The following is a 65,435-nucleotide window of genomic DNA, read 5'->3' on the forward strand; positions in this document are numbered from 1 at the left end:
TGAAATAATCTACAGGTTTCTCTGTTCACTATACTCTACTGCATGCACGGTTAACATGTTGTTGCTTTGAAACCAACTATATAAAAAAGGATTCTGCATAGGTGCTTCTACATGAAGTTCCAAGCACACAAGCTCATCCACTAAGGTTTAGTGCTAAAAACCGACAGAGCACTGGTCTCCATGGATGAAAGCCACGCAGCCACTTGCTAGCCATCACAGTTGTGTGATTTAGGAACCTCAAGGGTGGCATCCTTGGCTGCCCTGTAAACGCCCTCATCAGTCCTGCTTCAGTTCTCAGCCCTGTTGCTTTTATAAGATGTCCTCATATTGGTTCGCAGCCCTCAGGGACACTAAATTCTGCTGAAGGTGCTAAGCGAAAGGAGGTGAAAAATGAAAAAGAGAACGAAAGGAATAGGCTCCACCGCCTCACTGATTTACAGCTCGACTTTAATTGGGTTATAAAATCAAATCAAGTGTTGTTTCAGGAATGCCAAGATGTGATTCCGGCACTGTTTACAGGAGGAGCCAGACGGCCAAGGACACAGGAGTGGACGAGAAGAAAAAAAACAGGGGAAAAGAAGATAATAGAAGAAAAAGAGAGGAGAAGAAAATAAAATAAAAGACAGAACAGAACAGAAAGAAATAAAGTAAGAATTCAATGAGAGCACCAAACACCATCACCTAAACCATAAGTGTATTTTTCTAAAAATATTTTACTTGCTCACGCAAGACCTTATAATTTCACAAACAGGGCAAATTACTTTGTTAACAACTGTGGTCATTAAAATTCAGTCCAACAGAACAATGTCAACAATAAAAAAGATTTTTATCAACCAGATTGATCTGAGCCATTACCATGCTTCAATAAACCAATTTTAAAACCAATCTAATCTAAAAGCATTAACGAGGCGTATAGCAACAGTTTGCACATCCAAAAGCATCGGGCCTGTAACATTTGCAGTGAACTCCCGAACTCTCATTATCCGCCTCTAGAAAATCACATTCTCCATAAAGGCTGCTCTCTCCGCAATAAATTACATCTGTGCCCGAGATACTGGAGCATTATCTCACTCATTATTCTGCAACGGTGGGTTAGGGTGAATAGTTGCTGTAATTGGATGCAAGGGTACGAGGGTAATCCCATCTACAGAGTCATACTGTATGTACTGTAAATGCAAACGGCACTCAAATGAAGTTCACTGTAATTATGGCGTTAGTCTCTAGAGCTGTTGCTCACTATATCTCTACTCTTTCAAAGGAAGATAAAATAACAGAGAAAAGTCAGATTTAAATCTGCGCTCTTAAAAACAAAATTTCTTTAATTGTTCTTTGTGTTGCTTTAAGTTACAGTTTATTCGCAGTATAGAGTTATCTACTTTTCCACAACACCATTTTCAACTATAAAACGTACAACTTTTTATGTGTTGGCCTTCATTTACATGACAAAGTTGATTTTGGGGCCTACAAATGCAAAATTTTGCAGATTTTCAAAGTGCAAGCTTTGGAGAATGATAGAGTTATCGTCTCACAAATTTGTAAAAGCAATTATGCACGCAAATGACATGTTTAGTCTATGCTCATAAATGAAAACTTGACATACATAATAGAATGTTCGAAGAGTTCATTTGCAAAAAAAGATAAGGCTTTGTTCACACTTGACTTCCTTTTTGAAACGAAAAAGTTAATAATGGCGCTTTTCAGTCGCAGCTTTGTGGTACAAATAGCAGCCGGCAATGTTAAAATATAGTATTCACGCAGGTATCTTAGAGAGACAGGCTTCATTGGCAGCATAATGGAAGTCTATTTGAATTATAAACAAGGGCATCTTAGTAATAACTAATTACATATTTAAAAACTACAATCTACTACTACCAAAAAGTTCTCACTAGAAATGCAATCAGAAGTTGTTGAAAGTGAAATCGTCGTTTCATCTACCATAGAATATTTTCGAGCTTGAGCCTTCTCAAGCAATCACATTCCTTGCATGTTGTTATGGAAATGACAGGTCTCTTTCATTGGATAGCTGTGAAAAAAGGGCTTGACCTAGGCTACTTTTCCCAAAAAGTTTAAAAATTTTCAAGCTTCGAGCTACAGAAAAAGACGTAAAGGCGTTTAAAAAAGCGCTCAGGACTTTGTGTAAACATGGTTTACTCCATAGGATTATAATGTAAAACAGACGCAAGCAGCTTAAAAAATGAAGTCAAGTGTGAACATGGCCTAAGCCTGTTTTTTTTTTAAAGTAATATCAATCAAACTGCAGTTATGTTGTTTTGATTGAGTAATAACAAAATAACAAAATCTGTAAAAATACAGATAACACAATAAAAACATGATAACAAACTAAACATGATTTAACATTATTATTTAGATTTATGTGTTATGTATAATATAATGTTTCATTCATTACAAAACACTTTAAGGAAAACCTGTTTTATACATTATTGCGGAAATGTAACGATAGTTTTATAAAGAGCAAAAAGAAAAGATATTGAAGCCACATTGCAAGTTTTACTATTACATACAGAATAAAATCTTTTTCTGGAAGTTTTCTATAGCATCAAGATTCAAACCGTTGGTTCTAACAGAAGTGCGTGAAGCTAAGTGTTAAACCTAGCCAAACATCAGATCCAAAGCCTCACAAGACCAGCATTTTAAACCGTACGATTCTCAATATATAGAAATGAATGTGCAATTTTACAAACGAACAGTGCAAAGCTATTTAATTGAAAATTTACATCCATATGTCTCGTAATGTATTCAGTTCTTTTAAATTAGCGACTACGCCAAGTGAACTAAATGGCTGTAATCCATGTGTACCTGTTATCAATCTCATAAATTGAAATATAACTACTACTCTTCCCGTTTACATCCCTTATGCATAATACATCTATTGAACCTGTAAGTTAAGTACGTAATGTGATCATTTACACATCTAACAGGTTTGTTTTAGTCAGTGCGCGTCTGTCTTTCAATGTGTTGTCACAATAGCGGATATATCCCAATTGGATAGATGAAGGAGTAAAGAGAAGAAACTGAAATGATGAGAAACTGAAAATGAGCGGCAGTATCTCTAATTAGCCATGCAAATCCTCAAGCAGGCGGATGGAGTTTTGAAATGAAATTGCTGCTTTGGATCTGCAGCGTACGTGTTAATCTCTAAGCATGTGCCTGGTTGAAGGCAGTTTGTCGTTCTGAACAGAGAGTTCAAGAGGTTTCTTATTGCTTTCTCTGTCCCTGCGACTGAGCCACGGCTGAACATTTATCCTCTACCGACAGGCCTCTCCCCCTCTTCCATATTCATCAAACGTTTATAAATTATTCTCATCTCTTCCTATAACGACCAGATATGTCAATGTGTGCCAGAGATTGGTGTGCAGAATTGGATCTTGCATGATAAATAAGCTACGGTTTCTGGAAGGCTAAGTACGAAGAAAAATATTAGAAAAACACCAATCTGCAGAACAGACCAGAATGGTGTAGAACTGTATGTGTCTCTTTAACCACCCTGAGCAAAATGCCATGTGAATTACTATCATCTCTTTATGCTACCAAATTTCAAACAATCCCACCAAGCATTCTGTGACACAAACCTCCACACGCTGTCCAAAAACAACACCATAACACCGTGAAAGAGTCATGACATCACGAGACAAATACATGCGGTGATTTCCAGTTCTACCAGAAAGACTCAGGAAACATAGAACGATAAATAATACTTATAAAACATAATGTTAAAGATCTTTGGGCATAGGCCCCGTCCAATAAATGAATCATGGCAAAATGATTCCGATGTTCCTGCCTGAAGATAAGGCAGGGGCGGAGCCTACCACCGGACTGAGGACGGGACCCTGACCTGGTGGTGGTGGTGGGGAGGATGGAGGTTTCACTCATGCGTTAGTTTCTGCGAACGAAAGAGAGGGTGAGTACCATCCTTTTATAATACGTGCTGAGGGATGATAGGCTAACCGTAATTGATTATGCTGTGAGGAGTCTTCCTGATAGAACTTGCGCGGAAGCTTACATTTCTACCAGAAAGACTCAGGAAACATAGAACGATAAATAATACTTATAAAACATAATGTTAAAGATCTTTGGGCATAGGCCCCGTCCAATAAATGAATCATGGCAAAATGATTCCGATGTTCCTGCCTGAAGATAAGGCAGGGGCGGAGCCTACCCCAAAAGAGAAAGTAAACAAAATCCACCCACCGGATGATGTGTCTCCTTGCAGTTCCTAAAGGAGAAAGTGAGAGTCGGTTAGCCATGGTTAAAACATGAAGTAACATTATACCTGCCTTCTATTGATGATGTCGTTAACGACATATCTTGAGGGTAATAGTTGCAATCACTGTTTAATCAGAACCTCCGAAAGTGATTATAGGCTTGACGAAGCCGAGTGAACAAGCCAGAGCCTGCACCGGCTATCAGGGCTTCGAAAAGCCTTCAAATTCTCCAGAAGCCTGCACAGGCTGAATGGGTTTGCACGAGCGAACAGAATTTCCCCCAACAGAATTTCCCGGAGGCCTGCATAGACTGAATGGGCTTGCTCAAGCCAAAAAATCCCCAACGTATTTCCAGAAGCCTGCACGGCTGGATGGGCTTGCAAAAGCACAAAAAGAAATCATAAAATAAACAACAAACATAGAAACGACAGAGCCTGCTCAGGCTGAATGGGCTTGCAAAAGCACAAAAAGAAATCATAAAATAAACAACAAACATAGAAACGACAGAGCCTGCTCAGGCTGAATGGGCTTGCACAAGCCAACAAAAATCCCCAACGTATTTCCAGAAGCCTGCACAGGCTGGAAGGGCTTGCAAAAGCACAAAAAGAAATCATAAAATAAACAACAAACATAGAAACGACAGAGCCTGCTCAGGCTGGATGGGCTTGCAAAAGCACAAAAAGAAATCATAAAATAAACAACAAACATAGAAACGACAGAGCCTGCTCAGGCTGGATGGGCTTGCAAAAGCACAAAAAGAAATCATAAAATAAACAACAAATATAAAAACGACAGAGCCTGCATGGGCTGAATGGCTTACACGAGCCACTTATTTCCGGGAGCCTGCACAGGCTGATTGGCTTGCATGATGAGCCGCAGAATTGACTCAAATCTTACAGAGGCTGATATGAGGCTTGCCCCAAGCCGTGCAATAGTAACTTATACTTATACCACCACCACCACCAGTAATTGCAAAGTAGTACCTTACGTTTGTGGAGAACGCCTGCTGAGCATCCAGGATGGTTTTAGAATCTAGTCGTATATAGGATTCGAATGCCATAGATGACCATCTGCCCAGGACCTTGATAGAAGAAGTCGGAATCCCACAGGCGGCTGCTGAAGTAGCAGCGCCGATCCGAAATGATTGCCCGATCTAAAGTTGGGAAGACTTGCCACAACTCTCCAGAGCTGCTGCAAGATGAGTCCTGAACCACTCTTTTGTTATGGGGAAGCCATTTGATAACTTGAATAGGGGGGATAATTTGTGATGACCAGGGCGGGTTTGGAGGTATCTTACCATTGAAGTGAAGGGGCAAATATCTCCATTAGAACGTGAAATAGTAATGTTAATGCCTGTGCGTAGTGTGTCGGTCTTCGAATGTTTAAGGAAAATAGTAAAGTGATTCGGTGAGAAAGTAACATCTGTATGACTGAGGTAATTGTTTTCGGTTCCCTTAAGAGCACTAAGTGTATTAGCCCTGACTTAGAAACCTATAAGCTCCGCTTACTGTCCAAAATCAAACATTTTCTCACACCAAAAACCCTAGTAATGGCTGTCCACGCTTTTGTTACGTCGCGTTTAGATTACTGCAATTCTCTATACGTATATCTAAGCGTCAAATTAAGCGTCTCCAGCTGGTTCAAAATGCTGCGGCCAGATTCCTTTTTAATGTCGTAAACACAAACACATTACTCCAGTTCTTAAATCGCTACACTGGTTGCCGGTCTGTCAGAGAGTAGACTTTAAAATTCTCTTATTTGTCTATAAATCCCTACACAACATAGCCCCTGTCTACCTCTCTGAACTTCAGCTATACATCCCATCCAGAAGCCTACGATCCTGTGACCAATGGGTCAAAACTTCAGGAGTCGTTAGTAAATTCACCTGGACGCATTAAGCCCTAGAAGGCAGTTAAACACGGCTTCTAGGAGAATAACCCTAGCGCAGTAAGTAAACCAGTTCCTTTAGAATGGGAAAAGCAATAGGAAGGCGTTAATCCATGATTTTTTGCGAATCTTTAGAATGACCTTTCAGTAGTAGCCGTATGAGGCAGACGTATTTCGGGTGGGGCTCTTTGTAGAAACTACAAATGCGAAAATATACATTCAGAATACGTGCATACGGACTCATTGAATTGTAACAAATCCGAGAGTTGTCAAGGTTATGATTTGACCGCCTACTATTGTCGTAGGCTGGGCTTACAGGGTCATCACCATGGACAGCAACATGACCTTGACTCGCGAGAGTTTAAGGGCAGAGCGAGGCAGAGTGTCGGTGAGAGCTGCATACGACACAGGTCAAAGTATCCTGATCGCCGAAGTAACGCACCAGTAACTGTGTCGATGATGGACCAGCCAGCCATGAGTTGAGCAATGAGACGAATGAAGCAGATTTAGTGGAACTTGAACTATGATATTCAGGGCCGTCCCTAGCATTTTGAGGCTCTAAACTGATTACAAAATGAGGTCCCCCATGATCTAATGCACACAACAAACTACATTTATTTATTTAGAAATTAGATATTATTTATTAGAATGATCTTACTCGTTGTATAAATACCATGCACTGTGCTGTGTTTTACCTCTTCTGTTTTTCCTGTTTTCCCCTGTAAAGCTGCTTTGAAACAATACACATTGTGAAAAGCGCTATATAGATAAAATTGAATTGAATTGTAAAGACCCTTACATTTCCTGTAGCTCAGTGGTCAGAGCGTCGCTCCAGAAACGCTAACATCGTGGGTTCGAATCCAGGGAATGCACACTTACCCTATTCTTGATCCTCATCTTCTTTCCTCTTTCTCTTCTCTGCACCAGACTGATAGTGCCGAATTTCCATTTTTAATCTTAGCACAGTTTAAAGTTAACGCACATAATGATTGACACTGACATAAATAGCATGTAAATTCAATTTTCACGCACGGCAGAAGCCCTCTAGTGGCCAAGGAGGCCCTATGCAACTGCTATATCGCTTATAAGGTAGGCCCGGCACTGATGATATTCATAGAAAATGGTGCATCCGTATCTCTGATAAAAGTCCGCCATCACTGCAAGATAAGTGTCTAATTCTTCACGGCGCCCAGGGAAGTTGTGGCAGAGTATATCTCTGTAAACTCTAAAAGCGTTAACAAACTCAGAAATTATAGATTGGGTTGTAGCCTCGAATCTGAAATTCTTAGGAAAACCGCCACGTCACCACAGTCCACCATTTGCTGTTCAGACGCAGGTAAAGGCGTCAGTAGGAAGCTAAATTAACGTCCTTACCTTCGATGATGTTAGAGCATATTTGGTGCGAAACTGAAGCCGCATCCGGTGGCCGAATCGTCCGTCGAAGTATTGGGCAGCCTCTGCCGTAGACGTATACACAGAGTAGCGCTCAGAGCTGCTCGACGAAAGTTGAAGTCTGCACCATCGGTGGAGCTGTCGCTTAGACGTTTGAGGATGTAGACGAGGATGTCGAGGGATTTATCGACTCGAGTAGGTTGGGAAAATCCGGGGATAAAGCAAATATTTTAGGCCTACCTGTTGCAGAACTGGAAGCAGGGTTCCCGATAACTCTCTCAAAGACCCCTAGCATATTTCCTAGACTTTTAACGTTTTCGGACAATACTTGGACTCTTTGCAGAACCCGTTTATGAGAGCTATAGTCGTGAAGATTACCGGAACGTCCATGGACAGCAGGATTTACCCAGACGTTAGAAGCCAACGGCATGATATTTTTATCCACTGGAATACCTTTGCGGCTCTAAAGTTTTAATGATTTTTCCGTTGGCCGTTGAGCCCACGGGAATTCCCGTTCTGAATGCGGGGACTACGCCGCACGTTTGAGGGGGAAGTAGGAGGTGGGTCTTCATCGTAATCTGTGAAGTCGCAATCGACTAGATGTTTTTCAACACGATTGGTTTGCTTAATTTACGACGGCCACTATGTCACTCATGCGTTAGTTTCTGCGAACGAAAGAGAGGGTGAGTACCATCCTTTTATAATACGTGCTGAGGGATGATAGGCTAACCGTAATTGATTATGCTGTGAGGAGTCTTCCTGATAGAACTTGCGCGGAAGCTTACATTTCTCCCCTTCACCTTGATGAACGTCCATATTTTTCCCCGCCACTAATCCTTCCATATCTCTGTTTTAACTTCAATGTTAGTGGAAAAATAAAATGCAGATCTCTAATTGAAAGACCATGTTGTCGCCCGCTCATAAAGAGCCCCAAATGTAACCGGAGCTGTTTGGGTCCCAAACAGATCAAAGGTCAACAACACGTGAACTAATTCAAATGTCTGAGATTAGCGGGTTTGGACGTGGTGTATGAATGTAATGTACAGTACAGCAACAGATCAAAGACAGTGATGTAGTAGCTGGAAAGTGTTTTAAGAGCTGATGGAGAGATGGATAGGTCACCCGTGCTCTCCTTGGTGGCAGTTGCATTTGACAGAATGCACCTTCGACTTGGAAACCTCTGAAAGAACTAAAGGCTCCGTTTGTTCTTGCCAAATTTCTTACTATACTTTAAAGCACGAGTTTAGATGGAGTGATGATAGTTAGAGCTTATTGTGTTGTATTTGAGCAGCAAATGTAGTGACATAATGTGACATAAGCAGTACAGCTGCAAGCACATGAGCTTATCATTAAAGGGATGACTGAAATTCTGTCATCATTTACTCACCCTCTTGTCATTTCAAATCTGTATGACTTTCTTTCTTCCGCGGAACACAAAAGTAGATATTTTGAAGAATGTTGGTAACCCAACAATGGTGGTATGCATTCCCTTCTGTTGTATACACACAAAACCAATGGAAGTCAATGGTTAAGTAAATGATCACAAAATTTTCATTTTGGGTGAACTATAACTTTAATATTACAAATGAATAATTTCTCGCTGTATCACGACATGAATTAATAAAAAATTATCCTGATTAAATACATAAATTGTAAAGGGCTAATACAATACATGTTTTAATAATAAATGTGTGAACTTTATCTGTGTCCTATATAAATGAGCGTATGCGATAAAATACCTTTACAGTCTCTGAAGACAGATGTCTTCCTATCAGCGACATTGATGAAGGAGAGCTGGACCCAACACAAAGCTTGTGATGGAAAAGCTTTTACTTTTGTTTAGGAATAACTGACATCAAAGTTTCTCATTGCCATAACACATGGAATGGTGTTGGCTGAGTGCATAGATGCTCAAGAATGGAGATAAAGCTGAGAGTAGCGGAGTGGAAATTTTGGAAAAGGAATACGTCATTTTGCACAACAAGATTAAGCTATTATACGTTTAAAAAAAACTCACATGTACTAAAAAAACATATGCACACCTACACACACAAATGGTTCTTAGTTTTCAAGGCGTCCAAATCTAAAACATACAATGCTCCTGCCCTCCTTAAAAACTTAAGAAAACAAGGGAACAAAAAAGCCTTGTTCATATACAAACACATCAGTCTATGACTGCATCCATTTACGCTCAGATCAAAAGAGGCGGATCGCGAATGTAAACACAGGTGTGAACGCTTTTCAAACGAGAGTGTTCGCTAACAAGGAAAATCTATGGACATCCACATACACGTTAATGTCCTTTAAGAAAATTTTTGTCAAGATAATCTTAATCCTTAACAAAAAACAAACACATGGTTTTTATTAAAAATGCGCTTTATGCCCCAGAAGGGTCGTCTAAGGCCATGCATCCCGGTCCTCCTCTCTTGAAAGCTTAACAATAAGAAGCACTTACAGTAACCACATGTGCCTTCAATATGCATGATGGTCGTAACTTTCTCAAAGCCACGGAACAAAGTGTCCCTGTCACTGCTGGTGCTTTAGTTGGCATTGTTAGGTATAGTTCTCTAAATTACCTTTCATGGTGTGATTTATGGTCTGGTGAATTCACAATCCAGCGTGGTTTTTGCTTTCGTTACTTCAAACGCCACGGTTCTTAAATGTTCGCCAAAGGCTTCTTTAAAGAGCTTTAAGATCGAAGACAAGTTTTGTATTGCAGATCGGGCACCATTGCCGGGTTCTGCTAACCAGAAAGGTTTGGCTATGGAGCAAACATGCCTCATTAGAAAAACAAAGTCGCACCTCTGGTTCTTTGTCACTGTCCCATATCAAGCTTTGTGAAATGTTCTTCTACTCTCTACACTCTTAAAAATAAAATTGCTTAAAAGTTTCTTCAAAGCTATCCCATTGAAGAACCTTTTTTGGTTTCACAAAGAACCATCTCGTTCTTACCTTTTGTAAACTTTTTTCATCACAAAAAACCTTTTGTGAAACAGAAAGGGTATTCGGATGTTAGAGGTTCTTTATGAAACCATTTAGAAGAATAAGGTTCCTAGAAGCACCTTCATTTTCAAGAGTTTATACTTTTCATACAGGTCAGCAAGGCGGTCACATAGTAACTGTAAAATGTCAAGAAAAGTGCAACCCAAACAAAGCCGCATTAACCACTTCAACACAACCTCAAATCGGCATAAAAACCAAACCCACCCTTTAAACAGCTCCAGCAGCTAGCTCAACCAATCCAAAGCCTAATCATCACTTACTTTATGGACAAGTCGAGCACGCTGCAGGTGATGGCCTTCAATCCACCCTGACTTTGCCAGACCCCCAATATAACACCTCTTGTGTTCCAAAGTTTCAGAGCCAGGCGTTACGGCTGCCCATATACCTCCAGACAGGGCATTAAATAAAACTAAGACCCTGTGACAGCTGGGATATGGGTGTGCTCCAAAGGCCTCGCTAGGCCATGACTTTGTTAAATGCGACCGGTTAACTGAAAGGAGTGTATATGTAGGTTTCAATGCTTAAATGCATGTGTCATAAGAAAAAAACAAAGCACATAAAAACAGACACAAGAGTTACCTTTAAACACATCCCAGAGTTACAGTGGACGCATTTACACTCATTGTAATCTATGCAGCCGCGCAAAACCTTGTTTGTGATGTTTGGTATGATTGGAATGCTTGCGGATTTGACTGCGTTGACTAGTTTTCTCGGCACGGTGTGATAAAACACACACAGGCATAGTCTCATCATGAGCCAACCACTCATGTAATATCCAGTCTGTGCCATAACTGATCTAACAGGTCATGTGATCAGAAGAAATGACGTCAATCAATCTCTCCAAGCTATAGAAACATCCATAACCTGAAATCAAGAGGATCAACCCCATTATCCGAGGCTTTAATGACTGGCGCCCGATGTCTTATCGTCCTGTCCATCTATTTAATTCCGTAACTCTTATTGTTTGTCCGGATGAAATGTAAAACTGGGTTACTAGTTACTAGCAAATCTGTAAGATAATGTCATGCATTCATCCTTGGTGTAAAGGAGCGTGTTTCATAAATAAACAGTATTAGCTGCCAGTTTAGATCTATTCCAGTGCTTCACAGCAGACAAATTATTATAGAGGTTAAAGAGAGAATTCACCTTTAGAAGCTACATAGCTACAGGTATGGATTACAGAAAGCATGCTTCTATTAGGCTAATGTTGTTCTAGCTCAGCTGGAGTCTTTGCAGACCAGTCTGACTGCCTCCACGTGGCAGGGGGTCTCTGACCCCGTCACGGCAACAATTAAGGTTGATTGACATGAGGACCCAACCCTCATGCTCAAAAAGAAATCCTGTGCAATGTGGTTTGACATAGCTGTCAAAACTGGGAAGGTGAAAGCTTCCATTATGGGTGACTCATGGGGCAAAATTTTAACAAAATAATTGTATCAAGGCAGATTACCAATGCCCCGCAGATCAAAATCATATGCTCGTTTTGCTTCCAATGGATAACATTTGTCAACCGAAGGCATGTTAATGTCGTTTGAAAAGAGCAGAGCGGTACTTATCAGCAGGCAGCCATACCAACCAGCACATTTAAACCCGACTTCAGCGGGAGCGGACATTAATCAGCTCCAACAAATAGGTCATCTCCTGCTACGCCAAGGGCTTTCAGCCAACACACCTATATATGTATCATCTAAACACAATGTGACATGAGCTCAAGAGACTCCCAGGTGTTCGCCACTCATGACATCACCGGTCTCAGCATAAAGAAAACTTTGAGAGTGGCAGGAGGAAAATGAAACATTCAGAAGGCAAATATGTGTTTAAAGGTGTGTGATTATAAATACAGGAAAGGAGAGAGGTCAAACGTTTATGTGGAAAAACAATGTGTGTGCTGTGTGAGCATGCGAGAAGTATGTTGGTGTTGGAGCTGTGGTGTAGTGGTCAATGCACAAGCTCTGATCATGCAGTTGCATTGGCTCACGCCTCACGGGACCTGGGTTCAAGTCTGACCTGGGTCCCATCCTGGTCCCTCATTCCTGTTCTCCTGTGTGCTCTTTACTGTCCTATGTGAAAAAAATAAAATCACTGTCTAAAAAGCAGACGTCATAGTCCAATATAAAATTATTTAATTTATTTATTATAAATTCATATACAATTTTTCATTTTTTCAATGTAACATACAGTTTTAAATAACAAAGTCTGCTCTATTCTGGAACCCTTTGTTGATTTAGTGATTTCCATATTATTTAATGAGCATGGGGGAAACCCATTTGAAAGCCCAAAAGCCACCCTGCACGCCCTCTGCATACACCTAAACTTGCTCAAACATCTGTCAGCCGAAAGCTTATTAAAATGTCATTGACCCTTAAACTGCATCTTTATGCTGTATTAACAGAGCTGATGCCAGAGAGGTGCACACAGACACATTGTCACCGAGCCAGGCTGTGTCAGACAGACTGTGGCAGTCAGAGATAAGCTTTATTGCACAATGTGTGCACAACCTCCATTTGATTGACGCTTCTCCATTATAATTAAGTATTTGCGAGGTAATACATTCGGGGTGTCATAAAAGGCCGGGTCTAAATTAGTTGTGTCAAACTGTGGCGGCGGCCCCATCTTTGCTATCGCACCATTGAAATGAGGTGGCACTGACACGCCATCGACAGGGGGAGGTAAGTTAGCGTCAAAAGGGGGCTCAGACTTAATCTTAGCGATGTGCTATTTTCCTCATTCAATTATTTTTTTCCCTGGCAAATTTTGCCGCCTCTACTTAGTCAGCGAAAGCAATTTAGAGTAGTCGAGGGGATTCGCTGGAAAACATCTCACGCTCTCTAATCTCTAAAGACAACTGAGTATTTGACGAGAAGCTCAAGCCGGTACCCGATCTATCCTCCCTTGAAATTCCCAAGCAAACAAATGTGTAAATCATCTCGGATAATTAGTGTGTTCAAAAGAGAGGAGTCCGATCTGTGTCCCAGCTCTCCCTATTTCTGTGCTCATTAGAAGAGTTGTGGGAGGATGAGCTGACTGGACAGAGTCCAATTTTATCACCTGCTTGTCCCAGGGGTGGTAACATGAGCGGTGAGGTTGCTATCTGTTCTCTTTACCGGGGAGGAAAGCTTGCTTTTTTAGCGGAAGGGCAGGGAGGGAGAGAGGAATGCGCTTGTCACTTAGGGAGGAGAGCTGGGAAACAGAAGTGTGTATAAATGTTTGTGTGAAGCGATGGGGTGAAAGACTGAGAGAAAGAGATTATATGTGAGTGTGTGGGAGATGTTTGGCTTTATGCCGTCCATTATCGTGTGTTTGTCTTTGTGTTTATATGAATGTGTACATGGTGAGTAGTTTTGGATTTGGAGGGGGTCTGTCCACCTGACTGCTCATCAGACCCTTTTTTGTACTCTTTGGACTGTTAACATATGGGCAATACAGGATAGATTTGAGGAAGGGAGAGAGAAAGAAAGAGAGTTTAGAGTCTCTGTATACTACTGTGTATAATCTATTGCAATGCAAAAAACAAACAGCTCCAAGAGTGTAAATTCTTGCCCAAAACAATACAAGATTAATTTAACTTAATTCCCATAAGAAATTGTGTGCTTATGTTTATAACATGAAGTGTTTTTAGGATTAAATAACAGAGACTATGATGAATTGTGTAAGACATTAATAATCACAAACCACATCAAACCAAAGTACCACCTTTCTGGAGTGTTTTAAACGAATCAATTTATAACACTTTCATTAAAATCACATCTCATTATTACTTATGAGAAAATCACAGTCGTATAAACAGGAATTAAAAAGAAACTGCATTTAAATAGCTAACATAAATGCATCAAATGAATAGTTGCAAATGAAAATGAACAAGTTCTTAAACTTATCTTTTTCTTTTGGTGACAGAAATTAATTTCTTTCAGCATATTTAAAGTATAATTTAAATAAAAACCTCTTTAATATTAATAATTTTGACCATTAAGGCTTGTCAAATTAAAAAAATTGAAAAACAAATGCTGAACTAAAGAGGAAACAATATTTGACTAAGCAAAGAATGTGGTGAACAAGTAACAAAACATTTGTCTCCATTTACTCATTTTAACCACCGATATCTTATCAGTCAGACTACACTCATACAAACACACAATCTCTCCTCTTGTGTAACCTGCACCTTCAAAAGCTTTATCAAGCACCTCCTCATGGCTCGGACCCCACCCAGAGACACTAATTGGAGTCTGTCGCCTTTGAGTCTTCGCCAGACTGTAATTTCTTGGTTAAAAACAATGCTCCATGAGCCCAACAGGTCAGCACAATTTTGCAGAGTATCAATTACACTGCTGTGCTAAAGCAAACAAAACATGTCTCCATCAGCGCCTTCTTTAACAACATGCCACTTTAGTGGGGCTATTTAGACACTTGCGAAAATCTGCAACTATGGTGGCGTCTGATGTCAGAGCCAAAAATAAGTCAACACTCTTGACATTTTCTCAAATTTTCCTTCCTTTAGTTGTAATAATTCAAAACAATTTGTGATAACTTAAAAGAAACTAAATGAATAATGCGATTCCCAAAATGTAAACCGAGATTTGTTAGTGTGGATGGGATGGACACTTCTCTCAAATTCTCTCAAAGGGTCAAATTTTAAAAGTGAATAAAATTAAAATTGTGGAAAACTTCAAAGCGGGTGTCAGTTTTTTTTATATACTGTAGGTACAGATTAATGAATTTCTTGTGAATAAATTATGTTTGTATTGATGCCTAGGTGCAGGTTGATATTAATACATCATAGGTCAAAGACAATATAACATGGCGGATGCAGTACGATAGGTGGGTACTTCATTTAAATCAGTACGTAATGTAATAGTATGCGATTTTGGACGCAGCATACATTATCTCTTTTTCGGCAAAGGAGCGAAAACGTGAAAACATCTAGTACTGTGTCAGCCACTGTTGGGGGGGGGCGAGCGGTGGAGTGAGACGTTAGTTGCAATTCGCAACCTCACCACTAGATGCCTCTAAATTTCATACACTGGACCTTTAAATATGGTTGATAATTCACAATATTATTAAAAGTGCTATATACTTAAATCATAGCATATTTGTGCAGGGGAACACAAAAGCATGTTTATGTTTGTGTTGAGATTCAAGGCAAAAGAGCAGGAACTATAGCAACTATGCTTACTGCACCCCGCTCAACCTTTCCTCAGACGCAAAATTGGTCCAATTTGTCATCGCTCTTTGATTATGCAGTGTGGCTAACAAGGTATCTTTCACGCTCTGGCAAATATTAACAAGTCATGGATGGCAGAAATTTAATTATAGTTTTGGGGTCTCGTAAAAAAACGCTAACTGTATAAATGAGAGCTCTGCTTATATCCCGGTTAATGGCATTAGGGTAGACGCTGACATTAACAAATAGTGTTCATTACACATTTTCCATGTGATCGGGTCAGATCTTCCTCTGATGCGAATATCAGTGGGGGTGGAAGCTCAGGCTTAAAGATGAAAAACGCTGCAGTGTATGATAGCAAACATAATCGATAATCTATCAGAAATGATTATAGGACAATCCTTGTGCTCTTACTCAAGTAAAATAAATTCTTTATTGCATGTAGGCTTGGTAGGAGTAGTGCTGTTTTTCAATGTATTTTCGGGGCTTACAGTTTTCTCACTTTTTGGCATTTACGAGCTGGGAATACTTGAACAAATATTACCGTTGCAACACGAAACAATTAGAATCTAATGTTTTATATGTCCATAATTTATGTGTCAAACAGAGGATCAGCGAGTCAAGAATAGTGCCAAAAAGCTGCTATTTCTCGGTCCAGCTGTCATACAAAACGTTCCAAAACTTGACAGCAGGATTTCCCCTTTCTATAAAATTAAGGAAGATAAACAGTTTTTGGACTTGATGCTGGTACGTTTTGCTCAGGTGGCTGATTTAGACACCAAATTCCCTGGAACGCTTCAAACAATAACCCAGAAGACAAACTTAGTGCAAAACCGAATCAAATTCTGTTATCCACACCTGAGGTGTCTCTGACAGAACCTTGGACGATCACACGGGAAAAGAGAAAAACAGATACAACATCTTAAACTGCACTTTTTATATCGTCCACCTCTCGTGTACTCAGGAACAACCATGTCTGTAGAGAAGCTTTCAGGGATTTTTTTGACCATATATGCTATTACCTCTAAAAGACCGTTCAGTTGTACCTTAAGGACAGTAAGTGCATGTCTGCCCTGTCATTACAACTAAAGCGATACTATAAACACTGAACAAACCTTCGCGAGTGCTTTCGGTGAATCATGCACCAAAACCATCTGACACTAACGCTCTATTTGTTGGCCTTTGCAAAACTCTAAATGGTTGTAAGGGTGGTTGCTAAGGTGTCTAGGGACCAGTTTTATGACCGGCTTATTATCTCAGAGATCTATACATACACAAACAAAACAGTGAACTGATCTCTACTACTGACTCCAACTTACTGTACACAAAGCCTTTGAGAGAAATAAAAAGGTCAATAAGGCGATATTAGAATAGATTTCCCCATTCATTTGTGTTTTTTAATTTACGTTCCAACACATCAGCAGAGAATAATGACATCTGGGGTACCTCAAAATTATTTTCGAGGAATGGATTAAATCTCTGCATATGTTCACTTTAAAAAGTTGACATCAGATAGATGCACATAGTACTTAAAATATTCTGTTGTGTATTTTTTTAATTGTGTAATTGCTTCCCGAGCAGTTCTATTTAAACTATATCCAAATCTGATTCACCTTAAATCTAAAAAAGTGACACATTGGCAAAGAAGATTCACATCTCCACATTGCTTTTTAAGGACAGATACTCGGGCATTGGTTTTAATGAGCTGATAAAGCTTGTTTGGGTCTCTGCACTTCTGATATCAGGCACTCCTCTGGTCCTGCAACAGAGTAACAAGGAGGTCAAGAATGGAACGCAGCAGACATTTGTTTATGTAAGAAAGTAATCAATCTAATTGGAGGGACACTGAGAAGGAGAGTCACATAGAGGAGAGTCACATGGGAGGTTGAAAGACCCATCTCCAAAAGTGTGATCAATGCTGTCTTGGCACAGCATTATATTAGAGTTTTGGAAACAAAGTCTCAAAGCAATCTATATTGGCTTGAAACTGTCTTTGTGGACCGGATAAAGATTATGTATCAGGTTTTCATGAAAAATATCTTCTCGTGATGATATACACGCAGTCTCTGTGGACGACCCCCAATTATGTCAGTCAAAAGTTTTCAAGTCGGATTAAAACGCGCTGCATCTTAGAGGATAGAATGTGTCAAACACAGACAAACTGGTTTCCCTGTTTTATGGGGACATTCCATAGACTTCCATTGGTTTTATATCGGGCTTATGATATGTTCTACCCCCTATCCCAACACCTCAACCCAAAAATCACACAAACCTTTTCCCTATCATAGATATATGATTTATAAGCTGTTTTCCCTCGTGTGGACCAAAATATTACATTATGTCCCCACACAGTGATGAATACAAGTACCCCCCACACACGTGCAATAGCATGTGCACTTAAAGGGGTGTGTCCACTTAAAAATGAAAATTCGGTCAAGAATTACTCATCCTCAAGTTGTTCCAAACCTATATACATTTCTTTGTTTGGTTGTGCAAAAAGAAAGATATTTGGAAAAATGTTAGCAACTGACATTTCTGGGGCACCACTACCATAGTAGAAAAAAAATAGTGCGTGAAGATATTGTGAAGAATTTAGGAAAACAAACAGTTCTGGGGCAGTTCTTTGTGTTAAAATGTTTTATCCAGGTTTGGAACTGCTCCAGGGTGAGAAATTCATGACAGAAATGTCATTTTTGGGTGGAGTATCCCATTAATGACACTATAAATTTGATTTATCAATACTGTCATACTTATTTTATATGTTGAGGATCTGTGTTATCTGTTGTATGTACTAATTAAAAACTACTTTATTTCTATCTTCAACTTCAGTCTTGATTTGATTAAAGCATGATATATTTGCATTTCCATTCTGAATGAAAGCCCTTCCTCTCTTCATTCCTGTGAAAAAACACTAGCTGGCACGTCTGAACCACAGATGTGTATCCACAGCTTAATTTGTTTCCTATGCTTAAAAAGTCACTCCAGTATTAAAGAAAAATGAAGGAGTGCATTCATAAATATTTTGTATAAAGTACAGATTTGTTTTATGTTTAGCTTAAATATGCTAATAAAAACACTGTGATCTATCCAGTTCGGTCAGCTTTTTCTAGAACAGCACTTTTCTTGTCCTATTTTACTGGATTATAAGTAATTTTACTAGATTGTAACCTCACAAGCCATTTTTGTATCTTTAGTGTTTCTGTGACTAAACCACATTACCTGCCTGTATTTCTCAGACAGTGCTGCCCGTAAAGATGTCTCTCTCATGCTGAGATGTCTCAAATCCACACATAAAGCTGTCCAGAGAAAACGGCCCCCACGGCTTCACATCAAGATTCACATCCCTGATGGCTTCTTGTTTACTTGAGGTTGCGCTTGCCAGGCACAAAATCACTGTGATGCTTTATCAAAAATAAGAAAATAAGTGGAGTCAGCCGTTTACCTCATAAACATCTGTATTATATTTTATTTTTGCCATTTCCAAATGGAATGAAACAACAAAATAATAGGTATACCTAAACTCTCCAAACAAATGACTGCAGATGATTGCAAAAACCTCTTTTGCTATTTTGGGCACTCCATGTGTTCTGAAAAAATATAAAAATATATATTATTTGCATTACATTATCGATTCAACCCAAATGCTGCGGTGTATAGTTATGAAGAGAGTTTCTCTTCTGTGTTTCTCAAGAGAACACGAAAAAGCACATGCTTGCACAAAAGTTGCACTTTCAAAACTGCAAAGAGCAAAAATCAGAACCCAGAAAATTACAAACACTAGCAAGAAATTGTACAATGACAATGATGACCTCTTGACTGCCTGTGCCACAACAATCCTCTTGCGTCCCATGTTTCAAATCTCAGTGGACCGGTCTGTTCACTCAGCAGCACCGACCGTCTCCTCACATTCCTTTATCATGAAACCGATAATGGTGGAGTAAAAACATTTGACCCAGGGGGCATCACAGGGGGACGGCCCGGCTACGGTCGTTGCCTCCTGTATCCCGGAAAGGGCCAGGGTGTGATTTGTTAAATGCGAGTCAGCCCCTGCATTGTGTCCTCATCACAAGGACATCTGGCACAAGCAAGCCTGTGTTTTGACTGAGGTCTCCATCTCTATTCTGAAGCAGTGGGCTGTGCTGCATTGAAACACTCCTTTGGCTTTCTCATGGTAATGTCACAAACTACAGGAGCAGATGCGAAACATTTGGTTCTGTTCTTGTTCACTTGTAAAGAAATAATGCAGTGCTTTTGCTTTTATTTCACCATGCTGTGTTCTTATTAAAAGTGAAAGAGAATACGGTAACGACAGGGAAGAGGGATGGTCGTCCTAGGTGGCCTGAGTGCACAGGGGTCGGAGTGTAATTTGAGCGAGAAGAATGACGGATAAAATGAAATTAACAGAATTAAAAAAGCCAAACGTTTTGGATATGCTGATTTATAAAGTGATGACTGCGATGGAATAAAAGCATCACTCGTCCATCTGTACATGATGATGAGCACACACCCTATAGATCTTGAGATAATGTTAATAACTGTAGTCATGCAACCTAAAATAATGTTTTTAAATCATTTACAGCACTGTGTAAACAACACACAGGCAGGAGAGAAAGATTTGTTCCTATGAGATCAAACATTTCAATTTTCATACTCAAATTTGACTCTCTCTGTTGGTTTAGTAATAAATCTTTATCTGCTTATAGCATTAGTTCATTTTTTCTAAATATCACAGAAAATTATTTATAATTATATTTTGCACGGGATGTATTGCCAAACAGTTTTCAGGATCTTACACAAATAATATTAGGATTTATTTATATGAAAGAAAAAAATGTGTGTATGTATTACATGGCAAACAATCTTTTTTCTCTTTCTCACTGTGTAAAGTGCAAACCTGCATTTGTTTGGCTGTAGCCACAGGGGCTGAAAGTGACATTTGCTTTGAACACGAGCGTGACCGTTCTTCCACAGGCATGACAGGTGGGAGGAGTCCTTCTGTCCACCCTGCATCCCATTGGTTACTTCCATGCAAATTGCGTTCGCTCGGCACAAAACTTCGTAATCTGATTGGACCACACCGTGCCCATCACTCTGAGTGACGTCATTGCGAAGTTACATTCAGGGCACACACGTGTGAGCTACTAGTGCAATGAAAGTTTACCAGAAATCATTTCCGAGCAAAATGGATTGAACAGTGTTATTGGCATTTTTAGAGATTTTGTTTTTTTAGCCTACGTTGGATTTTACTGAAAGGGCTCGTAGAAAAAACCTTCTCAAATATTTACATTTAGATTAAAATAAAAACATCCCGAGGAAATGTAATATTGTCAGTTGATATACTTTTTTAATTTCAGTGCAAAACAGAGTACCACAAGTGTGAAGGTTCATTTTAGAGAGCTGCGCGTGCGAAATAAATCCACCTTTGAGCTCCAAAATCGACCTTATTTTTTGATGGCAAGACCGAATAATGCCTCTTTAGCATGGCTGTCTTTTCAACTCATGCCACCCGTGAACCGACATGGCATTTAGCCGCGTCTTTTCGGAGCCTCCGTCCAAGAGCATCTTTAAGACGTTCGCGGTCATGTTTCTGTCAATACTCGCATCTTTATACTTCATTCACTATCTCGCGGACCGATGCGGGACCTGTATACCCACCGAGAAGAGACAGACAGGTCCGGTCGAGGGATCATACGCCCCCGAAATAAAAGATTTTGGCTCGTTGAGGAGAAAGAGTCTTCGTCAGAAATGGACAAGCACGAGACCTCTGGTGATGGGACGCGATAACTTGATCAGCCGGCGCGAGGATGTCGACGAGGAGTTACCTGAACTTGAGGGATATAAACGGACGGTGCTAAACTCCTTGGATGCAGATTTGGAGGCAGGTGGCTCGTATTTTACCGGTCAATTAAGTTCGTTGGGCGAAGGCAGTAAGAAGCTTCCTCAGGCGATCATCATCGGCGTGAAGAAGGGCGGGACGCGCGCGCTGCTGGAGTTTCTGCGTGTGCATCCAGATATCCGAGCGGTCGGAGCGGAACCGCACTTCTTCGACCGTAACTATGACAACGGACTGGACTGGTACAGGTAAGAAAGATATACATGATGATGATAATGACGATGTCGTGGATGACGTGCTTAGTGATCAAGTAAAATTGGGAAAAATCTAAATATTAAATTATGCATATATTCGTAGCCTATATTTAGGCTATACAATGGGTACATTTTTCTTTGAAAAGAAACAATGCTAAAGTAGGCCAATAAATGCTAATGAAAATCTGTTAGGCCTATTTTTAAATAATGTTAAAGTGTAATAATGTACGTAGGTTGGGCTATACGATACTTATTATTATTTGTTTTTAGACTGCGTATTTAAATTTGTCAGGTGTTACAAAAGTTCTTCAACAAGTGTTCACAAACTACAAGTCATTTTGATGCATGTCTATTGCTCTCAATCTGAAAGTAAATACACACACAAACCAATAGCCAACTAAATGTAATCATGCAAATATTTTATTGTTTCAAATAAATTAGTTGCTACTTTAATAGTTATTGCTTGAAATATTTCATTTACGTTTTTAAAGCGTTCAAATAAATTAAAGATAGGCCTTGTTAAAACAATTTATATGGATGACATTTGATAATTAAGAAAAATCTAGAAACTTAGAATAAATCATTTACTTAGAATCTACATAAGTAATTATGAATGCTATAAATTAAATAAAAATAAACTTGAAACGAATATTATCAACTGTTTAGGAGGGTTGTTTTTACAACACAATTCGTCAATAGAGGAGCGAGTTTTAATTATAATATAGCATAAGTATTTAAAAGTGTACGTTTTCTAAGTAATAGCCATACAGGAAATATTCTCTTGATTTTGTTTATCATTCATGTGTTTCTGGTTTTTCTACATTTTGTGTGTGTGTTTTATTCTATAACTCGAGGCTGCTGTAAGAGTTTAAAACAAGCTTGTCTTTTCAATGGTGCTCAGTGTAATGGGGCATATCAAACATCACAGCTCTGTTATTAGTAGGGATTATGGTTGTAATGAAAGGTTACCTGTCAGTCTCCGCAGGTAATATTTCACCACCCGATTTAGTTAACATACCTGATCATGTAAAAATACAAAGAAAACCTTCCCTTAACTCTCTTTTCCCTCCCTTTTTTAGTTTGAATTACAACTTTTAGTACATCAGAAGCAAAAATAAACTGAGAAATAATTCCCTCAAAAACACTCTCTTATACAAACATACTCTCTTATTTTACCATACCTCTTTCACACCTCTGTGTCTATTCATCCATTGTGCCTTGTTATATACATGAGGATCCCATCCATCCAAAAGAGTTGCCAGGAATCTTGGGAACACGACACAAGACTCTAAAAACTGGCCTGGTCCTTGTAAACACCCTTTCCTTTAGAAATACAGGGCCATGAAGTTAAAATGACAGAAAAAAATTATTACGTAAAATCAGTGTTTGCGCCAGATTTCTCGACCTTTTATGTCTGGCTACGAGTAAGAAATGTGTTTGAGCGGTGTTGTGAAGCGCTTGTCTGTCAGGTAACATTCTGGTGAAGGGAACGGAATCAATGAGCTAATTGAAAGTGCTACAAAAAGTAGGCTACTTAAACACAAGCGTGAATGTCAACTTTATAATAAATAAATAAATAAACTAGCGGCCAGTGCTTAGCTTTCAGTTAGAGACATTTTCTGAATTTACGTACAGCATTTTGATGGATCTGTGCTACTGCAAAGGTCTTAAAACTTAAGAAAACAAACATAAAACTACTTTTGCTGCATAAATTCTCACCCTTTGTCAACCCCTCTGGGAATAATTGTGTTTTTCTCGACCGCTTAAGTTATGAATGGGCTCTATTTTTTCCTCTCGCTGCACTAATCACTGTGTCCAATTTGCTGGAATTATGTGACTCTTTTCAGACTAGGCTGTGAATGTTTAAACACGGAGACTTCCATCTGCAGGGATGAAGGACCATTGTATATCGTAATTGCTGATATGTAGACTGTGAAAGAATCACACAACTTCCCCTCTCTGTGGGAACGTGAGATGTGTGTGTTTTGTCAATTAAGCTGTCCAGTTGGTCAAATTGATGGCGTAAAGAGTCTGAAACATTCTGACGTGCGTTTATTTGTGTCTGACTGTAAATATGGAAACGAAAGAAAAAATAAAATCCTCCTTTCTAGAGTTGATGATGAGATTGCACGTATGCTAAAACAAATATCAGCGTTGATTTGTCATATTGTATATTACTCACCCATCCGCAGTAAACATCTCGATAGTGAAATCAAACTAGCAGCAGGAACATCTTTGAAAGATAAAACAGAGTGTTGCATTTTAAAACATATCATGAAAGACACAGGCTTTTTAGTTGGGGTATCAATGAAAGTGCTCAGTCGTCTTCTTTTAATGGACAGAGTTCATCAGATCGCTATCAACTTACACAAAACGTTCCTTGGTCTTTTGCTGAGACAGCTCTGCTAAAACCCTAAGGTCTTTTGTTATGCAAATCTGTTCTCAGAGTGTAGAAAGGGATCATCTGAATGACTCGATGTAATGAGAGGTCTTTACTTAAACTAGAGTCCGTTACATTAAAGGCTCCTAAAATTACTCTCCCAGCAACCTGCTGAGGCCAAGGGTGTGTTTCAGTCATTGAAGGACTAGAAATGCTAGATGAGAGTGGATAAAGAGTCTCACAATGATACTTCTGGCATAAAAAATCGTATGTCTTCGAATTGGGAACCCCAACGTTTCTCTAGTACATATCAAGTAATCTAGAAAATGCTTTGATCTCATCAATGTTCATGCCTTTGTATATAGTTTTTTGAGATATATTGGATCCACACTATAATGAAAATGAATGTAGTACATTAAATGGACAATTGTGTTGTGGAGGTGGCTGTAAAAATGATAGTTCTAGTAAAAAACATAGAAACAGAACTCAGACTAACAATCATACTCACTGAACCTGTTGTCTTCATGAATTATTTAGCCTACTTTATTTGTGGTTTCCTTGTAATTACTGTCTTGTTTTATATACAAGAAAATTAAGTGTTTACTTACAATATACATCTGGAGAGCTTGAGTGTGTGTGAATGAATATTTCGTTGCATTCTTCCCCTTCTGTGGCCCCTGCGGTACGGACTCCTCTCAAGTGGATTCAAGGAACGCATATCAAAGCACAGCCATTCAAACTGCAGTACACTGAAACCTTTTTAAAATTCAGGCCCGGAAATGTGGAAAAAAATTCTTAACATGTCTGGGTGAATTTCTCTAAGACTTTATATCAATTCTCGTTTTTCTCCTTACGGCGAAGGAGACAAATAATTTAGCCTTAGTCAACTCCTTGATCCTCCAAACATCATTATTTGGACTAGATGACTTGGTAAAGCTGGCTTATGATAAGGAGGGAAGGAACATCTTAAACACTGAAGAAATTTTATAGGCGTTGTTGCCCTTTCTAGAGAACCTGTTGAGATGTTGGCAGGCCAGTTGGGCAGTGAGAACTTTAATGTTGGGTAACATTGCAGTTCTCTAGCAACATACGCTGCAGATTCCAGATCCCTGCAGAACATGGTGTTTGTTTCAAACTGGCAGACATGGTCTGTGGTAACTGGTTAACAGTACAGTTGCAAAGTTCCTGCGCCACAGGCTGGGAAAATAAAACCCTGTGTTAATGGAAATATGGACAGACTCGCACAAGAACAGTGAAAACATAACGCGAGTACAGTCACTTCATTTTAAACGTGATCTATGAATGAGTACGTCACATTTTTCAGAATATTTTCAGTAAGAAGTAAAAAAATGTTTCGCCTGTAAAGTTCTTGAAAACATTATATTTTAGTGTTATTTAGAAAACCGTACACTTTTGCTTTTGAGAAATTACAGTAGAAATCAGAAAAAGGATGAAACCTCAAAAATGAATTACATAAATCTTATTAGTATTCTTGGGTTTTTATACATCAAATATACACATACACATTTATAAGATTTATTTTGTTGTTATATGTTTTAATATTTATATACATACTGCATTTACATTTAGTTTATGTGAGTAGTTGACAAATATATCATTTATGTGTCCTATGGAGTGATATCAAAAATGTAATATGTATAAATATAGATCATATTAAATATTTTGTTCTTGCCAGTTTGTTTTCCAAATTTTTGCTGTCATGCCATTTGACACGTGTACGATATATTTGTCAATTATCTACAGTACTTATATATAGTATATACAATGCATACATTTGGGGTCAGTTTACAGAACCTTACAGAAAAATGATGATATTTAATACAAAATACTTATATATTTTTTACTTTAGTACTGGCCTGACACGTACACCAAATTCCACTGGGCATGAAAACTGTAGCCTATATACTATATACTGTTTGTATTTGATGTTATGAATTAAATGATGAATCATTCACCTGTTATACGTGTTTGGCATGTTGTAGATATTGTTTATATTATGGTCTATTCAAACACTACAGTACATGTGCTTTTTCTACACCTTGTGCAAATACACCTCTGAACACTAATGAGATCATGTTGAAGAGTCATACAGTCAAGGACCAATGACAAATCTTTTTAAAGAATCTGTGCAGCTTAGAGACTACCCATTCCACAGGGATATCTCATTCACCTGTCCACACACCCTCACACACACACCTGCATCTGCTTTATTAGATCATTATGTACTTTTCTACCTGAGCTATGAGGGCAGGTTGTACTTCAATGTTGTAGTCTTAGGATGACAGAATCCAGCTGGGACATGAGATCACACTCAACAAAGAGTCCACTGTGTTTGTGTGTGTGTGCGTTTGTGTGAGTGTGTAGGACTTTGATCTGGTTTGGCCAGGGGCACTGCTGTGACATGTTCGCTCAAGTTACCGCAAATACACGGTAAACACTCTCGTCTCATCTCCTCGTGCCATTCTTACAGTATACAGTTGAGGGGATCGTTCACAGCATGACAACATAATTATAAATAACCTAAAACACTTTTGGGATAACTGCAGTGTCACCATTACACCATTAAAGATGAGCGAGTAACACATCCTTTATGAAAACCTGTAATACTGGCACGGCTGTAAGCGATTCCAGATCATTAATGGAATCCAAGTCATTTAGAAATCATGATGCTTTGATTCTGACTTTGTTTGCTAATGCTTTTGTCAACATAACCCACCATCTACATTAGCCCAAATGTGTCTACCAAACTTTTTTAATTTTGAATATGGCAGACACTTAACTAAATGCTTTGATCGCTATGATAATAAAAATCATAAAGACAATTCGTTTTATATGCAATTATTAATATCATGGCAGCATAAGAATATCATATGGTACAAACATGGAGACTCAGAAACCAGTAATGTTAACATTTTCTGGATTGTTTTTACTGAGTAGGATGTGACGTGTGGTTGACGTCTTCTGCATTTTTTAAGTTGGTAAGATGTAAAGGTTGGTTGATGTGGTAATGGTCCTTTCCCTCCTTTACTGTAATTGGTCCGGTAGATAAAAAATTGACATTTACAAGGACAGCCCAAAGCATACCCAAATATTTTTTTTCAACTCTTGGCACCTTTATTAAAAATGTGTAACTTCCATTGCAAACAACCAAAAAATGATCTATCCTCAGGGAAAAAAACATTTAATATAGTTATCCTTAGAAATAGATTCTGTATTGCACATAAAATGACAGGATGAACTACAGTGGTACATCATTAGGTAGCCAACTAAAAGCTTATTTCCATATTAAACTCTTAAAGGTACGCTAGCAAAAACATCCCAATATGATGAAAAATAGTCTATTAAAACTGTCTTGGGTTTTGGGGTTTTTCAAGTCTTGACTAGTCTTTGCCCCTGAGGTCCACTTAAATGTTAAATGCTACAATGTAGACTACAGCTTCTTTAAGCCTTATGTTTTTCCTTTGGCTACTGTTCACTCTTCTGTAAATTATACTTACTGACTGTTTGCCTTTATAAGAGCTTTCAGTGTGGTCCAGCCTACCGTGTGAGTGTTTGTGGGTTTTGACATTGAAATGCCTCTCTCCTCTGTCTGTCTGTGGCCTACGGCAGTCGGATAATCCATGACCCCACCGGCGACCTATAAGGCAGACAGAGAGTATATGGAATGAGAAGAAATAAAGCTGGAGAAGTAACAATAAAGCCAAGATTGGCTTGATACCACATTAAGGCTTATAATTTAGTTAGACATAACTGAATAGAACTTTATTTACTTTATAAAGCCAGATGCCAACAACTAAATTTAGAGCCAAGATGGAGATCTAGGGGAGCTTGGGAGTATAAATGTGCGTGTGTACAGACATTTGTCAGTGAAGGGTTCAGACATTTATTACAGGTCAGGTTTTGGGTTGAAAGAGGTCTGTAAACCGATATGTTAAGCGGATGAGTGCTTTAGGGTGAAAATATCGTGGTACTGTAAAGAGCTCAAGGTTACTCACCTGTTCCATCTTTAACTGTATAAAAACATCAATTTAAGGCAAAGTCCATCATTTGCACACCCTCATGTCATTCCAAACGTATATGACTTTCATTCTTCTGCAGAACACAGAAGAAGATGTTTTGAAGAACGTTGGTGACAAAACAGGATTGACCCCCATTGACTTCCATTAAATGGACACAAAACCACTGAGACGTTTCTCAAAATATTATCTTTTGTGTTACACACAAGAAACAGTCATATACTACCTAAATGATGTCAGATTTTTTTTTTGTGAAATGTGGCTTAAATAAACAATATGATATAAGTGTCAAACAAGTGCAATATATTGATATATGATTGTTGTAACCTAGACACACATGCAAGTTATTCCATTCAGACACACAGATATGCAGACACATCTAAAAAAGTGTCTTAAGACTTTCTCACCAGCAAACACATTGTGTTAACCCTTCTCGAATGCACGCACGCACACACAAGCAAGCGCTGTCTAAAGCAGCTGATCCCCAGGGCCGTTTGAGGGGCCAGGGCACAGTGCTGGCTGTCAACAGCTGCCTGAAAGGCATTCTGGGAATCCAGCCCCCAGTGGGCACTGAAGAGAGAGAGCAGGTGTAGACTGCTCCCCAGACACCTCCATACACACACACAAACACATTCACTCACCCACATACCCACCTGATGCCTTCACCTGCCAGAGATAACACACAACCTGAACAACGATCTAACTGGCCTTGTCAGTCACTAAAATCAGAGAAAGTGAAAATTTGATAGCACAAAAAATGACAGTTTGAGGTTATAGGTCAATGGACCAACCCCAGAGGGTGAGAGCCGTCTGCATTAACCTCTCTGATGCAGATGGTAATGCAAGGGATCAGTTACTCACAAGTCAAGTGTCACCATTTGTTTATGTTGTTCGACTCTTGTAAGCTTTGATCCAGAGAAAACATTCAGGCGTTATGTTTAGTCACTGGGATTTTAACTTTTTGCAGTGCTTGGCACAACAAATCTCCATCTACAGCATATGGGTTATTGTGAGCAGCTTGCTCCAAGTTATTATTCTATCAGAAGAAAATGTACAAGCAAGCTACCCTGTCTTCACACAATTCTGTATAAAATGACAGAATGTGATTTTCAGAGATTAGGTGATTTTAGGTGTTGTGAGGAACAGAGGCCGTCGCAATGTGAGCAAAATTCAAATGCATGCAAATATGCTGCAACACGACACGGTGACTACCAATTGGACTAAAAAGTAGGGATCCCAATACCTGTATAGCCTCTCGATCGCAACCTGAATACAAGTTTGTGTTTACAAAATATATGTCTGTGAATTGTGTATATTGTATTTATTCATATAAAATTCTAATTACATTAACATAGTTTAAATACGTATGTGTACATATTAAAATTAATATTTATTTGTTTATAACATATTTTATATTATGAAATATATGCATGTACTGTATATATGGGTTCATAAATACAAAATGAATATGCCCGATACACATATATAATATAAACACAAACCTATATTCTGCATGCCGTTAATCATCATTATGCGATATTCGTAAACACTGAATCTCTGTCAGTGTGAAAACAATCTTATTTTTCAACACCATGCAACTTGTTGCCTTGTTGGGTACATACATTAATAGCTGCAGCGTTTTATTGCTACAAAACCAAGAAACAACCATAGATTAACAAAGGAATTTATGGATCAAGTTTACAGGGCGAATCTAAATTTAGTTTTTTCACTCTTGGTTGTCTGGGTCTCAAATTCAGCACTTCTAGTCATTTAGTGTCATTTCAACCTTCCAGTGGACAGTTTTCTCTCTTTGTGAAAAAAATATCATAAGTGGTAACAGAGTGTTATCCTGTCAGAAAGAAGATGAAATAGTAAACCCAGCACTTGGCAGTAGAAACGTATGTGGGTTTATATCTGAGCCTGCATAAACAATGCAAAGACACTCTAACAACATAAAATTGTTGATGTCGGTGAACCAGAACTTAGAAAAGCTGAAAAACCTGTAACGGATCAGTCCTGCATGTGTGATATGCTATTGCTTCGGCATGCCAAAACAGTACAGAAAGCAATCTGGCAGGGGGAGAAACAAAAGGAAAAGAGGGGTGTTGCGTGTAAATGATGCATAGCGAGAGCATATACGTGTTACGGGCCTCAATGGGGCGGAATGGTGGAATAAACCCTCGCCGTCGCAAGATAGATTTCACTTTCCCCTGCGCAGGCAACAGCTTTATCACTGGAAAGGGGGAGAGCAATTTTCCACTCAAAGAAAGCCGTCAGAGATTCGGGAAACCGTAAAGTAGAGGAAGCCCGTACTTCATGAGTGGTCCCTTTTTTATCTTGAAACAACTGGGTTATTGGAATAGTTCACCCACAAATGAAAACTGGCACCATTAACACACCCGTATGTTGTTTGTGTTTGATTTGGGTCTGTGAAGAAAAAATTTGATTTGAATAAAATGACCCTATTAACTTATTTATATTAAAAAAAAAAAAAACGTGAAAGAAAGGATGGCATACAGGTTTGACACCCAGCTTTGTAAATGATGACAGAAGGGTTATTTTATGGTTAACTAACCCTTAAAAATGGTTCACACCATCGTTCTGCAATGGTTTTATGAATACAAAATGCTCATGTTATCTAAAGCCTAGGGTGAAAATAAATTGCAGACCCATCATACAGTAACCAGCCATTGTAACCATTTATTCCATTCAAAGGCTTTAGACTCACAGTAGCACAAAAGCCTCTTTTGAAATGCAAAACATCCACATAAATAGTCTACTTCTTACGTCTTTGGCATACTTTGTTCCCCAACCACACTGGAAATATTATAAGAGCACTTTTGAATTGTTAGCTTGCACTAGCGTTGATGTGGCTGTTATTGTTAGGTGTTTAACACTGTGGGTGTCCTGAGCTTCTGCGTATGTTATCTTTCCAAGGAGGAGTGACCCATGCCAGCGGTACAATCCATGCCAATCCTGCGGTGTTCATATGTCATTGTGAGTCACAGAAAAAACAAGACAGATAGAGAGAGAAAGGTGAATCGTGCAAGAGAAAATGTGTTTATTTGAGGATCGATCCAGTTTAACGCATTTATTCCCAAACAAATACTCCCAATTTGAAAGCACCCTTATAATAGCCAATAAACCAGATTTCTTTTCTCACTTCCTTAACAAAATTGACAAGACAGAGAATGTATAAAAGATTTCTGACAAATCTCTGGCGATCCATTTTAGCATTATGAGCATTGCAATAGAAACTCACGTCTCGTAATTACAATAACAAGACGCTATTCATAACAGTTCAACGTGGATGTGTGAACAAACATACATTATAATAGCTTTGTTGAATTTCAACCGACAGGAAACATAATCCACAATGTGCAGTTTACATGCGCACAGATTGATTTCATTGTTGGCCATTGATGTGTTCGTGTTTAGCCATATTGTTTGGACTTCAGAAATGAATTTGGGAAATGTGTTATGGCAGTCGCAGTCTAATCCAGTGTTTCAAAAACACGCAAGAACACTTTCGCATACCACAACCCCAGTTATAGACACTTGAGGGTTGGCAATCTCAACACGACATGGCTGATCTCCCATGTAAACACGTAAAACAGAGCGCTGAGAGAGACCGGCGGTGAATAGATTAATTACAGTTGTGGTTAAAGAGAGATTTCATACCTCACATACAACATGAATGTAGATCAGCATGTGCATTATTGTGGTGAAATCTCTCAGGTGACTACTGGCTCTATAAACAAACACTGTACAGACACCCAAAGTTAAGACTGTGTGGTGTAATAAATCACATATATCATAAAGTTCCCATTCACATAAAACATGATAACTGTAAAGATGGAGTTCTTTAGACATATACCGGTAGACATTTCTGTGTATTTTCTAAGCTTGCATGCTGCAGTTTTAAATAGTAAATGTGTGAGCCCTTTACATTTGAATGGATTTTGCATGTCAATGTTTTATCGTTCATCAGCTGAAGTGATCTCAAGAATATCCGGTAGCACTTTCCTTGAAGCATGTATATATAATGCATTATAAAAGTAGTTTTAAAGCATTGTAATGAACATTTTAATGGATTATAATGTCTTATAAATAAATGTTACAGTTAATACATTATAACACTTAGCAATTCATTGTTACACTACACATTTTAAATTGGTTATACTTCTTTACAACTTTTTATAATGCAGTATACAAACATATTTCAAGAAAAGTGTTACCGAATATCCTTCCTTGATATTTCAACGTTCTTTTTTTGCAATGTCTCTACAAGTTTTTTTTTATTCATTAACTTAATACTCCACTACATTTCATAAACGCATTCTTTACGTTAAATATACTTATGTCTGTTAAAAATCTAGTACTTTCTTACTTTCCCTCATTTAAAAAGTTTGAGTCAAAATTTTAAGTTCCATTCCATTTTCTACCGCTTATCCGAACTACCTCGGGTCACGGGGAGCCTGCGCCTATCTCAGGAGTCATCGGGCATCAAGGCAGGATACACCCTGGATGGAGTGCCAACCCATCGCAGGGCACACACACTCACTCATTAAAATTTTAAGTTATTAAATGTAAAAAGAGTTATGAAGTTATGAAATGTAGTGAAGTAAAAATACTGATATATGCTTTATGATGTAGTCATGTCATTTTTTTACAAAGCATATATCAAGTAACTATTTAATTAAAAGTATTACAAATAAATTATTGAAGACAAAGTTGTTTAAAAATATATATAAAGTATGATCTATGCTTTATTATGTATTGAAGTAACATTTTTCTTTCTTACTAACTCTAATACATCTACATTTAAGAACAATACAAATCTAGAACTTTCTTATTTTTACTAAAGTCAATTTTGTGAGTAAAAATTAAACAGTTAAAACATGCAGTTATGAAATCTAGTGCAGTACATTTACATTTAGGCATTTGGCAGACGCTTTTATCCAAAGCGACTTACATTGCTTTTATCCTATACATTTTACATAGGTATTTGCAATCCCCTGGGATCGAACCCACAACCTTGCATTGTTAACGCAATGCTCTTACCACTGAGCTACAGCAAAGTATACAGTAAAAAGTATCAAATATTGTTTGCTTCATAAAGTACAAAAGTGAAAAGTTTACAAAGTAAACAGACTCTGATAAAGTACAGATACTTGAAAAAATACTTTACTACTGTCCGCTTTTGTACCCTGTACAGACATTCCACACATTTCACTGAACTACATTACATATAATTCACAATTGAGATGAAGAACATGAACAGAAAAATTCATTTAACCTCTTTATGTACAGTATATATATACAGTATACAGTACAGTATGTACAGCTGCCGCAGGCAGACATCAGCTACCCTATCTCTTCGGCTAGGTGCTGTGAGCAGACAGATCAGTCACTTAGAGAGGCCGGCCCTCTCTGGCAGTCCAGCAAAATGAATGAAGCCCGCTGGCAGAGCTCGGCTCTTTTGCATAAAGATAAACTGCCCGCCTCCGAACATCCTCTTGATGAATCTTGTAACCGCAGACTTCTCAGACAAGGTTCGGTAATTTAATGAGTCCCAAACCGAAACGCTTCTAATTGTTAATGTAACTAGCTCCGACTCTCCATTAAACAGTCTAGAGGAACACTTACAAAACAATGTGTCTGAATGATGGACGAGAATCACTTCTTCTCGTGTTTTGCTTTCTCGTACATAATACAGTGAACATTTGTTTTCATTGCGGGCATCAATTAGACTCAACGAAATGAAAAACTGTGTGGGAGACAATACCTAGGGGAAGAATTAAACAAGAGGAATGAATTTTGCTTTACTTACAGTTGAACTTGGTATTTCTGCTCCACTAGCAGCACAAATGAAATTGCAAAGTCCCTCACCGACTGTATTTTACAACATGAAATGTTTTTTTTTATTATTGTGACTTTGAAACAGAGAAAAACATTATTTAACAGTGGTATCTTGTTTTGCTTGCAATTTTGAATGACTAAACTGAACGGCATCAAAAACTCATGAACTCATGTCAAACAGAGGTCAGATGGAAGCCTCTGACTTGCACAACCTCTCCATGACCTCCGCTTCAAGCCTTAAACATTTAATAATACCCAGACCGTGCACTCATATTGTGTATCTATGTCATTCTTTTGAGAGAGAGCGGGACAGCATATTTAAAGAGCTTGGACAGATGAGACGGGATAAGAGTTTTTAATGACATCCTCTGTAACGGGACACCCTGAGAACTACTGATGCTTCTTCAAATCGCTCATTCCTTCATCCTCTAGAGAGACACACCCTTTCGTTTCCACAGGTTTTCACTTGACACAAGCAGTTTGAACTGTAAATCTACCTGAGGAATGGTCTTCAAAGCTAAGGTTTATCTCTATTTTCATATATTATTTTCATACATTATTCAACCGTGGCAATTATTATCTCACGTTGTCATACATTTCACTTAATATTTTTGCTTGGTTTTAATACAAAAATCTATGATTTGAGTTAAAGGAACAGTCAACCAAAATTGAAAATTCTGTCTTCATTTTCTCCCCGTCAAGTTTCTCCAGATCTGTATAAATATCTTCGTTCTGATGGCCACTATTGACTATCATAGCAGGACACATGTCTATGGAAGTCAATGTTGGCCAAGAACTTAAACAAATAGAGGGTGAATAAATGAAGACACATTCATTTGTGGGGGAACTGTACCTTTAACATGAATTTACTCGAAAAGTAAGTGTAATAAGGTTAAATCAAAGGAAGGAAGGAGGCGGGAACCGGCGAACATTTAACAAACCACTTTTATAAAAATAAACAAACAATAAAACGGAAGTAAAAGACCGGCAGTCGCCACAAGAACATAAATATAAACTTAAAACATGTCCGGGCCCGGTCCTCTCGTCAGCAGTCCTGTCGCTCGTCCTCTTAGGCTCCCGATTTCCTCCGTGAGATATGCGGGACCGGTGTGTGCACAGCTGATTCCAACTATCAATCACGCCACCGGCCCCGCCTCACGGCTCTCGTCACGCCTTCCTCAACACAGTAAGACATTAAGATGTTATCTTATACGATATATTACATTATATTGACTATTTATTTTTTTTTGTCTTCTTTTAAGTGTGGTTTTAAACTAAATTAGGTGTATGCTTAATGGCTCAAATCAACGTTAAGTGATAGATTGAAATCTCAAAAATGAAATGTCTTTTATCATTTACTCACCCTCATGTCTTTCCCAATTTTTCTTTCTTCTGCATATTTTGAAGAACGTTGGTAACCGAACAACACTGCGCCCCATTGACTTTCAGAGTATGGACACAAAACCACTGAGACATTTCTCAAAATATCTTATTTGGTAAAGAAAGTGTCATGTACCTTACACATTTTGAACAAATCAGGTTGAATAAATGAACGAATTTTAGAATTCCTTGAATGCAAGACATTTATCTGAAATCTATTTTGCTTTTCTAAACACTTGTTTAGATACTTGACTTATTTACATATACCGTCTACTCACACAATAGCAAACATCACAGCAGAAGGGCGGGAAGGAATTACAAGCCAAACGTCTGTCAGTAACTTCTAAATCATCATGCTCTACTTGCGGGGCTATGAATGATCCTTCCTACAGGCGATGGCCTTGTCTTGTCCACACAAGTCTTTCAAACTCCCATAACTCAAGTTATTTTTAGCCACAGTTTTCTGGAAGTATACACTGCTCTTCCTCATTTTATCTCGGAGGAGGACATTTCTAATCTTCTTGTTGCTCAAAAATAGAGACCTTTGGGAAAACGCTGTTGAGTATCACTGAGATTTATGCCGTATTTTAAAATCTCACAGTCAGATCACTTCCTGTTTCCTCCCAGTGTTTACTGTGCAAACAAGCGGACTATTGTTGCAGATTTATTTTCATTACATTATCGTCTTAATTGATGTCCCCAAGAGTCTCAGCGACAGCCATGATTCCATTACACAGACTATTTTCAGACATTTTATTAACACAAATGAGACTTCAGGCCCTCCCACCACACCTAATGTCACTCTTGTATAAGCAGCAAACAGCAATCCCACAACTCCCTGCTCTGACATCCGGCGAGGTCACAGCCGAAGTAGTTAATAACCTCCGCTGCTGAGAAGGGAAAGGAGAGGGCTCAGCAGTATCAGAGCATCTTTCCAAACACCCGTATCCTTATAACCACAGAGCAACATACATTCTGAATAACTTGCATAATACATTCAAACATTGTAAAAAAGACGTTTGGATGGAGATGAATCGATATGAAAACAATATTCATACAAACCTGTTCTCATTTATCGATGTTATTTTTTTAATTTGGAGAAATATAAACCTCCCAAGTGGATTGAAGGTAACATGACGCTCTGCATGTATTTTTAGAAAACCTAAGAATGTGCTTGGTCCACACAACTGTAAGACATGAAATATAAGTGTTAATAATAGTGCGATGTGTCTTACTTTATGTAGAGAGATTCAATTTAGGAAAGGAAGGAGACAGGAACCGGCAAACATTTAAACATAATAACAGCCGGCGGCCCCTCACGGCCGACCGGCGGAGAACAAAACAATAAATACAAATACAAACATGATCGGGCCCGGTCCTTTCTCTTCGACGGTCCGGTCTCTCGTTCTCTTATAAGCTCCCGATCTCCTACGTGATTCGAGACCGGTGCGCTGGCCACGGTCCCGCCCCGCCTACTCCACTACACTTTATTAAAGAGATATACTAAATATGTGCTCTTGGAAAATTCAATTCAGTTTTATTTACATAGCGCTTTTCACAATAAATGCTTTTACATCTTACTCCGATGATGCTTAATAAGCTGATACAGTATATGTAAGGTCATGTAAATGCATAAAATGGTTTTCTTTTATCAGGGAAAGCTCATAAGAAGTGTAAGCAAAAACCGCTCAGCAGAGGTAGTTTTTTGCCCGGAGGTTTTCTCTCGGTTTTGTTTATGTGCGCATGTTTGACAGCGCAATTGTTAAAGTCCCAAACGGAAGTGATAGTAAAAAAAGCATAAAAGTCCACTCTTGAAACATGCAGTTGATGTAGAAATGTCAAAATGAAAAAATATTGTTGCATATGCAGGTACTGCGGACATGAGAAGAGTTATAAAAACAGACTATCGACGATGACGTCTCGGCACGCGAATAAACCTGGCACGTCTCAAACTTCCATGTAAAAGCGTGTTCATGCGCAGCCCGTTTATTGTTATGTATGTAAACAAGTGAAAACTGGTAGCTATATCCGTTAATTTTGTGCATGTTAACGCACTCAATGTTTCATTTTTTCAAAGCAGCTTTACAGGAAGAAATACAAAAATAAACAAAAGTTAGTATTAGTTTTAAAATAACAAGGGTCCAACTTTGCTCTCTGCTGACGTACAAACAGCTGTACTGTACACATTTTATCTTAGAGAAAACACAAGAAACATTTGATTTTTTAAAGTTGTGACAATTGTGTCATCATTTACTCACCCTCATGTCATTTTCAATATGAATGACTTTTTTTCTTCTGCAGAACACAAAAGAAGATATTTTGAAGAACGTTGGTAACCAAACAACATTGACCCAATTGACTTCCAATAAATGGACACAAAACCACTGAGACGTTTCTCAAAATATCTTCTTTTGTGTTACAAACAAAAAACAGTCACATACAGGTTTTGAGGTTGACTAAATGACGTCAGATTCTTTTTGTTGGAATTGGCAGTACCCATTGGCCTTGCACTGGTTTTGTGTCCATACAATAGTAGTGAATGGGTACCGTTTTGTTATCAAATTCATTTGTTATCAATGCATTCTTCAAAATGTATTATTTTGTGTTTGGCCAAGGAAAGAAAGTCATACAGGTTTGAAATGTCAAGAGGGTTAGTAAATGATGCAAGAACTTTGGGTGAACTATCACTTTAAAGGTGAACAACTCAGATTTAGTTATTTTTCAATTCACATAGGAATCATTTAAATCAAATTATTTTTTATATAATAGTGATTAGATAGCGATACATTTAATTTTGGATTAGGGACTGTTTATATTGCAGAAAACAATATTACAGAGGAATAACTGTGTGATTCTTGGATTGAAATGTACCATTTTATTAAAATGTTCAATCTTTTTGTTCAATGTCAAGTCGATTTGTAATGAGTAAAATGCAATCAGTACAGTTTCGACCCATGCCTAGAAAAATGTCTAGAAGCGATTTTAGAGTTTTACACTGCGTGTAGCAATTTTGTTTGATTTGTTCAAAATGGTGTGATTGTGTTAGAACCAATAGCCTCATAGTCTGTGATCCATCACCTAGTACAATAGCTCTTTATACAGCACAAGATTCCCGGCTTGTGATACTTTAAAATCTCTCTTTTGGTCTGTCTAATAACAGCCATAAAAATAGATGTAACTGGTCTCTGAGGAGTTTTGTGGTACTGATGCAGACTCACAAGCATCTCAAGATGCTCTCACACAGAGATTTAAACCGGACAACATTGCATTATGCATAATTATTAGAAAAATCACGATTCCACATAAATGCACACAGTTGTTTTCAATCTACTCACTTCCCCATCATACTAAATGACCAACTGCCTCCTCCGCAATTTCCACACGATGGTCTGCTCATAATAGCTAATGTATATGCAAATCAGATGGCGATACATATTGCACGTTAAATCGCTGAGAATACGAATGCCGCTAATGCACATTTTATTCCACGCATTTTGGCGAACGCTTTTTCTTGAGGGATGTACAGTACTCGCAGCGACTCCATCCTCATTACAATCGACTTCATTATCTAATCGCCTTTTTTATTCATAGACTCTGTTTGGTATGTACGTGGCATCCGTTATTCAGGCATGGCATCTTCTCTTCGGAACGTTCTCACATTATCTTCCCTCAGCACTCTCCGGTAATGCAAATGTGCCTCGGAGAGCGATTGCATCAGTATGAAAAATCGAGTAAAGTCCCGTTGATTGATTAGGTGACACCCCGCCCCCCATATGCCATTACCCCGGCAACGCGTAGACAACTATTCATTTATAATCACTGCAGTGATGGGTGTGCGAGACGTACTGTATAGAGTTCAGTGTGTGTGTGTGTGTTTGTGTGTGTGTTTATCTGTCAGTTGAGTTATTTTTTGGAATAAGCACATTAGTTATAAGACAGATAACTCCGACTAGCGGCTGGGTGCTGAATATTGCACATAACACTGTGCATAAATACACCCCAGACCTGTTTGTGAGAAAATAAGAAGCACCATTATTCACAAAGATGGCAGCTGTTATACAGTAATCACTTCATGTTTAAATCATCAATTTTCGCTTCAGCACGACCATTGAGCTTGCCAATATTCAACGCTTAAATTCTTTCATTGTTTTGCGTATTTGCAAACGCGGCTCATTTTTCAGACACAGTCTCTCTATCAAACCGATCTGTTGGACAAAGACAAAGGCAGTGCTCAATAGACCCTTTGTTAACATCTTAAAACATCATCATTCTGTAATCCATTCCTCATCTTGTCTTCATTTAAACAACAGCGCCGAACTGAAATCTAACCATTGTTGACAGCTTTTCACAACACTCTCCGTAACGCCTTCCATCAACACCAGGACTGTTTCTGCTCAGCGCTACGGATTTACCTTCATTTTGTAATGAGGACGACGTAGTCGGACACGCGTCGATCTCGGTTCACCGCGTATTTTTCGGATGTGTTGAATTTGGGTTCAGGCCCAGTTGGACTTCTTGACTTTCATATCAGTTCATGCGCCATTATACAAACTACAGCAGCTTCATCATCTCTTCTCATCAACTATTTATGTTTCTTTCTCCATTTACGTTTTCCTACATATTCGCCCAACTAATACAGCCGCTGCATATAGCTTTCCCCTTTTATTTTAAAGTCACAGACACCTGTGCCTCACGATTCCTCTGGTTGTAAATGAGGTGCGTGCCGTTCCATTCTTTCCTTGGGCTATTTACTTAATGGCTAATGCAAAAAAGGCCTCCGAAATGGAAATGGCACATTAACCCGCTCCTTTTCCCATTTTCCGGCCCCGCTGCTTCTCTCCCTGCTCCTCGCTCGGATAAATGACCGTGCTAACATGTTATTACCAGGTGCATTACTTGTTCCACCTAATATTTAAAAGAAAAGGGGCGAAATCCTATCAAATATTTAAAGCAATCGACCTCACGGTAAGAGCAGGCCAGGCACTTGTGCCGGTGGCTATTTGTTCCTGAACCTGGTATTATTGAAAAAGAAATACTTACAAACACATATTCGATTATATTTTACTGCATTTAAGTTATTTCTTCATGTTTGTTCACTTATATATCTTTGATTATGAGACGTTAAAACATAAACCGTGATTCATTTTACAGAAAGCTACTCTTGCACAACTAAGCAGTTCTTAGGCCCCGGTCACACTTGCCTTTTTCTCACTTGACTTCCATTCATACACATGCGAATGCGTCAGACTGGAAACGCAAGCACGTTCAAAGATATTCCGCTGCATATCGCAAGGTTCAAATTCGGTGAACTCTGAATGCATGAGACCAATAAAAGATCAAAAAGGCACAACGTGACCTCTCGGTAAAGAAATGTAAAAGATGAAGGAACCGCACCTGCCCATTTTTGCCGCATCTGCAGAATGAATTTTGCATGCTCAAAGTCTAGTTTGACCGCAAAATAAGCTGCTTAAAATCCAAAAACACAAGAACTCTCACTATACGACAGTAACAATGCTATATCAGATTGTTGCAATATCAATAAAATGTAACGTAGCAAGCATTGTAATGAGTTTACATTTGAACAGGATAAAATAGCAATTTTACAAATGCTAATCTATGCAAGTGAAGCCGTAGCAGTGCTATGGGCAGAGTTATGATCATGTGGCTGCTCCTTCTCTCGCTGCAGCTTGGCACCATGACAGGCAGAACAAGATGGGAGTCTTTTGTGTTAGCACAGCTCAGAGTATTATGGAAATAGAGGATTGATGAGCAACAGAAACTAAGCAAAGAACAAAATCATCAGGCATAATCATATGGAAGGAGATCAGGAGAGAGAGAGACGTTCAAGCGTGGCTGATGAGAGAGCAGAAATTAAGCAAGGAAGAAATAAAGATTATAGCTTACAGTAAGAGAAGAAAGTTTGAGACAAGCAGTGCTTCGAGAAGGACTTAGAGAGAGAGAGAGTGTAATCAGCTTTGCTCTTCACTCTTCCACAAAATTCTTGATGGTTCATCCCTTCCCTAAGCTTTCATTTTTCCTTTTATCATCTTCTCCCTTCTCTTGCCTCTCAGCCCAAACCGCACTGCCCGGTTTCTGCCTCCTTCAGCTCACAGAAATTGGCCTAAATAGGTCAATAAAAGTTGTGCAGACACCGAAATATCTGTATTGTAATAAAAACGGAATTCAACCACTGGCTCCTAGAGAAATACTAGAACCAGAACGAACCGGCATGGTATGCAAGCAGTATTGTGTCTGGGACTGGCTAACTCAACTCACTATTACTGAAGACCAGGGACTAAGCACGCACAGGCTGAATGCAATTTGCGTATTATTTGTTCTAGGATACAGTATGTAAGTTTAGTGCGTACCAATTCACAGTAGGCTGTGTCAGAAAAGTATGTATTTGCGGATGCATTAGGGCCGATTCACCTTCCGCGTCTAAAACCCTCCGGAAGATGCGATCCGAGCCGCTTTCAGTAGTCTAATTACTTTCTAAAAAGTAATATTTACATTTCGATGCCTAGGAAAATGTGCGGACCGTACCGTATGTGAGTCGCGGCCGCATCGCTCCCTATTTAAGCATGCATGCTGCGTGTCTACATTTAAAATAACCAACTCGAGCGCGGAAAAGACGCGAAATGTGAATGGCCCGTAAGACTGTCTTAAAGGTCCAGTGTGTCATTTTTGGAAAGGGCATTTTTACAGAAATGCAATATAACATACATAACATTTCTTCAGACGTGTATAAAGACCTTACATAATAAAGCGTTATGTTTTTTATTACCTAACAATGAGCTATTTTTATCTACATACAATGCGGGTCCCCTTACATGGAGCTCGCCATGTGCTCGCCATGTAGACACACTGCTCTACAGAGCTCATTTCGTAAAATACGTTATCTCCTTCGGCAAAAATAACATGACGACATGTTAGTTCTGTGAAGACACCGAAGTGCTTTGAAAGGGAGGGGGTGGATTGAGCCGTTGATTGCAATTCGCAACCTCACCATTAGATGCTGCTTAATTTCAAACACTGGACCTTTAAAGAGGCAATGTGCATGATTGTTAGTGTTTGAAGTGCTTTTGTAGTGTCAGCGTTCCAATTGGGAATCATCCACACAAGCTTACTACTTTATATACATCTCAAATCGTATCACAGGGAGTCGCATTTGTCAACCGCATTGAGGTTCTCACATTTCTGTATAAAAAGAATTAAAAAATTAACATCGCTTAAGACGTATAATAATTGTAGTTCATTGTAGTCATGCTTACCTTGAAATATAACTGCTGCCTTTATAAAATAAAACCTGAAAAAAGAAACCTTGATGACCACTGACATGTGGAGTGAATCATCTGTTCTCTGTTATAAAAGACACCATATTAAGGCACTGAGGGACTGAAAGTCATCATTGAGATTAGGCAAGTACCTGCGACTTTCATTGTATAAGTGCCACGTGAGGTTTGATCAACTCAGCCATTTCAAATCTGTATGACTTTCTTTCTTCTGCAGAACACAAAAGAAGATATTTTGAAGAATGTTGGAAACCAAACAACGGTGGCACCCACTTGCATTAATGTTGTGTACATACAATATTAGTCAATGGGTACCGTCGTTGGTCCGTTACCAACATTCAAAATACCCTCTTTTGTGTTCTGCAGAAGAAAGTACGGGTTTGAAATGACAAAGAAGTTGAGTAAATGATGATCGAATTTCCATTATGGTCTTGAAAAAGTCATTAAGGGTGTAAACCAGCCAATCGGCAGTTAAAGATCCAATATAATGCTTTAAAGTGCTGTGAAATCAAGCAGTCTATAGTCGGTGACGCTGTGATTGATGTTGTGCAGAGGTCAGGGTTTTCAGTAAGTTTTTTCCTCCGTGTGGTTCTTACTGATAGATTTTTAATACAGCATCTAATCTTTTGCAGCCCTGATCTCTGTAAACGATGAACTTTTGTGGCTTCTTTGAAATGCACGCGCACAAAAACACACAAACTCAAATCAGTAATATACTTCTCCAGAGACCCCCTGAGGCGTCACATTAATGCCCGGCAGAAAGAATGAATCTGTCACTGAATCAGTGACTCTAAACAGCTAACAGTGAAGTGGACAGACTGAAGAATAGACTGTTTAATGCCAACTAATCTCTGCGAAGCTCAGCAATACACCACACAGCTGGGATTTTGTTCAGGTGGTTTCCTTCCATAAACTATGTGGTGCTGACTTTTATACACACCCAAGCAGGTTTTTAAATTGATTTCGACCAAGTGTCAAATGTTAGCAAAAATTGGCTTCGGTGAGTAAGTCTGTAACTTTTTTATCCACATAATACAAGGTTAAATCAAATTGCAAGGGTGACACCGATCCATGTCATTAACTAAGAAACTTATGCTGAAAAAAAGATTTCTCACAACCTGTGGATGCTCTAAAGCCGAGTGGAAAATCACAGTGGGTCTTTACATTTTTGTGCCAGGATGCTCATATACAAATTCATAAAAACATGTGCTATTGTAGCTGTAATCGCTGTAAATAAGGCACACAGATTGAAGCCTGATAAAAACAATCTCAATAAATTCACCTAGTATTTGTAGATTTAGAGGAAGTGAAACAGCAACAGTCCATCGAGTCACATTTCTTGGAAGGAACATTCACAGAATCCAAGTAGTTGTGGAGTGATGTCTTGCAATTTTAATACCCCGCACCACGATGGTCTTAAGCTGATGTTTAGGAAATACAATATCTCAGCATTAGGTTTAGGTGTCATATCTCTGAAGCTCTTGAGATCTTCTCGGCTTTGCTGAAAAGATGAGAGAGTTTAAGAGAGATGTGTGGAGAGGCTGTCATAATAATGAATGATATAAAAAAATTATGAGAATGTCATGTTGAAATGAGTTTTTAACTTACACTAAAACTGGAGCATCACAGCCTGAGACACACACATGTGCACATCACAGTCATCACAACATGACAGTCGGATACACACTGACATACACACAAATTCTAAGTTTGCATGAATTTTTTGAATGAATAATATGTAATGTTTACAATGTGCTATAATGTGCAAGACCTCAATCATCACAGTCCAGGACAAGCACATGTGGACCACGTTCCTCCATCGTAACACGCGCCGTTAGGTGTGTTTCTGCGACTGCAGCGGGGTGGAGGATCAGGACTATAAATCCACAAACGTCAGTCGCACTCAGCTCATTTCAAGCATTCACTTTTTAATCCACAGCCCAGTTTAGCTGCCAGGGGGATCGCAGGGAGCGGTCAGGGTTTTCCCTCAGAGCAAACGCAACATTAAAGTTTCCCATCTCGTAACGGAAGGTTCTGCGAGCCTGTGTGGATTTTAAGCGGCGGAACATAAAAGCATGTTCGTCCTTTAATGACTGCCAACAGGTTTTCTCTCCATCTTTCTTCACAGTTAGAGCGAGTGAATTATTCACACAAGAAGGTTGCCACAGAGAAAGATTTTACCTCTCTTACACAATAAAATTACTGAAGGCACAGAGAGCGAGGGAGATGCTGTACCTAGAATGCTGTTGATAAATTTATAAGAACATACTGGAAAGCTAATGCTATAAAAAATGTACTAAATTGTGAAGAGGTATAGGGAAGTAAAAAAATAAACGGTATGAAAATACATTCTTAAAATATTTCCTTTTTAGTCACTGTAAAAAATGCAATATCACAGAGTTTTACAGTGATTTTACAGGTTTTCTTTCAAAATACTTTTCCTTTTGTTTATACATATTTTGCATGTATTTTTGAAATACATCAAAAACTGTTGAATTAGCAAAAAACAGGTCGAAAAGTGTCATTTTTTCATGGAATATATCTGGCACCCCAGCCGCCAGAAAATGTCAATTTATTTACGGGATTTGTTTTACAGTGTGTGGATCATTTTAATTTTCCCAAAATGAATTGTTTAAAATATTTATTTTAATATCCATCCATCCATCCATTTTCTACCGCTTATCCAAACTACCTCGGGTCACGGGGAGCCTGTGCCTATCTCAGGAGTCATCGGGCATCAAGGCAGGATACACCCTGGATGGAGTGCCAACCCATTTATTTTAATATAATTTATATTTAAATATTTATAGCTATAATAAAATAATATTTTGTTTACTTTTCACTGATGCATTCAGATAATCTCCAGCTTCCCCCATTACTATACAGGCTTACAGTAAAAAAACATGTAGAAGTTTTCTGTTGGTATTCATTTTCTCCTCACCGGCCCAGTCTGACTGTGGTTTGAATAAAGTATAGTGTGTGTGTCAGGTCTGGAAACTTTACTTGAATGCCTAAATTAGATTTTATTGGATTACGGCAGGAGTTTAGATCACCGAGAGAATTAATACCATAAGGTGCCTGTAAAAGATCCTTGTGTGTGTGTGTGTGTGTGTGTGTGTATTCTGGAACATGCCATGAAGTGAGGCATTTGTTTAAACTTTCATCTTCCTTATTTAGTCTTACTTACATATATGTCCCTATAGTTTTGTCCAGTTTAATCGCATTATGAAATGAAATATAGGAAACCTTTTGGGAAATTTACAAGCACAACCTGCAGCTATGCACCGCAAATTCCAAACCTTTCCTACACTTTATTAGTTAATATAATAAACTGTGCGATGGATATTTTTGGGTTAACCTAAACTCAATTTAAATAATTATATTTTGAGCTGGTCATGTCAGTTTGAAAAGTATAAGAAACCAGATGATGCACATGCACACACAATCTCAGTAAACATACATTTTTTTTACATTTATGACTCTGTTTGCTAATATAAGTTTGAAAACTCCAGTCCCTATTCTGTGTGATTGTATGTGAAAGTAATACATTATTCAAACTGTACTCCATTCGAAATGACATAATTTGAACTTTTCCTTTAAAGGTTGAAAAAACACAATCATGAACTCACCGATTAAGGTCAGATCCTAAACGGTACAGATGGTTAATAGCAACAGCTCTAACACACAAGTCACACACAATACAGTTGATTGCGATTCCTATGCCACGGCCTCCCGAGCTTACTTGATGGTTGAGTGATCTTGGAGTGGAAAAACAGACATTGTTTCCATCATTATCTCGCTCACCTGCTCTGTGCTCCATCAGGAGTGATTAGCACTCGCAGACCTGTCAGAGACCATAATGTCCTCAACGCTTCTGGTCAGGTGAACTATTGCCGCTATATGGTTCCTTCTGAAATGGTCATAAAGCTCTGTCAAACCTGCTAATATCAGACCCGAAAAAAAAGACAAGAAAAACTGAAACGAAATGACAAGAATTTAAATTATTTCTGGAGACAAAAATGTATTGTTTAAACAATATATTTTTTAAATTGTTTAAAAACAACCTCAGGGTGAGACCTTAAGAAGCCGACTGGCATGAGTAAATTTTTATAAAATTCTGGGAATATTGCGAGTATTTTAAAGGTGCTAAAAAATCTGTTTTATATATACACTCACCTAAAGGATTATTAGGAACACCTGTTCAATTTCTCATTACTGCAATTATGTTGGTGGTGTAATGGTATGGGGGATGTTTTCTTGGCACACTTTAGGCCCCTTAGTGCCAATTGGGCATCGTTTAAATGCCACGGCCTACCTGAGCATTGTTTCTGACCATGTCCATCCCTTTATGACCACCATGTACCCATCCTCTGATGGATACTTCCAGCAGGATAATGCACCATGTCACAAAGCTCGAATCATTTCAAATTGGTTTCTTAAACATGACAATGAGTTCACGGTACTAAAATGGCCCCCACAGTCACCAGATCTCAACCCAATAGAGCATCTTTGGGATGTGGTGGAACGGGAGCTTCGTGCATCCCACAAATCTCCATCAACTGCAAGATGCTATACTATCAATATGGGCCGACATTTCTAAAGAATGCTTTCAGTACCTTGTTGAATCAATGCACATAGAATTAAGGCAGTTCTGAAGGCGAAAGGGGGTCAAACACAGTATTAGTATGGTGTTCCTAATAATCCTTTAGGTGAGTGTATGTATTATAAATTTACATAGTTACATTTGTATTATTTCATATTTAATTATTTTAATGAATTATTTTCAGGACTGTCAAACTTATGTGTACTGTGCATATTAATTTTGTATTTATAGAAACATACACATACATAGATATATTTAAGAAAGATATGAAATATAAAAAAGACATAATTGAAATGATTGGTAAATATAAATAAATACATGCAAACATTTCCTGAATATGAATATGCAGAGTACACAGACATACATTACGTAAACACAAACTTTTATTCTGTATGCGATTAATCACATTTTCATATTTTAAATTGTGGGAATTTTTTTAACAGAATTTATAAAGCAAACATTATAAATCATTGCATCGATTACATCATACTGTATAAGAAACGAGCCTCCATATCTGGTAAAACTACACCTACCCCTCCCCCCAAAAAACTACTGGAAAATAATACAAACATTTACAATTCCCAAAAATGTGTTATTGTTTTTTTATAAGACACATCACTTGCATAAGTGAGAGTCATTTTAAATCCACCTTGTGTTTTCATTTTACTTCCTTTTAAAAGTTTACCAGCCGACTGCCAAGATTTTATTTACCCACCAAATCCAAAAACCGTACTTGCATCTGCTTTTGTGTTGAGCGTTCGTTCTTCTTGCACCCTGTTTATGATCTAGCAATGTTATTTCCAAACACAGACTCTGATAGTGGCTTTAAATCACAGACAAGCTCCTTTGACCCCTGCTGCAGTTCACCGGCCGGAAAATGATGAGCGATGAATGCGGTTAGAAAGAAAGAACTCTCAGAAGTCTGTCTGTCCGAAGGGCAGAAATATTGAGTCAATTACATGAAGCTTATCTGCTCTGGATGCCAGCATGGGGTTGTGGGAGATATTTATGTGTGTTTTACCTCTCTATAGGGAGACATGAATCTATGGAAATGTGGCCTGGGTACCCACGTGCCTTGACTCGACGTGCCCCGGGGGCATCACAGTGGACCTCAAGCACTGGACTCTCTCCAATACCTAAAATGGACCAGATAAAACAGACAGCATCAATTTGATTAGTTTAGTTCGTTTTTTTTATTTAAAAACAAAAACACTGAGTTGTGAATGTGTTTCACTGCAAAATTCATTCGCAATCGGTTGGTTTTGCTTAAAGTTCATCATATAAATATGAGACAAATCGTTTGGATGATGTTCTTTGCCGTTGGATCGGTACGTGTCAGACCCTGCAATGATCCGGATGTGTTTAATGGCTGCGGCTTTCTGCCTGTATTAAACGTCTAAATGCGTGCACAGGGACTCGTACTATTACGCCACGAAGAAGACATCAAACGTTGCTCTGAAAGGAGTGTAAATCAAATGTACTTGGAGGCAAAGCTACTTCAAGTGTTACATCATTTAAACTGCCAATAAACATCTGTTAGAGAAAGCCTCACTTTCCCCTGCCTGGGGATGGAGGAAAATATTCCAGTCTACTCCCTTTTATACGGTTCCTAAGAGAGCATTAAGACTGTGAAGGCTGTCCATCATGTGTTCTCGTCCTCCCAGGCTTCCCTTGTTTCTTCCTTTCTCTCGCTGATATGGTCGGAGACTTACAGTTTCATCTCCCTACGGCTGCTATGTCTGAGAAACGGCCTTTTCTTGACTGCTGGTTTATTTCAAACAATCGCAGCCCAAAGTACATGTCTTCATTACATTTATTGTGCTCGTGAAAGCATATACTGTATGTTACAGGGTTCACCCAATAGAATTCAAATTGTTTACTCATTTACTCACCCTCATGTCATTCTAAACCTATGACTTATTATAAGATATTTTGAAGAACATTGGCAACCAAACATAACTGCACGCCATTGACTTTGATTGTCAGGGACATTTCTCTAAATATATTATTTTGTGTTCCAGAGTCATATACAGGTTCTGAACAGCGTGATGATGAATAAAAAATATTTTTTTTGTGTTAAGCATATATATATAGTATTAGGTCAAAAACGTACTGCAAGCACTTTTTTGAGAACTACTATAAGCAAATTTAAACGGTCTAATAAAACTGTCATTTACTTCCCTTTATTCTCTATCCCTTTAGCAATAAAAATCCAAAAATAACATCAAAAGAGCCCACAGTAGGTAATATGAATTTTAAAACCTTGTACCGTTCTAAATATACCCAAGAAAAACTTCTGTAGTTTATTTGTGCCTATGTGTATCGAAGAAATGTTCAAAGGAGGGTGAAATGATGGTTAGTGTTTTAAATAACGTTCTTAAGGACTACAATAGTAAAAATCCAAAAATCCAAACCCAAAATCTAAAAAGATGAAGCTTATTAAATATAAATCGTATCTCTGGACCACATTCATGTCTATTTCATGATGGAGACAATGCTGTGAAGTTCCCCGAAGGCCACAAGACCTGCACAATGTGGTGCCATATCAACCCACTGTACACAAGATGCAAAGCCCGCCTGCTTATGGTCTACCCATCAATAATAAGTCTTGACCTCAATGTGATCTTGAAGTTCCAATATGTAGATTTTTGGAGGATCTATAGACAGAAATACAATATAATATACATAACTATGTCTCCAGAGGTGTATAAAGGCATAATGAAGTGTTATGTTTTTATTATCTTAGAATTTCAATTAACACACACCGCTGGTCCCCTATATTATGGTTTGTTTTAGATGTAATGTGATGTGTATACACCCTTTAAGGCTGAAAAACACTGTATTTCCACGTACCCTGCATTTTTGTATCTCCTCCTTGCCCTGTCCTTCTGAAAAGCAAAGTGTGCTATGAATGGCCAGTTAACCAGTGCGTAGCGATTGGTCGAATACTGTAAGCGTGTGACAAAAATGTAACGCCCCTTACCATATTTGGAACATCAGATTCCAAAGTAATTGTAGTGACAGGTAAGCCCACCTTACTTGTATATACATTTGGGCAATCTTAGTAAATCAATACCACAAACTGACGTAGATTTGTGGGGGTGTGGTGACACAAGACGTTTTAGGCAGGTCTGGGTGAGCATTCGCCTTAAGATATAATGCATCTTTTATTCCGACTCTTTAATTTTTGCAATTTTATGTGTCTTATACATGCATGGGCGACTTATAACACAACAAAGACACAGAAAATCACCTATTCGCGCCATATGACCCCTTTAACTTTCTTTCCTTAATGTTTCCTTTAAATTCAACGCATGAATTGCAATGTTGCAGCACATATTGCTCATTTGGCTTTTTGGCATGTTTATAAATCTCAATATGAATTTATCTAGTTAGCAAACTTTCATCTTTATTTGGCCACTGTATTACTTTGATCCCTCCACAGCCCAGTTATGAGTCTTTGAGGTCTCACACTTTTTCCATGAGTAGATGCAGTGATTCAAAAAAGATGTGAAAAAGAAAGAAAAGCTTGTTCTTGCTACATGTTTCCCTGTTTCTCCCTCTGTTACTCTCCAGCTTCTGCCTTGTTGCGTAGAACACTTTCACATAAGATGACTTCAAAAATCTAGGCCTCCATAGATCTGACTGCATGCTACGCACAGACACTCAATGCAACATAGTGAAAAGCTAATGTATGTGCAATGTATTTAATAAGAGTCCTTGATTTGTAACAGCATATGACACAACAAATAAAATCAGAATTTTCGGAATGACATGAAGGGCTATCTGAACCTGCTGACCGCAGCCCACTAATGCTATTATGTCCTATAAACCGCCAGCAGGGTCAGAGGAGGCCATTTTGTCAGAGCCTAAACCCCCCAAGTGGAGGAAGATAAATAATTAAGGGCTGCATACTGCGCTCGGGCTGAATTTAAAGTGAACGAGCCCTTATGAGGTTCTAAATGGTGTAGTGGAGTGCTGTAAATCATTAATCCACTGCTTTTATCCTCTTTGGATCGGGTCACTGTCCTGAAGGCATTGAAGAGGGCTGGAAAGATAGAGTGAGTGAGAGAGACTGTCATGGACAAACAGATTAGACTTTTTTCTCAGTCTTTCAGACCAAGAACAGCTAGAATGCAAAGCAAAAGAGCCTTGGAGAGAGAAAAAAAAACACAAGCCAAATGTTGTGGGGGCTTCTGCCGACTAGCTAGCTTTAGCTGCTGGAACTGATATTTCTCTCTCTTAAAAAAATCAGAGACTAACTTTAGAATTTTTTGGAAAGATCGAGTGACAATATGCGCAGAATAGATCAATAATAGATCAAATTACATCAATAGATTTGTTTGTAAATTAAAAAATTTAATAAACACATTGACTGATTTTCATCAAACTGGGATATACAGTATATACCTCCAAACTAATTCTCTTTGTATTTTTGTCTTTTTATAGAGACTTGATGCCCAAGACCCTAGAGGGCCAGATCACCATGGAGAAAACCCCAAGCTACTTTGTGACACGTGAGGCTCCTGCCCGGATCTACGCCTTGTCCCGTGACACCAAGCTGATCGTGGTGGTCCGGGACCCTGTCACACGAGCCATCTCCGACTACACACAGACATTGTCCAAGAAGCCTGACATTCCCACCTTTGAGAGCCTGACGTTCAAAAACAGGACTACAGGGTTGATCGACACCTCGTGGAGCGCCATTCAGATCGGCATCTACGCCAAGCACCTGGACAACTGGCTGCAGTATTTCCCAATGGGACAGATTTTGTTTGTCAGCGGAGAGCGTCTGATCACCGACCCGGCCGGAGAGTTGGGCCGCGTGCAGGACTTCCTGGGCCTGAAAAGAATCATCACAGACAAACACTTTTACTTCAATCAGACAAAGGGCTTCCCTTGTCTTAAGAAGGCCGAGGGCAGCAGCAAACCCCATTGCCTGGGCAAAACCAAAGGGCGGACCCACCCAAACATTGACCCTGAGGTGGTGCAGAGACTTAGAGACTTCTACAGACCTTTTAACATGAAATTCTATCAGATGACTGGCAGGACGTTTGGATGGGATGATTGACAAGTCATTACAATTACATTTACATTTAGGCATTTGGCAGATGCTTTTATCCAAGACGACTTACATTGCTTTATCCTATAAATTTACATAGGTTTTTGCAATCCCCTGGGATCGAACCCACAACCTTGTGTTGTTAACGCAATGCTCTTACCACTGAGCTACAGGAAAGTCATGATGAACAATAGTAAGCCACTGACTGTTTGAAAGACTTAGAATTAAAAGCAGTCTTATCTTTGCACCTACAAGGGAGATACAACCTCAATGTGACCTCACCAGCTACACGAACATATACCATCTCACCATAACACTTACAGTCTTTGCAAAAACCCCAAAGTGGTTTTATGTGGCTATTGTGAAACTTTTAGATCAATGTACTGTAGAGAAAATGCTAAAGAGATTTGAAGTGTTTTTCTCCTGGAACTATGCATCATCTCTCATAGGGACTGGGAACCATCCACTGCTGGCTGTCTGAGATTGGAGAGCAAACCTTCTGCCATACTTAATGTAGCTGCTTACATACTTTTGCAATCATTCTATAAAGGTAAATACATGTATTTTGTAAAGTTATTTATTTATAAACATGTGAACATATACAGTTGACCTATTTTGAATAATCTTACCTAGTCTCTCTCTTCACTTTCGTGTGTGAAAGAAGGGGCCATTTCTTATAAAGCAATGCCTTTTGTAAAACATTCATGTGGTCTACATTTAAAATGTAAATGCACCTGGTTGTTTTTTTTATTTTACAATTCATTTTTTTCTATTATAAATATTTTGGTTGGAAAAGATGGCAAAGTCATTTGTAGAGTATCTCAAAAGTCAATAAATCAAGGAATATGGCCTGCTGTGTGGTAAACATACAGAAAATGATGTCACTTCCTGCCTTTTCCCCCATGGTCCACTTCATAAAGCGGTCTGTGATTTGTGTGTGTGTCTGTGTGAGAGAGGGAGAAAGATAGAGAGACCTTGTTCGAAAGCAGAACACACAGAATTACATTAGTCAGCGTTTCTTCGTGTAAATTCAAAGAAAATTGTTTTGAAATACAGTCTTATTCTGTTTTCATTGTTAAATTTGTTGCAAGGTCCAGTCACTGAAATCTAGTGGCAAGGTTGAGAATCGCAACCAAAGGCTCACTCCACCCTTCCCTTTCGAAACACTACGACGGCTGACAGAACATTGCGAATTACATTGAAGGGGACTCGCGATGCATGTAGATAGAAATAGCTCATTCTAAATGAACAAAAACATAACGCTTCACTGTGTAAGCTCTTTATACACCTATGAAGGCATAGCTATGTATATTCTATTGCATTTCGATCAATAGATCATCCCAAACATGACACACTGGACCTTCATTATGGATTTTAAAAAGCATGCTTTTAATAAAAAAAATTCAGCTTTACGTTTATATAACTCCTTTTTTTTACTATAGTAAAATGCAACTATTAGAAACCCATATGAAAGGTTTAAACTTTCTAATGTCTTTAAACCTGCTGTTCGTTTGAGGATCCTGAAAATCTGAAATCTGTGTTCAGAAAAACATTATTTTGTCATTTTGTTTGGTAACCCTAATGTTACTATTATTTATAGTATTATGTTCTTTGTATGGTAACATTGTAATTCTACAAATGAAATGACGTAAAACAACTAAATGTAGAGCACAACAGAAGACAATGTCAGCTGACAGCAGCCCTCATCTTCACGTTTTACAGCAGCACTTTCCAGCCACTGGCTGCTCTCCTATCTGTTCCACTCCATTCAGTCTCATTGTCTTAGCTTATCTCTGTCTCCCCTTCATGCCAGTCGCTTGCTGGATGCTTAAAGGGTCTCAGAAAACGCTTCTCACTGTGGGTTTATTATTTTGTGGATTATGCATAAGCCTGTCGGGAGTTTGGTCTTCAGTGAGCACACGGGGCTAATTTGGCTGGTTACCGGCTGTCTGTTTAACACAGACACAGCTGGAAACTGCGACGGTAAGACACAGACGAGTCTGGATAGAGTAGAAGCACTGGCAACTACAGCAACTGCTTGAGGAGGAATTGGATTTTTAAACCCATCTTTATTTTAGTCTTTCTATCCGCTCCAATCTTCCTTATTCTCTACCGAGAAGGAGCGCTTTCCCTGTATAAAAAGGAAAAGTGGCCTTAAAACCTGCAGGTGGGTGGGATCGTGTCCACACCAAGTTCTTTCTTAAAGAAGAAAAAAAATTATAACAAGATCGACTATTAAGAAAAGCACTTTCATTATAATGAAGAAAGAAATATAGACTGCAAAAGTGAACTGCAAACCGCTTCAAAGCTCCTGAAAGCTAAGCTCCTACCACCCTCTGGATTTCTGTTTGTTTTTATTTTCACAAGGAATCTCTCTCTGTCCTACGTGCTCCCTCGAGTCCCGTCAATCCACTCAGTGTGTTTGTTTAAAGAGTCTCGGCAGTCAGGTTGGTCTGACAGTGTTCATTATAAACTTAAACTGAGTGTTAATTTGACAAAGTAAAATGAAATCCCGCAGCTTGGGTTTCTAACAAATTATTTTCTAAGCTTTTGCGATTGACCACATCACAATTCTAAACTACTGCGACTATTTAAATCCATAGAATTTAAAGGGGTGGTGCAACGGTTTGTCATGCGCACTAACTTAATGTTAAACGTGCTGTCTTCTCATGCTTAACATGGTCAACTTGTCAGAAAACGAGTTGGGCGTATTATGTAGTATTTCTGTGCTCAATACACAGTGATCGTACAGGTTTCGGAACGTTTTTTTCGAATAAATTAAACTGTTCTGTTTTTTTAGTCCCTCTTGGAAAATTCTCCCAGAAAAGCACTCGGCAGCCGGGGGATGAGGAGAGGTAGCATGCGCAAACGTCACTTTCACTTGTGTGCAGGAGAGAGAGAGCATACGTTCGTGAAGTTCATGTGTTTGTTCGCTGCATTTGGGTGATGAATGTTATATAAAAGGTGAATATAACGCTGGATTTGGAGATCGTTTGAAACTGATATATGGAGCCATCTCAGCGCTAAAAGATGCTGGACATGAACCGCATGCCGTGAGTGAAACTGATGTCTGTGTTTTGTTGACAATGGGTGGGCACTTGCTTTAGTTCAGCCTACCCCTCCCCCCCGCACCCGCTGTATGCTTTCGGAAATAATCGTACAGCTGTATCTATCTTTTATAAATGTGATCAAACTTAATACTATTCAAAGTATGCAATACTACTCTATAGGTACTCAAGATTAATATGAGATTGGCAGGAATCGCTTTAAAGATGTTTGAATGTATAACAAACCCGAGTACGCTAGTAAGTTTGGGAAAAAGGTGGTACTTTAAAAACACGTAAACACAACCAGTACAGTATAGTACAGTTTATAAGAGAAAGTTGTTGCATGCACGGCCCATTGGAGAAGTCATGCAATGTAAAAAAAGGGTGTATAAATAGGATAAAATGAGAATTAGTGATCAGCCTTTGATGCTGGAAAGACGTGGTGGTCTCCACAATTTAAATCCTTTTCTGACAGCACACGCATGCAACGGCCATCGAGGAGCCTGTGCTTTGTTTTTACTGGATCACAGAAACAATTGCTTAATCTTCATAATCACCTGGGCCAACATGATTCAAACACACAGCCTACGGTCCATATAAATAAAAAAGCTATGAAGAAATCCATCTTGGGTGTGAATTTAAATGCTTACGTTTCATCTTTGTGCGGACGTGATTTTCATGCGAGAACATACTCAAAAAAAAAAAATATATATATATATAATAAAGTTCTTTGTGTAAAAATATCAAAAGCTGCGTTTAATAGACTCACTAGTGTCAATCATGATTTGAGAAAATAGCCACTTGATACAAGTTAAGAAGTATTTTATGAACAGCCGTCACTCTGGCCAAGAGATTTCTTCCTAAATGGCGGTCTGGAGAAAATAAGTAAAAAAAAAAAATCAGCAGGATTTAAGAGCAGTCCGCTCATCCAACAGAACACAAGATATTAACACATCTGTCCTGAAGTGAGCAGAACATCTTCAAAAGACTTCAAACTGCTCTTGACTATTGATGAAAGCGGTGGCTATTTTAAGGAAATGTTAGCAAAATATTCCACTCAAAGCTCAAATAATAGTGATGAAAGTTTCACAGAACTTCTGCTTTAGCCTGACAGTAAGTGCTATTTTGATTTGCATGTTCTATATACATTTTTTATACATGTCATCACATTCGTTTTATCAACATACTGTACAGCAGCACAAACTTCTTTCCTTCTGTACTAAACTTCGGGAAATGTACTATGTACCTTGAAGTTTTTCCTTTGCAGGGTAGCGTGACGAATATTCCAGCATCTCGTGCCGCAAATGGGATATGCCTCAGATAGATGGCTGGTCCTTCAGAGGAAAATAATGTACATTATCAGGATTTACATTTCGCAGTACATTACTATGAAGAATTAAGATTTTCTAAAACATCCCGGTAATAAAATATTCAAACAAAAAGTATTAAAATCACTGGACTAGATAAAAGAACTCACAAGACGTTTCACTGTTTATCCACACACCATTGTCAGTTGTAAAATATGCAAATTCTAAGACATTATCTGCATTTGGAATTAACTAGAAATCTTTATATGGCACAAGGTTGGAGGGAAAGGGTTACAAAATAATGCTTAGTAATCCTAGCTCAAAGAGAAAGGTGTTGTAGAAGGACAGCAAGTCATTACATTATAATGAGTTTTACAAAAAAAGTAAATTGGGTACATTTAAAGTTTATGTTAACTTTAAAATGCACATTAAGTTGTTTAAGTAAGTTAAGTTGTAAAGTTCTAACTTCCTAATATTTACAGCTGGATAAAATACTACACCAGGATTTATAATTCAAGCAAGAAAAGTAATGAGACCAAGTAACAAACAAGTGTAAACTGTGATTTATTGTTATATATAAAATATTCCTCTTTACATTACACATATGGCAGATTAAGCAAGGCAAGACATTGTACAGTGCAAGACTAGGTATGCATTTATATTATTATGTGTGTTCGCTGGGAATCAAACCCCATGACCCTGTGTTGCAAGCGCAATGCTCTGATGACATTCAGCGAGAGCTCAAGCCCGAAAGCACATGAACAGAATGCAACTTAAAACCATCAGTATCAGTCTATCCATACAAACAAATAAGAAACACTCCTTTAGATCAAATATACATGCTGATAAATAGCTTGTCCTTGTCGTGGGGACTGTAAGAGAGCTCTGCGTGAGATGAGAGGACTGTCTTGTTTCTTGGTGGCCTGCAACAAACGCTTCTGAATAAGTAATAGACAAGTTTGTCCATTCGGCGGGCGGGTGCTGTTTGGTTTATAAATTAATAAAAGGTTACAGTGTTCTCATTCCAAAGGCCAGAACCCTAAAACGCTAGAACACACACACGCTCAAAACCACACACGATTAAAAATGCACACTCACACGCACGCGAACAACACGGCGCAGTCAAGCAAAGCAAGTGATGATGAAGACGATCAATTATTAACGCCGTCCGAGCGCCAAAGTGCCATGCTAAGAGATGACACGTAAACAGACGTAGGACAAAGTCAGGGACTCGAGCAGGAATTATTCATGACACTGGACCAAGAGAATCTCAATACTGCGCTCGTTCGGTACACAGGACCACACTCATGCAAGAGACAAACGGCTTGGAAATGTATTCTACGTGTGATTTACTGGGTTTATGGTTTGTGTGCCGACACAGTTTGCCAGGGTGCTGCTGGATAAATCAAGCTGAACTCGGAAGGCTTGCATGTGGTTGAGATGGAAATTGTGGTAGTGCATAAATTCTGCTCCAGCAGCAGATGCCAAAGGGCAACAATTAGCTCCCGTCGGGAAGTTGAAACAATATTGGAAAGTGTTTATGTTTGAAAGACTGAGAAGAAATGAAATAAGAGGTCTGGGAGTCTACTAATCTCTACCTGCCATCCTGCACTTATAATAGCCTGAGTTTTTCTTATTTCTTCACCGTTCCATCCCTCAAGGGGGAAAAATCATAAATGTGTCCTCTCTTGGCACCCTGGGTAAAAGTCTACTATGGAGTTCACACCCGTGCAGACTAGCAGACAGGGCATATTTTTTGAAGCCCAAAATGACAAGGGACATCTTACTGTTCTGCAGATTTTCCGAACGCGTGTAAGCAAAGACTACAAGTTAACATTTAGCTTGGAACAGGGCTTTCATCTCTTGCTTCTCAGATTTTACTCCTGAGGAAAACACACCACCAACTCACATCTTCTCTCGTGTTTTCAAAATACTCAAACTATTTGCCAAGATCAAATTACACAAGCTTTTACTCAAGCTACTAAATGTGTACACTATACTCTTACATCATGTCAACAATTAACACATTTCTGTGTATTTATTAAGTTTGTGTGAATCCTAAGAGAAACATCTAAAACACAGTAGGGCTGTCAAATCGATAAATCGCAATAAGTCGATATTAAAATAAATGTTTGTGTTTGTATAATATGTTTTGTGGCATTTATATGTATAAAGTATATAAATGCACACACACATGTAGACGGTGTCAGCGGCAACAACATATACGTTATGTGGCCCAAACTTAAAGATCGGGTAACACACGCAGTTTCTGCCAATCTCATATTAATCTAGAGTACCTATACAGTAATACTGCATACGTCGTACCTTCTAAGAATATTTAGTTTGTTCAAATTTATAAAATAGATATACAGCTGTACGATAATTTTCGGAAAAACAAGAGCTGCTGATGGCAGGGAGTGGGACGGAACTACAGCACGAGCACACAACACATCATCGCATTAATCCCTTCGTATTTTTTACATTATGCACGTTCACGCCGATGGCCAACAAAACACTGACATACGACTTATTTTGACCTCATGCAGTTCATGTCTTGCATCTTTTACCACTGCAGGCCCATAGCGCAGCCAATCTTGATAAGCTGGTCTTCCTATGCTCGTCGGTTGGCCCGTGGGTGGGCTCTTTCTTTCGCCTTGCCATGCTTTTCCGGGAGAAATGCCCAATAAAAGGAAAAAACTTTCCGAAACTAGTTGGAGGGTTTGGGGAGTGTAGAAATTCTACGTCATATATCCGACTCAATTTTTAACAAGTTGACCATGTTAAGCCAGTATGGTCATCTTTAACTTCTTGTAGACCTCCGCAAAAAATCAACAACTGTTTGAGTAGTTTTAATTAAATTTAATACATCTAATATATTTTTTTTATATAAATCAAATAGAAAATATATTATTATATTATAACAAAACACAGACCATAAACCACACACACACAAATATTACACAAACATTTATTTTGGAATCGATAAATCGCAATTTATTGATTTGACCTCGCTAAAACAAAGTTAATTCCAAAATGGAACATAATTGAGTACACCATTATTTTTTCTGAGCTATGTCGAAGCAAACACAGAGCAAATTTTTTCTTCCCCGTTTTCTCCATAATGTGTAATGCAACGACTTCCTCATTTATTTTCGGTTTCTCCAGCCATGACAAATGCAATGCTGCTCGTGAGAGTCTTAAAAAAACCCAGTCGCAGCCTTATAAATATAGCAGGTATGACAGTTTGTTATTTTTTTACGGGACTGGGTTTTCTCAGCCTTGCTCTGTATGATTAATGCACTTCAAACGGGACGACAGTGTAAACAGGGAAAATTACGTCTGAGCTGTCTGTCGAGTCAATGGTTGCCAGGCAGGTTCACACAGTCACTTCATATTAAGCTTTAGTGAAATGTGCCATTGTTTAGCTTCGGGCACCTTTCTCCGAGACATTTATGTGAGTTACGCGACATATTTATTAATGGAGTATACTGTGGAATTACTGTATCGGCTGGCCACCAAAGTGAGATTAATAATGTTGCTGTATTTTCTCAGGTGACTAACCTCAAGCTCAACAAAGTCTATAATACAGCCTTTAACAAATGCTACGTTATATTTGATGTGTTACTTTTTACAAACACAGTGTAAGCATAAGTAAAAAAATGTAACGAAATGTTTACAGTAACCCATTCGTGAGCTGAGGGTGATGTAAGGAACATGATCCAGTGATGTGTGTTGGCATGCATGTGCTTCTACCTGGGTCATATATCCAGTCCAGGTGGGAAACCAGGATCACCCTGAGGACATGCTAGCTTCATTACGTATGCAGGTCCCTCGTTCCCTTTCTCCCTTGTTGGCGTCACCCGATCCAAGGTAAGGTGAAAAGGAGGATCACATCGGCACAATGGAGCCCTTTTAATTAGCAGCGACGCTGGGATTCGCTCAAGAGGAGCCGATGAAAGGTGAGCATCACCAGCACGGGCTGTACAGTAATTGCTCTGTGTTGTGCATTTTATCCGATAAAATCATTTGAGAATGTGGATTAAAGCCACCGGTATCCATTTCTTTAAAGTGAACATGAACTCAGAATGGACCTTTTTACTTTTTTAATGACTTCATTCACTTTCTTAATTTCCTGTTTAAGTACCAAAAAAGTGAATTGCTCTTACTCTTTTTTTGGCCTCTTGCCTCCAGCCACCTGGATGCATTCCGGGAGCGCACCTATGGCCGTTTGTCACGATGTAATCAATTTAAAAGTTATATTCAAAACTTTTAAATGAAATCTCTAACTGAGCTACACTCATATATTATGGAGGTAAGACGAGTTATAACCTTGACCAAACAGGAAAGTTCATCCAAAAATTACTATTTCTTTTTATTTTCTAACCCTCAAATTGTTCTCAACCTGTATTATTTTACAGTAACTGTTCTGTTAAACACAAAATACGGCATTTTAAAGAATATGGGAAACCAATCAAGTCTGGGGCACCGTTGCTTACTACAGTACAGTTTTTGCCTACATGGGAGTCAATAGTGCCCCAGAACTTTTTGGTTCCCAAAAAAATTCCAAACACCGAAATTCACAGTTTTGGAACAATTTGAGGGTGAGATGACGGGATTTAGATTTTCCCTTAAACATATAGTTCCGAGTTTTAATGAAATCGGCATGCTTAACTTACGTTAAAAAAACAAGAAATACATATAAGGGCAGTCAGCGATGCAGGCAGGGGTTTTCCTTCTTCATAGGAGACAAATGTTTTAAATCAATTACTTAGACGTTTTGCACGGAGCGAGCACGCCACCACTTCTAACCTCCGGGTAACAGGGAGCCTGTGTTTGTTTAAGCCCTCTCTCTGGCCCACATTACTGAAACAGCGTGTCATAATGAGCAACACGCCATGGCTGCTTTCAACAGCGGAAGTCAGACACGCCTGCTGGGCCTTTGGCTCTCCATTTTCCATGTTTAGCGGACCGACCGCACTTAAATCCCAAATCCTCTTCTATAGTCTACAGCACCTGGGACAACCTTGACAAATGAGGCTCTAAAGTAGCAACAAATGCCAACAAGGTACAAATGGGGGTCCTCTGGAGACTCTGAGGTGAGGTGACCTCACCCATCATCGCATGAATACAGTAGTCCAGGGTGACTTCTGTCAGCACCAGGTCACCAAAGCGGCTGCATGTATTCACATAGATGTAATGGAGGTAGTGAGGTCAAGTTTGTGTGTTGTGGCGTCTCTCTCTGGACTTTCTCAGGCCGTAGTTCAGACCGGCAGCTTTACTTTGCCTCAAGGCTATCAGAGGGACGGCACTCCATCATGAAAGCCAAATATAGGAAACATGAAAAAGAAGAGTTGTTGCGTTCGGTCACTCAACAAGCTGGGTAAATGATTGTTAGGTGTGAGCTATATATAAAACTAAAGGAATGAAGAACAAATGATATCTCAGATATTTTTTCTTAAAGCAATGGAATGGTAAAAGCAAATGGAGAAAAACTCTTAAGACAAATTATCGAAGCTACGCTATCTACAAATGTTTAAAAGTGTGTGAGAGAGGTCATAATCTTATGGATTGACTACCTCATTTCTCATTTATTGTGTGGGAATGAGTCACTTTTAAACTTGACATTTTTCCACATCTATTGAGTGGAAGAATGTCATACAGGTTTGGAATGACCATCAAATTTTTGTTTTACTGATTATAATTACGTCAAGATTGCAGCATCATTAGACGTCCAATAATGACTCATCTGAACCTAACCTGGTCTGAGCAGACACCCTTGCGGGACCTCTACGTATTCACTGGAGAGATGACTATTTCAGCCACTTCAATCGCGGCTATATCTCTTCATGCCAGAGCAGGTTATACGGCCCATATTAAAAGAGCTTTATTCGCTGGTCTCAAATCGTGTCCTCTCCAGCACACCGTGGAAATCGAGTTTCAGGCCAAAAAAAAGCAGCAAGCCGCTAAAATCTCTACCCGGCCTACAATGACACGCAGACTTCCCCTTTGAGACCTAAACAGGCAAAACGAGGGAGGATTGGCTCTTCATGAGAGTTATGGAAGCCATGATCCCATTATTCCCCCCTTGAAGAATGTATCTGTGTGGCTCAGGCGCTTTTAACCTTTCCCTGCTCCTGGCTCTGGATCACCAGGCCAGTCCAGCTCGGTTTTAAAGCTTTGCTTTTTGTCAACCTGATGGGTTGAATAAGGGCTGAATTTCAAAGGGCTTTGGTCGGATAGTACTAGATCCTCATTTCAAAAGCACTTGCCTCTGGACACATGGAGCAATCTGTTTGCTGAATGGTACTTGGAATGGTATAAGTGGTGCCATTTTGACTAATATCATAATAGAAAATAAATCACAAATGAAATCTCATTAATATCTCAATTTCCTTAATGAAGATTAAATTGAGATGTGTGCTTGTATGTCAAATTGTTTCAGAAAAGGTTTCAACAAAAACTGCTTACAATTGCCTAGACTTGAATAAGAAATAATAAGATTGTTTTATGATTAAACAACCAAATTATCTTCATCATGCAAGCTACATTTTTAAGCTTTTAGCTTATATAAAATCCTATGTCAACGTTTTTATGTTTCTAATTTTTAAGTAATTTAGAAACACAAATCCAGAGTTGGTAAATACAACATTTCCAAGATCTCTATAAGTTCTTGTGATTATTAAAAGGGAAACCTAACAGCCTGTACTGGACTAGACACACTGACCAGTCAAAACTATTTTTGGTCTTTAGTTACATAAAAGGTTGCATTTGGTGTCAGTGTTCAAAAATACTTTGACTTGCAAATTGATTTGTATGTAAAATAAGAAAAGGAGTGGAAAGTTGGCCGACACCCATGAAAAACCCAGGAAGTGACATTCTGACTGAAAAGAGCAGCTTAGACTTGAATACATGTACATGCTGGATCAGACTGGTTTGTGCTGGCCATGTCGTTCTGTTCACCAGTTTAAAAATAGCATGCTTAAAAGTAACAGGTCACCAACAAATGAAAATTCTTTTGCTTTTTACTTACAGTCATGTCATTCCAAAACCACTGATGTTGATTATGTCCGTGAAATACTAAAAGGTGAAATCATAAATAAATGTTTAAAGCTGTTTAGTGACCACATCTGTTAAGATTCAAGGAGAAAAGAAATGCATTCATTTCATTACATATACAGTACAGCATACATGTTCATAGGTATGTAGTCTAAGATCTTACAAAATGCTCACAATGAACTATCATTCTATGGAAAAGATCACTGTGAAGTGCTCTTATATTAAAATCATCTTTTTTGTGGGAAAAAAACATTTGGGTTTGGAGCTACTTAGCGGAGCACAGAACCACATAAATAATCTGAGAATTTCCATTGCAGTTCCAACCATTCCTTTAAAAGACAGATTTTAACTTACTGTTCATAATGTATCTTCATCCTAATTTGGAACGGACAGGTGCAAGAATGATGGGAATATAAAATACGCATTCTTAAAAACATATGCGTGTGCCAAAAGTACTCGACAACAGATGCTACATATGAAGAGCAGATGTTTGAGAAGCAATGCTTCAAGAAGGTGTGTGAACTTCTCAAACAGCTACTAAATGATTACCAGAGGAGCATCTGCGTCAGGTAGCCTAGATGAAACATTACTCAATGAGAAGAAACAAACGCGATACACTTTGATCAATCACGCAGAGAAAAAAAACCTGCAACCCCATGTGGCAAATAAAGACGTTTGTTAAAGGGATACTCAACCCAAATATGAAATTTGTGTCATCATTTACCCAGCCTCAAGTTGTTCCAAAACAGTATATAATTCTATACACAAAGAAAGATATTTGGAAAAATGGAACCAACATTTCTGGGACACCATTAACTACCAGATTAGGAAAAATCACTGGGGGTGACAGAATTTTCATTTTTGGATAGAGTATCCCTTTAAGCAAAAAAAAAAGATTTTTAGAATGCATATCATCTGGTCATTCTTAAGGTTATTTGGATTTCCACAATATAGAATATCAAGTTTCTCAAAGTGTTGGAGGAAAATATGTCTAGACGTGGTCTAACGTGTCAGATTTTGTTTATACTTGGTCTATTTTTCCATCAGTACAGCGATAAAGACATCATTGCTTATGAATCATGCAGGATTTGTTAAATTAATCTCTTCTCTTCTGGGAATTTTATGTCTTTGGAATCTTTGGCGTCATACGTTCACATTACATGCCAAAAAACATCCATTTCATCCATTCGACCAGGTAGGTCTCAGTCCGCTAACAAATGGCTGGACTATTTGCCAGTCCGCTAACTAATGGCTATTATCCATAAAATAGTTACACACAAAATAGTTAAAAGAATCAGTGGCATTTTTTCCCAGAAAAATGAATCAAGCCATAGAGCTTTGCATTTAACTGTATTTCAGTTATAAAAGTTGTAAAAACCCCACAAAATGCTTCTTTAACATGTAGATACTAACTTTTGCTAATGACTTCCAGGAAAGTCCCGAAATCCTGGAACTTTATGTTCAGACACCCACATTTTCGTACTGTGGTAACGCTACGGAAAACCATCATAAATTTGTCTCTCTATGTTATGCTCTTGGGGTTCCTGGGCCCGGAGCGTTTCATGCAGTTCTAGATGGTTAATTTTAATACAAAGAGGTAAAAATCTACGAGTAAAGTGTGGAAATGAAAGATCAGAATACCTTTTCCTCACAAACTCA

At 38.6% G+C, this 65,435-nt stretch overlaps 1 protein-coding gene and 1 long non-coding RNA gene across 3 annotated transcripts; one reads left to right on the forward strand and one right to left on the reverse strand.

Moving 5' to 3' along the window:
* Positions 1-12,444: 12,444 nt before the first annotated feature.
* Positions 12,445-21,458, reverse strand: LOC130439498 (uncharacterized). 2 transcript variants are annotated; one of them, XR_008909458.1, is made up of 4 exons: positions 21,319-21,458; positions 19,179-19,250; positions 18,883-19,064; positions 12,445-12,565 (listed from the first exon to the last, which is right to left on the reverse strand). It is a non-coding gene; the product is annotated as an uncharacterized LOC130439498 (long non-coding RNA). The 2 variants fall into 2 exon arrangements; XR_008909459.1 differs by lacking the exon at positions 12,445-12,565 and adding an exon at positions 17,025-17,422.
* Positions 20,825-53,220, forward strand: si:ch211-216b21.2 (heparan sulfate glucosamine 3-O-sulfotransferase 3A1). The gene is made up of 2 exons (XM_056772128.1): positions 20,825-21,744; positions 51,754-53,220. Exons 1-2 carry the CDS (start codon positions 21,182-21,184, stop codon positions 52,373-52,375), a joined length of 1,185 nt encoding a protein of 394 aa, XP_056628106.1. The 5' UTR covers positions 20,825-21,181; the 3' UTR covers positions 52,376-53,220.
* Positions 53,221-65,435: the final 12,215 nt, after the last annotated feature.

The sequence above is a fragment of the Triplophysa dalaica genome, chromosome 17 (assembly GCF_015846415.1).
Source record: "Triplophysa dalaica isolate WHDGS20190420 chromosome 17, ASM1584641v1, whole genome shotgun sequence".
Taxonomy (NCBI): domain Eukaryota; kingdom Metazoa; phylum Chordata; class Actinopteri; order Cypriniformes; family Nemacheilidae; genus Triplophysa; species Triplophysa dalaica.

Bases quoted from the DNA above. Each gene is read 5' to 3' on its own strand.
- si:ch211-216b21.2 (XM_056772128.1), top strand. From the start codon at position 21,182: ATGGCATTTAGCCGCGTCTTTTCGGAGCCTCCGTCCAAGAGCATCTTT. The intron at 21,745-51,753 runs GTAAGAAAGATA...GTCTTTTTATAG, and splicing joins AACGGACTGGACTGGTACAG to AGACTTGATGCCCAAGACCC.